The sequence below is a fragment of the Cnephaeus nilssonii genome, assembly GCF_951640355.1.
Source record: "Cnephaeus nilssonii genome assembly, chromosome: 18".
Classification (NCBI taxonomy): domain Eukaryota; kingdom Metazoa; phylum Chordata; class Mammalia; order Chiroptera; family Vespertilionidae; genus Cnephaeus; species Cnephaeus nilssonii.
The window spans coordinates 40,159,575-40,231,663 of NC_137089.1; the positions used below are offsets into that span (position 1 = coordinate 40,159,575).

At 41.1% G+C, this 72,089-nt stretch overlaps 1 protein-coding gene across 1 annotated transcript; it reads right to left on the bottom strand.

Annotated features, from left to right (window-relative positions):
• Nucleotides 1-8,869: 8,869 nt before the first annotated feature.
• On the bottom strand, nucleotides 8,870-55,721 carry TRPA1 (transient receptor potential cation channel subfamily A member 1; the record flags this gene model as incomplete). Its single annotated transcript, XM_079796373.1, has 27 exons — nucleotides 55,596-55,721; nucleotides 50,414-50,573; nucleotides 47,747-47,922; nucleotides 43,148-43,255; nucleotides 40,288-40,396; nucleotides 38,884-39,029; nucleotides 38,289-38,425; nucleotides 35,867-35,915; nucleotides 34,794-34,893; nucleotides 33,861-33,961; nucleotides 32,681-32,850; nucleotides 32,431-32,595; nucleotides 29,455-29,572; nucleotides 28,360-28,526; nucleotides 26,510-26,603; nucleotides 25,215-25,274; nucleotides 24,612-24,704; nucleotides 23,241-23,311; nucleotides 22,544-22,706; nucleotides 21,498-21,587; nucleotides 18,700-18,869; nucleotides 16,142-16,271; nucleotides 15,540-15,722; nucleotides 12,410-12,478; nucleotides 11,874-11,987; nucleotides 9,668-9,765; nucleotides 8,870-9,074 (listed from the first exon to the last, which is right to left on the bottom strand). Exons 1-27 carry the CDS (start codon nucleotides 55,704-55,706, stop codon nucleotides 8,870-8,872), a joined length of 3,357 nt encoding a protein of 1,118 aa, XP_079652499.1. The 5' UTR covers nucleotides 55,707-55,721.
• Between the last annotated feature and the right edge of the window lie 16,368 nt (nucleotides 55,722-72,089).

Below are 72,089 nucleotides of genomic sequence, written 5' to 3' on the forward strand. Positions count from 1 at the left end.
AGAAGTTAACATATTGGATGAAGTTTTAATGTGCTTTGATATGTATATGTAATTTCTAAAGGATATTTTGCTCCCATACAGAGTGGGTTACTCCCACTTTAATGATCATTTATGAATTTCCTAAATTAACCAATACAATTTCTACTCAATACTAAAAGTAATCGCTAACATTCGTTGAGCATTTACTGTGTACCCAGCACTGTTCTAAGCACTTTATAAAAATTAGTTAAGAACATTTTTTTCCGCAACCAAAGAGCCTTAATCTTAGTCCATAGAATTATACATGCTAAATGCAAACCCTTCTTGAATTAAAATAATATTCTCCCAGGTTGACGCTTGGTTTGGGTTAACATCAAATATAAATATCTTTTATTCTCCAGAGATGGTAGCTTTATTTTCTTGGAGTTATGGTAACTAGTGGTTCCTATGTCTCTGAGCATGAAAATCAGGTGAAGAACTTTCCCAAACTGCCTGTTCCTGGGCCAGACCCCCCACTGCTGATTCTCTGAGGGCGGGACTAGGCGTCTGTGTTCTAACAAGGAAGATGCTATTTTTAATCCCTATCTCAGAAGAAGTAACTGAGTCACAGTTAAATAACAGCCTGAAGTTGCACTGGCAGTAAGTGGTATTGCTGAACGCGAACACTGGATGTGTAGGTTTTAAAAAAATTGTTCTTTAGCTGGTCTTCGTGCCATTTGTGCTTCTATGACAAGCAGCATCTTTTCTTTGTACAGGAACTCATACTAAAAGCGAAAGTGTTATGAGGGTGCACGGAAGATACATTGGGGAACGTGGGCCACCTCTCAGGCTTCCAGAGAAATGCGTGCCTCTGGACTGTCCTCCATTCTTTCCTTTAGATCCAATACCCTTAGGCTTGGTTTATTGGAATAACTGAAAGGGCCCCTCAGACTGAGGTGGGTCCATGTGGGTCTATGAACACAGCTGTAGGCTGTAGAGAGGTCTGGGACCAGTCCTGTTAGGGCAGGAAAGACAAGCCGGAACCTAGAATCAGAAGCCCAGGGTGCCAGTCCTGGCCCAGTCACGGGTCCCTTCCTGTCTGCACAGCCGTGAGCAAATCTCAGGGCCTCTCTGAGATCACGTCTAGCTGTGGCCTTGGACATTTCAGGGGCCCCGTGAAGGACAGACAGTACACCGGGCATTGTCTGATGAGGTCCACAGCTTCCCCAAACGAAGGTTCTGAGCAGAGGTTTGGGGCAAGGATTTCATGAGCCCATTTGGGAATAAATGCTAATTTGTCAAGAGGGACAAAAAGTGAGTCTCTGACAAAACCCCGGCATGGGGAGCCTTGGAAAAGGGTCTCACCTTCAGTTCCAATCGGCTTGTTTGACACGACACTGCCGCTCCGAGCCGTGCGTGTTGGGGCAGGACAGGGTGCGCTGCAGAACCAACACTTGGTTCTGCGTGTCATTTTTAAAGTTCCCACAACACAGTTTCCCACATTTTCTCAGAAAAGGAATTTCATGTTATAAACATTATGCTCAAGGCCTTTACTGTAACAGTAAGTCATTTCCTTAATTTTGTCTTAATTCCCAAGTACACAGTGCAGCGATAAACAGGCCTGGCCTTTGACCGTTTGAAGCTCTGGAGTATTTATGTACAGATCCAGGAGCACTGCCGGCGGAGTGCACAGGGCACAGGAGGTCAGGTTCCCGCGTGTTACAGCGCCTCCTGTGGTGGCCGCCTCCTGTTTGTTCAAGGTAAAGAAGGGCCATGCTACCACAGACTGGAATCAGACGTAGCCCCTTGCAGCCACGAGAGCTGACATTAAAGGGCCATCTCTGTTTTTCAAACAAGCTGTGTTTACTCTGGCCTCTCCAGGGGCTAGCCCAGCCCATTTCCTCGTCATGTTTATGCAGCATTGCTCCGTTTACATACTTCTTCCCAAACCCTGATGGCAGCTCCACACATGGTGACTTTTCACCTCCATGAGGTAACACCTTTTCCTTCCATGTCACATCCCACACTGATGGAAGAGCATAGTAATCGCCAAATGCCTTCTCTTCTGCTGCTGTCTGTTGATTACCTGGTAACATCTGAAATAAAAGTGAAGTAGGCGACGGTTTCATGGATAAAGAAATAGGGCAATTTTCTGCATCCCCACCTTTACAACATGCAGTTCATCCCACCCTCCCGGTTAGGGTTAGGCCTCTGCGCCCTACTTCTTACTATGGTGTCTTTCAAAATGCAACTGCAAGTGGTGAGTAAGCCTTTTGCCCTCAAATCAAGTACCTAAGAAATGCTCATTTTTGGTTTCTGACTCATCTTCCTATTTCCAGATGCAGTGCTAGGTGGTCTTACAGAAATGCAAAGTCAGGAGGTGGTTCAAGAATTAGCAGAAGTCCCTTAATGAGAAAATTGGTCTAGCCTTGAGGGACATCCATGGGGGTAGCTAGAACACATTTTGTGAGGGTATCTTATAATTTTGTGACTAGACCTGTGAATGAGCCATGCACAGTAACAGGAGATAAATAGACCAGGTCTTCTGGAAATTCTAGAGAACAGGTAAGCAATGACCCTTTTCAGTCTCTGTTTCTATTGTGATGCAGTTTTAACTCCTGAAACGTCTTTAAGACTTTTACATAGCCCCTATTGCTCCTCTCCTCCAGGCTCATCAACCTTGGGCTATGACATCGGGGGAGCAATTCTTTGTGGTGGGAGCTGTCCTGTACGTTGTAGGATGTTGAGCACTATACTCATCAGATGCAAATAGCATTTCACCACCAAAATGTCCCTGTCCCCCATGCTCTGCCCTCCATTGGGTACCACCACTTTCATCTTACACTTCTCACGTCATGGAGGGCAGAGTAGGGAGCAGGCTGCATCTCACCAAATGGGTAAAGGTAGGTACTTCTTATTGGCCACATGTGGACCTTAGAGAAGGGAGTCAGTCACCACCCATTTTGTATAGGACCCCTTCCTGGAGAATGAGGCACCTCAGCCAAAAATGGCTGGATATAGGACATTGCATATAGAAAGGGAGGGGTGAGAGACAGCAGCCAGCAGGAGCAGAGACATAACCCACACCAGGGAAGTGCAGTGAGAGGTCCCCAGTAGATGTTCAAGAACTCACAGTAGCATCCCATGGAAGAGTCCACTTTGGATGTCTACCATACCCACAGGGTACTGATGTTTGAGCTGCACTAATCAATGAAAACTTTCCCCCTCCCCTCCTTATAGGAGCCAGAGGAGAGGTTGATGATAAAAGAGAGGAGGGGCCGAGGATGACACATCCTCTCCACACTGCAGCCTTCTCGGGCCAGCCGGGGTAGGCCAGGGCAATCAGGTTAAATTAGGTGAGAGCCTTTGGTTTTCAGAGTGAACTTTTTATTACCTAAAAGTGACTGGACAGTTTTCACCAAGGAGGCAAAAGAAATGAGTCCTCAGTGTGCATTTGTAGGGTCAGACTTAGAGTGGATTACCTGCAGTTTGTAATTTGCCCGGTCTTCAACACTATCACAGGCATATTCCCAACTCTGAGATCCTCAAAGTAAGTAGAAACAATGCACATCCTGCATTAAGTTGCCATTATGAGATGGAGCAGACATTCAATAGGAAAATAAAATGCCCTAAAGAAGAAAAATATTGGCTTGTGTTCACAGACGGCCTGAAGGTTGTCCCGGCCCCACCCATTTTGGCTTCCTCTCCTGTAAACCATTGACTTTCCCAGGTATTATGTTCTTGCTTCTTACATTTCCTTTAATGTCTCCTCCCCGTATCTTTTCTTACAAAACCTTTGTGGATATTTGTTCATTTCAGAGACCAGATTGAGCAAAGTTCTCTCTGCCACGTAGCTAGGACTTACCCTCAGTAGTTACAACTGGAGATGAACAAGACATTGAATTTTTTATGAAAACTTGGTTTAGCTACCTTAGGGGTTGGCACCTGACTTAAAGCACCATCAAATCTCACAAGTTTATTTATTACAGGTCTTATCAGAGCCTTTATTAAGCCAGTGTGCATTGTGAACCAGGAGTGGGGGTGTTAGAGTAGGTAGCATTTCCATATTTGACCAGAGGTTTATTATTTTTTTTAAATATATTTTTATTGATTTCAGAGAGGAAAGGAGGAGAGAGAGATAGAAATATCAATGATGAGAGAGAATCATTAATTGGCTGCCTCCTGCACGCCCCACACTAGGGGTCGAGTCTGCAACCTGGGCATGTGCCCTGACCGGTATCAAACTATGACCTTCGGTTCATAGGTATATGCTCAACCACTGAGCCATGCTGGCCAGGCAGACTAGAGGTTTTTAAATTATGTATCCAGTGGTAATAGTGTGAAGTCTTCAGGAGAGCAGTGCTGCTCAGCCTGTGATGTGCATGGAAACCACTGGGGCGCCTGCAGGTTCTGCTTTTCTGAGAGTCTGCATTCCTAACAAGCCCTGGGGATGCTTGTGCTACCGGCCCACTTTGAATAGCGAGGCACTAGGACACACTAGGGTCGAGAAGAAATATTTGCCATCCCAGTAAGAGGGCAAATGACTCCACTGAAGCACATTCTTCTCCCCGTGAGGACCACTGTTTAAACAAGGATGCTGTCCAGAGGGAACAAGATAATGTGGGGCAAACCCACACGAAGAACAAGTTCTGGAGGGAGCAGAGGGCAAGACAAAATGTGAAGGACGAGCGTATGCAGGGCAGGTCTCATTCAGCTGAAGTTCAGGTGGTGAGTTTGTTGGGGAAGGGGCATGGAGTGGTCAAATAGCCCCTCAATTGGCATATGGACTAAGGTAGCTTCATTTTTTTGTCATTTAAAGCTAGGTGAGGGGGAAAGAAAGCCAGACCCAGTATTGGTTCAGATCTAGTTACTATTATCTCTCTTTACCCACAAACTCAAGTTGCATGGGTTATGAATTGTTTTAACTATTTAATTTATTATTCAAAATGGGATATTAATATCAGACATTGGAAGGGGAAAAGTAGGCAGGCATAAAAATAGGTTAAGCGGGGTCAGGTGAGGAAATCACGCTACAAAACAGTCAGAGAGTTAAAGCGTTCATAAACCCTTCTCTCTCCTGCAGACAGAGCCATCTTTCTGACCAGGCCCTGTGCTCGCCTGGGAACCTCGGCTTGGCCCCCGCGTTACTGCAGCGGCTGCTGCTCTCTGCTGGCTGCCTTGCCTAGGAGGCTCTTCTCTCCGGTCCCTTGGCAACTGTGTTTTAATAAACTGTGGGTCACACATTTCATAAATGTAGAGCTAGGATTAGCCTAATGGAGGTGTGTTAAGGTTCTCCCACAGCGTCTACCAACGATTCATTTCTACCAGTTATAGCTTGACATATTTTGATAACTTATTTGAAACAAAAACTTTAGTAACTCACAACTTCCTAATAGATCAAAACCTAAATCAGGGGTAAAGCACTATTTTTGCCTAGGTTTCATTTCCCTTAAGTTGTTTGTGTTAAGTTCGTTTTGTCACTCCTGTTGTTTACATTTTAGATTTTTCTTTGCTCATCTTTCTATAATGCTAGTTTAGATTATTCTCTAGGAATTAAAATTTTAAACCCAAATGGAGAGTATTTTGCCTTCAGTGATTTTTAAGTTTGTGGTCAGGATTTATAGGTTTTATTTGTAGTCTTGTTTATGCTTTTGGATTTTTGTGGGTCTTGATTCTTTTCCTTTTTTAAAGCTTATTTTTATATTGCTTGTTTATTTCTTTTTTTAGTGTACTGATATATATTTATTCTATTTAAATTGTGTTTATGGTTACAATTTTTAAAAGGAATTATCTAACCTATGCTTCAAATGTCAGGTATGAAACAGTGTCTTTAACTTTGATTTGAATTGACTCCTTGCTGAGAAGAATGGGTGATTTAGAATATTTACCATCCCCTGCTCAGCGCCCACACCCCTGCTCCACCCCCCGAGGGGCTGTGAAATGCAAACACTTGGTTTTTGTAGTTTAAGAGCCTTTGTTGCTCAATGCTGAAGGCATACTCTGCAGTTACACAGCGCTTGGTCTTTGAAATGTATGCGTTAGTCATCGCCCCATAAACGTGTGTGCTGTGTCACGCATATCACGCTAGTGTTCCATCTCTGGGAACTTTTGTTAATTAGTGATAATTCGTAGGGGTCTCTTCTTCCAAAGGTTAGGCTCAGGCATGATCAATTAAAAATAAGTTTTAAAATCTCACAAAACAACCATCCAATGCCCAGCCTTGGATGGAAACACTCTTTCACGTTTCTTCCCTGCGTTTTATTGCTCTTGTCTTATCTGGTGGAACTGTCACATGTCAAATGGTGCTCCTCATTATGGTGAAAAATGAAATAAAAGGTGCCTCCCCCCCATTACCTTCTGTCCTGAAACAGCCAAAAAATGCACACAGGGCAGCAGAAGGACAGTTTGCCTTTTTCTAACTTGTTTGAAAAGCACAGTGCAGGCAGGCTGAGTCCAGCTGGGAATTCCCTGGGTCCCCGGTGTCATTAGCAGTGCAGGGCCGAGGCCACCCCGAGCTGACTTTTTGGAATATTTACATGGTAAGGTTAAGTTGGAGGTGTATTTTTGTTTGTGTTGCCTTAAGTTTTCTCCTTTTAAGGTTATGATAGCTGCTTAGAGACTAGGTGGTTGTTTTTTCTTTATCAGTGATGCATTTTGTCTTTCATTCGAAAGCGTCTGATACTTCTTGCCTTAATCAAAAATTGTAATTACACATAGAAAACTATGTATGCTAACATAACTGTTATTGGAGAATTGTGTTGATTTCCCTTCTCGTTTGCTAGTGGGAGTGGGGTTTTGGGATGCCGCTAGAATAAGAATTTCCAGAGGCCCCCAAGGGAGGATGCGATGTAGTAGAAAGCTTTATTTACATGGAATTACATCCCTGGGTTTCAAAAGCCCCATTTCCCTTAAACCAGTCCTGGAAAATGTACAGCTGGGGATCCAGCAGAGCTTAAAAGCAAAGCCAGTGTCCAGAGTGTCCGTTCCATGGGGGAGCTGAGTCTGGCACAGCATCAGGCTAGTAGTCCATCAGTCCAGTGTGTGGGGGTCCACATGACTGTGGGCCATGTGGGCAAGTGTGAGCACTACACAAGCCAAGAGTCAGGCAAAAGCAGCAAGAGAGCAAGAGAGAGAGACAGGGAGAGCGCCAAGAGAAGGGGAGGAACTCCTTTGTTCAGGAGCTTGTGCGGGGTGCACACAATGATAGTGGGCAGTTGTTGGAAACCCTGTACTAGATGGACAGAAAGTGACATGGTCATAGCTTGTAGACATAATGTCCATTGTAAAGAGGTAAGATAGAGAACAAGAACCATAGCATGGCAGCACCTCTATAAATAAAAACACACCCCAAACAACACTGTTCAACATAACACAAGGATACATACATGGCCAAAGTGATTCACGAAAGTGGGTGTCTCCTGGCGAATAAACATGAGAATTGATGCAAAGAGGAAAATAAATTAGGAGCAGCATCTTGAGTGGGATGAATGTAGGATACACCACTTCCCCATTCCCTTATTCATGGATCAGTGCTCTATCTGCCTTTTGTCTAAAGTCAGTTTCATACATTTTGTCCAGTAGTTGTATGATGGGGAGGTAAATTAGTCCAAAGTCCATTATTTATCATAGCGAGAGAAAGAAATGCCTTTTACCCTTTTAAAATTACTTTAATAAGTTTGCATTTTTATTTTCTTCTTCTATTTCTATTGCAGTGTTTTAGTTTTATCATTTTTACACATGGCTTATAAATGGCAGACAAGGGTCATGATCACAGAGAATGGTAAATACCTTTTTCAAATAACTTATATCTTATTTGTCATTTACTACAGCCCGGATGTTTGTGTTCCCCCAAAATTCATATGTTAAAATCCTAACCCCCGAAGGTGATTGTATTAAGAGGTGGGGTGTTTGGGAAGTACTTAGGTCAGGAAGGCAGAGCCCTCCTGTGTGAGATTAATGCTCTTATCCAAGAGGTTCCAGAAAGATCCTTCCTTCTTTTCACCATTTGAGAATAAAGCAAGTCTGTGACCCTGATGAGGGCCCTCACCCAACTATGCTGACACCCTCATCCAGGACTCCTAGCCTCCAGAACTGTTGTTTATTTTTTTAAAAAGAGAGAAGCACCTTGAAAAGATGAATGAAGAAGCATGTGACTGACACTGGACATCAAAAGAGAAAAGGGCGTATGTGATGGAGGCATTTTTACAAATCTCAAAAAAACTAAATGCAATGAACATCTCACAATAATTACTGAGGTGACTATATAGGTTTTACATTTATTATGAGCAATAAGAAACAAAAAATACAGAAATAACTCATGCTATCTGTAGTAAAAGTCATGCATATCACAAGGCCTGTGGATTTGAGCCTCAACTCAGAGTGGCATCAGGTGTGCTGGGCGCTGAAGGGTGGGGCCATTTATTACGATCAGAACAGAGCACATGGGGTTCCACCCACAGGATCTTCCAACACAAAAGAGTATGCCAAATGGAAGCAGCCAAGGCGACTCTTCACTGTCTAATGCATTACATATTATATAATTATCATAATTATCGAGCAAGACTCTAGTATTGACATTTGCATTCTAGCTCAACAGTTACATTTATTACTCCTTATCATCAAAAATGCATGTTCTAGCAAATCACTTTCTACCCATTCAAATAGTGAGAGGTAAAGTCCAACTTGAACATATCAGCAAGGATATTCCCAATGCAGAGGGACTGGCAGGAAATGTGATTAGAAATAGATAGTTTACTTCTACACAGGATGCGGTTTCAGAGGGAGAAAAACAGAATCAGCTTTCTGCTTTATCCTCTCTCTCCACACTGGAGATCAGTGTGTGTATCTGTGCATGTGTGTTAACATGCAGGCGATGCACACGCAGGAAGCCCACTGCTAAGGGTGACTCCTGCTAAGGGTTCTGCGTGCGGGCCCTCACTGCTTTCAGCACAGAATTCCACTTGCTATTCCTTTGCTCCAGCTGCTCTCTCTTATACCGGTCTTGGAAAGAACTATGGTTATCTTCATCCTCTGTCTCCGAGATGATTTCCATCTTCTGAATGATGAGTTTAATAAGCTCGTGCTGTTTTTCCAGAAGAGAAGTCACGTCCTTCAGCCTAAAGGGACACACAGGTTTCATGAGTTTATTTCAGCCCTCCACGTGCACAAGGCCTGGGGACCAGAAGTGCTAACAGGTATCGGGTTACCTGTGCTCAGGTTACAGCCTCTTGGACGGTCAGAATCCTGGTCAGGAACACATATTTTCAAAGTATAAGAGATTTTACTACGGTTATACTCTTGGTTCACGGCTGGTTTATTTCGGTTTCCATTTTAAAGATTAAAATACTGTTGCACAGAAAGGTTAAGTGCCTTGAACTTGGGTAAATGAACCCTAAAGTCCTCCCATTTAAGCACTGTACACTATGCATCTGCTCCTGGGAGCCTCACAGTCTTTCAGAGCTTTGATGTGTGACTGGAGATGCTCAGGAGGGATGCATGCAGCTCAGGATACTGTTGAGTGAGTAGCAGCAAATAAGTAGTTGGGGGTTTAGAAACTCTCTCATGATTCCCAATCCCCTGGCAGCATCAGTGAGTTAAAGCATGCCTTAATACAGAACATAAACACAGATATACAGTGTAACCCTTTACCATGCATCATTATTTAAGACTTTTGAGTTTCTCAAATACAGATAAAAGAAGAAATATGTACCGGTATTTCTGCTTCAATATTTCTACTTCTAAAGCTGTATCCGCATTTGGTATTTCTTGTCTGTCTTCTTGGGTGCCAAAAATTTGATGAAATATGCACTGTGGGATAAAAGATGAATAGTTACTCACATTAAACTCAATTCAGGAACTATTTCTTGAACATGTGCCATAATTCAGCTTCTGAACCAGGGCACGCTAGCACGGATATCTAACGAGAGCCATGCCCTCAAGGAGCTCACAGTCTGTTGAGAGAAAGAGACATGCAAAGAGCTGTATAACAAAATTATACACATCACAGAGCAAAGTACATGACATATAAATAATCCAAAAGGAGGGGTAAACTGGAGTGGAGGATTGTTTAGGAAAAGGTTTAAGTGAATCATTTTCATGAGGAAATTCTCATGAAAAATGTCCATCATAAGTGGCGGTATTTCATCCTGGCCTGTGTTGCTCAGTGATTGGAACGGTGTGTGCACTGAAGGGTCTTGGGTTCAATTCCAGGTCGAGGGCACAGCCTGGGTTGCAGGTTACATCAGAGCTACCAGGGCATGTGCAAGAGGCTACGGGGCTATGTGTCTCTCTCAAATTGGTGTTTCTCTCTCTCTCTTTCTCTCCCCCTCTCTCTCTGCCTCCCACTCCCTCTGAAAAGCAATAGAGAAAATATCCTCAGGTGAGGATTAACAACAACAACAAAATAAGTGGTGTTATTTCACACAATATAAGCTATTTCTCTCAAACTGCTCAGCATCGTATGTGACACAACTGAATTTCACATGGGGACATTTCTGAAATGCTATTTTAATATTTTTAAAATTTAGGATCTTTAAATGATTGGTGAACTAGAGAGGATCGAGGGCAGATGTGAAATGACCAGGAGTGAGGTAATTCTAGGAGTCCAGGCAAGAGGAGACCACCCAGGAAGTCTGATGGCCTAAACCTGTGATTGACTGACGTGAGGGGATAGGAAGAGGGAGGGGCAATGTCAAGGTTGCCATCTGCACAGGCAAATGGTGTGGATGTCAATTGACAAAAGGAACTTTGGAGAAGGATGGGCTTTTCCACCCTTTCCGTGTAGGGGATGTTGAGAGGGAGTGATTCGTGGGAAGAGTGAAACGCATGAGCTTGTTTTGCAAGAGTTTGTTTTGAACATGCTGAATTTCAGGGACCTCAGACACACCAGGGAAAATGTCAAGTCAACAGCTGGATACAGGGGCCCAGAATGCACAGAAGAGCTGTAGGCTAGAGAAATCAATCACTGAGCGCCTGTGTTAGGTGGTAATTGCAACCATAGATGTGAGTGAAATCAGATAGGACAATAGTGTAGAGTCAGAATAAAGCACAGGCTGACACACTTAGGTTCCCTTTATCATGTTATGACTACACAATGGACACTTAACCTACAAAGAACTCAGAAAGAATATTCATAGAGAGGGAGCCCAGGGATGGTTAAGATTAGCATCCAGTACTTCTGACTCTTAGTATAGTCCCTTTCCCATTATAATACAAGGGCCTGGCTTAATCTCTGTGTATTTTCTATGTGTATACTCCATGGGTGTGTATCTGTGAATATGTACACATGTGTTCTATATAGGGCACACAGATACACACATACATACATACATCTGCACATATATGTAAGTGATAAGTGATTAGGAAAAACAGCACACCTGCAATGTAAAAAGGATACTTAAACAGAACACCCACCAAGTGTTCTCATAGGGACGTGGCCCATGTTTAACACTGAAGCTGTAGCTGAGCCACCTGGAGAGAGGCCACTGCACTGCCCATCACTTTCTCATCCTGGCTTCATCCTGCACTGTTTTTTTTGTTTTTTTTAAAACAAGCTTATTTGTCTCCCACAGGCAGAGTGACTCAAGGTGTGTAAAAAGACACCCTTTGGGCCTGGCTGATGTGGTTCAGTGGTTGAGCATAGACCTATGAACCAGGAGGTCATGGTTTGATTCCCAGCCAGGGCACATGCCCAGGTAGTGGGCTCGATCTCCAGTAGGGAGTGTGCAGGAGGCAGCTGATGGATGATTCTCTCTGATCATTGACATTTCTCTCTCTCTCTCTCCTTCTTCTTTCCTCTCTGAAATACATAAACATATATTAAAATAAGTAAATAAATAAAAATGAAAAGGCACCCTTTGGGATACACAACAAAGCAGTGTCGCACTGTCTATGCCATGTTTGTTCCATGTACTTACTAGTAACCCTCGGCTGTATCTGGCTCTGTTGGGATAGACGACGATGGATTTCTGATCCACTTTGCGTAAGAACCAGAGAGGCAGCTTCTTCTCTAAGTTGGTATGGAGTTCCACCTAAAGCACATATTGGATTTATCGATAGGGATCATTCATTAGTAGCTGGAATTCTCACACTGCACAGACGAAAGCGTTAGCATATCAACTGAACACTGACTGCTGTGTCACTGACTGCTGGGCGGGTCTGTTTCCTTGGCCCCTGGCAGCCGATCACCTGCCCCTGCCTTTCACCACATCCACCAGCGCGACAGCGGCTAGCTGCCTGGTTGGCCCCATGTTGACCTCGAGAGAGGCTTAGGCAATTTCTCAATTCCTCTGCCAAGATTGTTGTAGATTTTTTTTTTTTTCATTTTTATTCTCTGACGACCACAGGTGCACCAGAGAACATGCACAGCAGGCACGGTACTCAGAAAATGCTTGTTCTCAGGACTCAGCTATGCCTGCACGTGAACGGTTCGCGTGGTGCTGATGACACTCACCTGCATGGCAATCCTCTTCAGCAGGGCGTGCTTCTGGACCTCGGCAATGTCCCCGACTGCCAAACCAATCTGAAGCACAACACGGCATTGAATCACGACCAGCGTAACGGCTCACGTCAAAATGCACTTACGATCTCCCTGGATGCTGTCAGAGTGGCATGGAATTCACCAGCAGGGCCCTTGAACACTTTGCTCCCACACCCCACGGAGAGCTGCGAAGCCTGTATAAGTATTAACAGCGATGGCCACGGTGGTGGGTCCAGTATTGCAAGTGTTATCGTGAAAAGTTAAGACATAAAAATTAATCTGAAATTCATTTTAATTTCAAGCAAAAATATGTTCTTTTGGGGGAGGACGGGAGTGATGTGATATCAAATGCCGTTGGCAATAGCCATGCACCATGCCTGGAAACTACAGGAGTTTAGCATCTAAAATGAACAACATAGAAAAGTTAAAACATCAAAATGAGGGAATGAAGAGATTTATATATTATATATGTTTGGCAGGAAAAGGGACACTTTAGGGGTGGGTGAGGCCCTGGTAAAAACAAATCCTCCTAGAAATCCATGGCTGGGTAGAATTAGGTGAGGGGAAGTTATCAGCTCAGTTCTACTGAGTCCAAATTAACTCACTCTTCCACTGTGAGACACTCAGGACCTGTCTCTGCTGACCCCGCCCCCTGCTTGCTGAGGCCCGAGAGGCTCACAGTCAAGTAAACTCCAGCAGAGAAGGGCTCTGTCTGTCCGTCCAGGTTACCACTATATGCCCATTGCTTAGAATGGTGCAGGACACATAGTAGGCACACAAAAAAAGCTGCTGAATGAATTAGCAGTGAAAGCATATTCCAGGATGTACAAATACAGTCAGCAAATAGCTTTTATCTGGCAGGATAATGTTTTCTGTTTTTAATTTGCAAGTCCCGTGATGGGCAGTCTCTCTGGCTTAGATCCTACATCAGAGGTGCTTGCCTGGCTCTGAAGACATCTGAGCCTGAGTCTGCTGAGCTGTGCATCCCATAATTTATTAATACAAGTTATAAGCTTGTAAGCCTCATAATTTACTAATTAAAATAAGCAATACATTAATATTAAATGTTAATCAAATACTATTAATATTTAATAGTAGCTAACATTTATTGAATGCATATATGTTTTCAATTCTTCATATTAGCTCATTTCAGTCTCACAATAACTTAGGAAGTAGGTTTTATTATTATCTTCCTCCGATTTGTGTCCTCAAAACTATGGTAACAGACTCCGGTGATCGGGTGGGGTAGCTGGCTAAGAAAGTCTGCCCAGCAGAGATGATGCTTGGCCTGAACACTGAAAGCTTAGAAAGAGTTAACCAAGGTGGGGGCTTTTCCAGGAAACGGAGGAGCAGAGCCCAGGAGGCAGGAGGAAAGCCTGGCACACCCAGTGACCGTGCGTGCTGCGTGTCTGGGTAACACCTGCGGACAGTGGGGAGTTGGGTGAAATCCGGGTTGGATCCGGATCATGAGGACGCTGTGTGCTGTGCTCATGGACTGAAGCTTTAGAAGAGTCATAGAAATACACTTGAAAGAGACACTGACGGGCCCAGTGTTTCATGGTCAGGGCCTCACTGTGGTGATCATTTGCAGGAAGGATTAGACACAGAAATGAGATGAGATAGAGGAACTCTTCAGTCTTCTGCAGCAGTGGGGATGAGGCACCATGAGGGCGCGAGCTAAGAGGAAGTAGGTGGGAGAGGCAAAGGTTTATTTTATCGGCAGAAGTGAGGAAAAGGGGGCTGGGTGGGTGGAGAATATCGGAGTCAGCCTGAGGAAGGAGAACAGTGTCAGTCTTGGCCCTGTTGGGTCTGATTTTGCTCCGGGACAAGCAGGTAGTGAAGCTCACTGGGTGCTGTCCGAGCAGATCTGAGGGTGGCACCGGCCTGTACTACTGCTAACCCAAGTTCTCCTCTGGAGAATGGTCTTCCAAACGGAAGTGAGTCCGAGAGACGAATGTGGGCTGCTTTATTATTCTTAGTTGCCATCTTTTATTTTTCTGTGTCACCAAAATAAAACTGGAGTTGTACCAAGTAAGTGAATCAAAACATTAAGTAGTCTGTATTATTATTTTTTCTTTCTGGAAATACTGCCCAGCACGGTTCCTGGTGCATAGTCAGGCTCCAAAAACGTGTGTGGACTATGTGCACATTTGAGTAAACGATAAGGAAAAAATGTGCCCTGTAATGCCGGCTCGAACTCTCCATGGACCTGGGATGCATTCCTGCCTGCATCAGCCAGGATGCTCAGGGCTGGACAGGTTCTCTGTGGAAGGGCAAGGACATGTCCATATCTGCTGGGGTAGCCAGCCTCTGACTTTTTAGAGGGAGCACCTGAATGTCGCAAATACCTCTCACCCTCCCCCGCCTTAAATCTCTGGTCCATGAGAGATTCAAGAGATGAGTTCTTCCTCCTTCACTCCATGAAGGTCTCTGCCTAACCTTTGCCTTATCCTGCTCCCGGCAACCCCAAAGCAGCACCCACCATTCATCTTTATATCCTTATTCTGCCTTGTGGTTCTTCATAGCATTTATCACCCCCAAGACATCATGCTGCATACTTATCTGTTTACTGCTTAACTTCATGACTAGTTTGTAATCATGTAGGGGCTGGGTATTCATCTGTCTTGTTACCACTGTGTCCCAGCACCTGGGTGAGTGTCTGAGTCACTTAGGATAGTGGTCGGCAAATTCATTAGTCAACAGAGCCAAATATCAACAGTACAACGATTGAAATTTCTTTTGAGAGCCAAATTTTTTAAACTTAAACTTCTTCTAACGCCACTTCTTCAAAATAGACTCACCCAGGCCGTGGTATTTTGTGGAAGAGCCACATTCAAGGGGCCAAAGAGCTGCATGTGGCCCGCGAGCCGCAGTTTGCCGACCAAGGACTTAGGAGATCCTTGATAAGCATTTGCTAAGTGAATGCATCTTTGCATCCCTTGGGCCCCACGTTGTGCCTGGCACACACAGGCCTAAGTGAAAGGATGGATTTCACAGGTGTCCCTTTTTCCCTTCTTGGAGGGAGATGGAGGAGGCTCCGAACAATTATTGTGAAATGCCTCAAATGATCAGCAAACAGGAAATACAGGGATACATTACTTACAAGTAAATTCATGAGGACGATTGGGACAAACATTGTGAAGGTAATGAGCTGTATAAAGGACAGAAGTGGATATGCCAGTTCATTTCTCAGAAACGGCTCTAGGAAGGCATCGCGATAATTAATGTCTCCTAGCATCATGCTGAAGGTCTGGATTATGGAAAGCAATGGAGTGCTGAAAGCATCCTGAGGAGAGATGGGAAGGGAACCATGAAATGCAAAATGCATATAATGAAAAACGGTTCCTGGAGAGTAAAATGATAAAAATCGTATTTAAAATATTTTTAAAGTCATAGGACTGCAGCTACTAAGATACAGGGATAAAAACTACCAATAAACTGGTGGCAAAGTCATCAAAATGATCTTTTCTGCACACAAATCATTGTGCATTACACATAAATGTTTTGACAGTGGAAAAAAAGTCATGTAATAAAGCTATATTTCTCCTTCAGTGAAAATCATTTGAATGCCAATATATCAGATAAAATGAAAGTACCCAAATATTGTTGTGTTATTATTGATTTTATACACCATTGAGACTTCAGTATAAATATATATTCCCAATATTTACAGCAACGAAATGAACCACAGGCACAGCTCCTTACCTGTATATTCAAGAGGACGTAAAAGCTGAGTCCAAAGGCCAAAAGGAGGAAGATAAACACGACTGTGGATCTTAACAAAGTCTTCATAATTACCTCCAACATAACGATGAAAATCCCACAGTTCTCAAATCTAGGAAGATTTGAAAAAATAAAATATTTATTCACTTTTTGTTTCAAATGGAATTCCCATTTGACCCAATAATCCCACTTCTAGGAATATATCCCAAGAAATCAGAAACACCAATCAGAAAGAATATATGCACCCCTATGTTCATAGCAGCACAATTTACCATAGCTAAGATTTGGAAACAGCCTAAGTGCCCATCAGCAGATGAGTAGATTAAAAAACTGTGGTACAGCTACACAATGGAATACTAAGCTGCTGTAAAAAGGAAGGAACTACTACTATTTGCAATAGCATGGATGGCTTAGAGAGCATTATGCTAAGTGAAATAAACCAGTTGGAGAAAGATAAATATCACATGATCTCATTCATTTGTGGAATATAATGAACAACATAAACTGATGAACAAAAACAGATCCAGAGACAGTGAAGCATCGAACAGACCGTCAAACCTCAGAGGGAAGGCAGGGGAGAATTGGGGGAGGGGTAGGGATCAACCAAAGGACTTGCATGCATGCATATAAGCATAACCAATGGACACAGACAGTAGGGGGGTGAGGGTATGTGCTGGGGGGAGGGGCAAATGGGGTATTACACAGACATATGTAATACCTTAATCAATAAAGAAAAAAATAAAAATAAAAATAAACCTTGCAGGAAAAAAATACATTTACCACTTTTCTGGCCCAGTGTATTTCATTCGGGGTCAATATTTATCATGCATTAGGCACTAGTTTCCACAGATGAGATAACTGAGGCCAGTTACTTTCCAAAATGAGACATGAGAATTCATGAAGAGTCAAGTCTTATTTTCAATCCGCTCACACTATCTGCCTTTTTTCTTTTCCCTTCTTGTTAATGTTTATCTTTCGTTGTTTTACCACTTGACCAAATTAGGAGAGAGAAATCATAGCTTCCCAGTATCCAAGATGCTGCTACCAGTTGATGAGGGGATGAGAGAGACAAGTTGTGTGGTGCCTTGGTGGGGGGTGATGAAATGAGCTCATGCTCCTGGAGGCACCATTGCAGGCACATACCCATGCTTCACTCTCCCATCCTTGCAGCTCCCTACACTTTCCTGGGTCTCCCCAGCAACCTACATTGTGAAATGTCTGGGTAGATAATGGGTGTCTTCTGACCACTAACTTGTACTTTCCCTTTGACAAGACACCCTGTTAAAAGGGGAGTCACAAGATTTTAAAGCTGAAAGGGACATCAGAGGACGTAGAAGCTCAGTTCCCAGAGACATCCAGGACCTTGCTCAGGTCACTAATAGTGACAAAGCCAAAAGAGTGGCACTGCCTGGACCTGTCTTGATGCCTCTTGCCTTCCAGGTCAGCGCTCTTCCCACCAGAGCCTGTCCTTCTGGGGGGCGGGGCTCAGCCCCACTGCACTGTGCTCAGGACAGCAATGCAGACCTATGCATTGGACCGACTTTGGTAAAATGCCAACATCTGACTTACCAGCTGAGATCTTGGGCAAGTTACTAACTCAGTGCCTCAGCTGCTTCTTTTATAGACTGTGAGCAATAATATTTACCTCTTGTTATTGTAAAGATTGTGTGAAATAACATTTTTAAAAATCCTCACCTGAGGACATGTTTAGAGAGAGACAGAGAGAAAGAGAGAGATAAACATTGATGTGAGAAGAAACATATGTGGGATCAAACCAGAAACCTAGGCATGTGCCCAGAAACCTAGGCATGTGCCCTGAATCAAACCAGCAACCTTTTGGTGTACAGGACGATGCTGCAAAGAACTGAGCCACCTGGCCAGGGCTTAAATTATACATTTAACTCAACATTAGCAAGTGTGGGAGGTGGGGGGGCCTGCTCATTCTTTCCCCTCTAGAATTAAGAGTTTTGGGGTTGACATTTTTCCCTCCTATCACTATTACTCCCCATACCCAACACTTCCTTTTAATTGTTTTAATCTAAAGTAAGTAATTATCAAATAATACCAGGCAAAACAAGAATAGCCAATACTTTTATACCCATTTACTCCCACATTTAATCTAGATTTGACTAGACTGGTGGTTCTGGATTCAAGGTGATTTTTCTACCCAGAGAATAACTGGCAATTATCTAGAGAAATTTTTTATTGTCACACAGGTGGGGGAAGGTTACTACTGGTATCTAGGGGAGAGAGGCCAGGGATGTTACTAAACATCCTACAGTGTACAGGACAGAGCTCCACAACAAAAATTATCTGGTCCCAAATTCCAGTAGTGCCAAGGTTGAGAGAAACCTGGTCTGCACTCTAAGCTTCAAACCTCCCTCCCCTTTTCCTTAATATAAAAGATATCTTCACAGTTTACAACATTGGAAAAGGAATAAGCCAGTTATATATTTATGGGACTTATAATAGCTCTTTTTTATATTAAACATGCCTAAAGGATGTTTAAAGGATATAGAAATCATTGAAGCCAGTTTTACCTCTGAAGATACATTAAGAAGTTCATCCAATAGCAGTAAATGGCAATTGCTCCACATTGCCACTGCACATGAGCTGGTATTCCAATGAACAAGGGTGACACGAAAATGATGCTCGTTGTGTAGATAACCCATTCAGTTCCATTGCTCTGATCCAATAAGTAATTCCTTTTCTGGGGTTGAAAAGAATGAAGAATTACCCCATGTAGAGATCAAGACCTGAGATCTTAGGGATGGATATATATTTGTAATGATTACAAGAGTTTTTTGTTGTTGCAGCTGGGAATTAGGACCAAGGAGCCAGCGCCTGCCATCCTGGACTGAACTGCGCTCCGGGTTCGTATCATTGTTGGAGGTGGCCCAGCCTCTTCTAGTGACCTGGCACCTAGGCAGCCTGATGCCTCTACAAGTTTCTGGGCTTTCCCCATAGAGTCCACTCCATCTTAAGGAAAACTCTGGGGGTGGAGGGACTGCAGGTTGGCTTCGTAATTCCTTTCTGCCTGTATATAGACACGCATGTGGAATTCCCAGGATACACAGCAACTAATTCTGCTTCTAAGGAGGTTTGAGACCTGTGCTAAGACTAAATTACCATGCTGATTTGGTGTATTTTCTATTCTTAAAGGTGTCATGTAGAATAGGCCATTATCAATAAGAAAATGTGGAGACCAAATCTGTAGTTCTCATGTTTGAAAATGACAAGAGATATTACATAATATGCCCTAAATAATTTAGCATACAATAGAACAATACAGTCTAACTCTCAGAATTGTGACTATTTACTGAAACTATATACATACTAGAAGCCCGGTGCATGAAATTCATGCACGGCGGGGGGTTGTCCCTCAGCCCAGCCTGTACCCTCTCCAATCTGGGACTCCTGGAGGGATGTCCGACTGCCCGTTTAGGCCCGATCCAGGATAGGGCCTAAACGGGCAGTCGGACATCCCTCCTGGATCGGGCCTAAACGGGCAGTCGGACATCCCTCTCACAATCCAGGACTGCTGGCTCCCAACTGCTTGCCTGCCTGCCTTCCTGATTGCCCCTAACCGCTTCTGCCTGCCAGCCTGATCACCGGCTAACCACTCTGCTGCCAGCCTGTTTGCCCCCAACTTCCCTCCTCTGCTGGCCTGGTCACCCCTAACTGCCCTCTCCTGCAGGGTTGATCACCTCCAACTGCCCTCCCTTGCAGGCTTGGTCCCTCTCAACTGCCCTCCCTTGCAGGCCGGGTGCCTCCCAACTGCCCTCCCCTGCTGGCCATCTTGTAGTGGCCATCTTGTGTCCACATGGGGGCAGGATCTTTGACCACATGGGGGCAGCTATATTGTGTGTTGCAGTGATGATCAATCTGTATATTATTCTTTTATTAGATAGGATAGAGGCCTGGTGCACGGGTGGGGGCCAGCTGGTTTGCCCTGAAGGGTGTCACAGATAAGGGTGGGGGTTCCCTTGGGGTGTGGGGCGGCCTGAGAGAGGGGCCTGTGGTGGTTTGCAGGCCGGCCACGCCCCCTGGCAACCCAAGGGGAGGCCCTGGTATCTGGAATTTATTTTCCTTCTACAATTGAAACTTTGTAGCCTGGAGCAGAGCCAAGCCTGGAGCTCCGGCAGCCATCTCCGTGGCAGTTAATTCACCTTCTACAATTGAAACTTTGTAGCCTTAAGCGGGTGAGCCCGGCCAGGGTGTGTGGAAAGCTTTGCTTCCCCTGTTGCCGCCGACAACCCTGGCCTGCTCTCTCAAGCTCCATTCTGCCGCCATTTGTTTGAATTTGTTTACCTTCTATAATTGAAACTTTGTAGCTTGAGTGGAGGCTTAGGCCTGCAACGGCTATGGAAAGCTTGGCTTACTCTGTTACCTGGGAAACCTTGCTCTCTGTGGCTGTAGCCATCTTGGATTGGAGTTAATTTGCATACTCGCCCTGATTGGCTGGTGGGTGTGGCTTGGCTGGTGGGCGTGGCTTATGTAGCGGAGTGATGGTTAATTTGCATATTACCATTTTATTAGAGAGGATAAAAGTACTCGGCAATATATATATATAAAACAAATGCAAAGCACTTTTATCATCATGCAAATACCCATGTGCTCATATTATGTAGTGAGGTACATTTCCATAGAAAATGAGGTATTGTGTAAAAGATATAAAACATAGAAAGTAACATGCCCAAAAAGTATACCCCAAAAATGAATAGAAGACTGATGCCATTTATCAACCCAAGCAAGGACCTACAGGTAGTTTACATAATCCTTGTGTCTGATCTGAACTTGGTTCATCCATTTTAAAAAGTAGAGTAGAAAGTAAAAAGTATCTTAAAAAGTTCCCAATTTTACTATAACTTAAAATTTTATGCAATAAATAAAGTATTCTTTTTAGAAGAGGAATAAAAAAACAAAACACATTTGCAATGGAGTCTAGGCCCAAGTAAGTTCTTTATAAACAATTACATTCAAAATTATAAAATTCAAAATCTAACTTTTATGTCAGCAAAATATTAAGTCGCTATCAGAGAAAACACAGAAAAGTCATGTAGCCAGACAGACCCACATGGACTTGTCAGTCTGGACCAATTCGGCTTCGGGTGTGTCAACAGACACCATGCAGGGCAGGGCGTGTATCTAACACCCCGCAATTTCTACATCTGGAGAAGTTTATGCTTGGTATTACCAATCTATACATTTGTCCAGGTATGTGATTTTATTCTGACATTAAAATATTTATTCTGCATATTAAAATATTTACTAAATTAATTTGCATTCTGCATATTAAAATATTTCCAATTTTAGAGATACAAAATGTATTGTTTACCTGTTGGAAAATTTGGACCAGTTCTTTGCAATATCCAAATAAGCTTGATAAAAAAACTAAAATCATACAAACTTTTATAGAATATGAATCCTGAAATAAAAAATAATAATATAAGCACTTACAAGGGTATACATTAAAACAACACAAATTTCTTAATAATTTCCACTATTACATACTTATTTTGTTATCCTTTTGCTTCATTTCTATGTACTGTCCATATTTGCTTTAAACTGAAAATTACTGTGGTGCCAATATAAAGAAGACACATACTCATTTTATAATGTCCTAAGACAGGTTCAGAAATTGCCAATGAAATTCCAAAGGAATATGAATCTATGCAAAAAAAATATTTTACTCTGGTAAAATGTACATAATATAAAATTTATCATTTCAAAAGTTTTACATTTCATCTGTACATTTACATTTTAAAATGTACACTTCTGTGGTATTAAGTACATTCAGTGTTACACACCATCATCACCATCTAGTTCCATAACTTTTTCATCACCCCAAATGGAAACCCTGTACCCACTAAGCATCACTCCCCTCTTCCCACAATCCCTGGCAGCCACAAATCTGCTTTCTTGGACACCAATTTTAAAGTTTTCTATTTCAGCATTGAAGCTAGCATCTCATACATGTCAATTCCTTTAAATTAATTTACAAACTCATTTACTGACCCACTTATTTATATTCCTTCTCACTTCACAAAGGACTTTAGGAGAAACTGTTAGCATATATGAATCCTATAGGCTATCTATAATAATAAAAGCGTAATATGCTAATTAGACCGGACAACCTTCCAGATGAAGCCGGGGCTGCGAGGGAAGCCCAGGTCCCAAGTGCCAGAGAGAAGCCAGTGCCGGCAGCCGGGGGAAGGAAGTCCTACTCTTGCACGAATTTCATGCATCAGGCCCCTAGTTTATAATAATAAAAGTCCTGGTATTTCAAACTTCTAATGGGACTAATATTCTTAAGGAAAAAACACACTTTTTAATAATCTTTTCTTTTAAAAGGTTGGAATATAAACATAAATGGAAAAATACCTTGGTGTCTAATATTTCTAAACGATCACTAGTTTCATTGATGATTCCAGTTGAGTTGAAAGCCATACCTGGCTTTATATTGACAACAAGAAAGGTCATAGGCAGGAGACCAAGGCAATAAGATCCTAGGTTCATAATATGGGCTCTAAACCCATAAGCCAACCTACCAAAAAAAAAAAAATGTAAACCATAATTGAGGAATTGCAACAAAAATATTTCCTTAAGATACTGTGGAAAAAGTAGTTATGATCTCTCTCAGAAATGTATTTGGTAAATTCACTGAACTTTAGAACCAAGAAGACCTTCAAATTCATTTTTTAATTTTCAAAAAAGGAATCACAACTTCCCAGTAAGCCATGAGTTACTTAAAAATCTCTCACCAAGTAATGGAAGAGCAGCGACATTATCCCATATCTACTGATTCCACGTTGGCTCAGGAACACACCTCTCACTTCATTCATGTCCACTAAACTGCAGGGCCCAGGAATGCCTCTCATTGTCTTATATAGTGACTTCCCCCTACCCCAAAATATGTCATTTAATGTAAAAAATAAACATCATCATCATTTTAATACCAAAATACGCCTTCAACACATTTTTTTCAAACATGAAAATACCATTTAAACATAATTATTTAAAAGACTTTTAATAAAATTAATGGAGATAATATTAAAAAGAAATACTACCTAATACCCACCATTTCATAAGTAAATATTCTTTGCACACAGGATGGTTGAGAAGCTCTATGCGGTTATGGTGTACCATTGTCTGATAAATAAGAAAAGAACCATAAAAATACAACCATATGAAGCAATCAAGAATAAACTAAGCTTCTTGTTTGCTGATTTTATAAATTTATCTGATATTACAAAAGTAACAACTATTTGTTTTAGAAAATTTCAGACACCAAAGTTCTATCAAGAATATATTTAAAACACACACACACACACACACACACACACACACACACAAGCTAGAAAGAACCATTTTATACAGGTGCAAGTATTTGATTCAGTTTGTCTATTTCAGTTTCTCACTAGTTGAAGAAATCAGCTTTTCAATCTTATACAAGTTACAACTGGAAAGGACATTTAAGATAAATAAGCAAAAGCTATACCCTTGGTCTTTCCTTGAAGAAACCCAGGCTTATCTTTCTGGAAGCATTTTAAATAGTAAAGTACACATAGCAGTGGTTAAATCAGCCTGTATTTTATAAGTTTTCATGAGTTATTGGAACTACTAATATCTATCTCAAAATTAATTTTTAATTGTTCAGTGAATTCATAGAGGAAGTGATGTTAGCAAGATGATGGAGGAGGAAGCCCCAGAGCCTCCTTCACCCGCTGAGACAGGAGCCAGCAATTTAAACAACACACGGACCAACAGTGAGTAGCCATGTCCTTTCACACCAGGATCTCATCACGTATCTGTCACCTGCTTCCTGTGCAGTTACCTGAGTCTGAGACCCTGGTTTAGACTGAAGTAGATCAGCCTCATGGCTTTTATTACCTCATCTGCTAGAAATGTGCAAGAACTCTTTGGACTAAGAACTGGTTTAGAACAAGTCTCTCGGGAAATTTGGGTCCACACTGAGCATTTAGGGCTTGCTCTCTGATTGCATTTACTCTTCCAGAAGGATCTAAGAGCTTCTGAAAGTCGGAATTTACCATGGGGCCAGTGGTCAGCTGAACTTGGAAGCTATGACTGTTAAATGTCAAGCCCCACATTTTCCTCTGATTTACACTGGAGCAAACTCATAAATATGTGTGTCTGTATGTAGGTGGACAGCCCGTGTTGTCCCTGGTGTATTGGATTCTGGGTTGGGACAGGTTTAACATGACCATGAGGATGAAAGTGATCAAGAGTGTGGAACTTTAAGGAGACCAAATTATAGCAATTGTGAAAAGTTACTGCTTTTTTGTTGTTGTTGTTGTTAACTAAAAATAAAGGTTGGCCCCACATGACAGACATACATAAAACTATAATTCTGGAATTCTCTCCAGGTCCCTTCCTGAACATTGCAGAGCCCATGTAGAAATTACCTGGATAATGAAAACACTGGACTTACATTGATGGTTGTGAGAGGCTCATATGTAACATCCTGTGCATTTTTCTTCGTGAATTCTAATGGACATTGAAGATATTTGAAATTATACTCGATCTGTAGGAGATATAATTTTTAAATTATATAGACCCACAACTGTTCTTGACAAATCACAAGCCTACAATTCTGCTGAAAATTAAGTGATTCAAATAAAACTTGAGTTACTTCATCTGGACGAAAGTAAATTAATTTACTGCATATTACTTTCAAAAAATACATATCCTAGGAAGCTGTTATTTGATTGATTTTTAACACATAGTCATTGATTTTTAACTCATAGTCATAGTCACTTACATCCTTTAGAATTGAATTCTTCAGGCAATACTATACAAGAAAATAGAAGACTAGAAGTAACTCTAAATAATGCTATTAAAAACAATTAAAATATTAGGGGGAAACTGAGGGCCTAAGAGGTAAATTATCTCATAAGTAGGTAATAGAGTAACCTGACAAATGAAGATAATAATTACCACCTTTTGAAATTGGGGAACTCTACTAATACTTTTAATATTCTTTAAAGAATTATAATAAAATAAACTTCAAATTGTAACGGTAAAATAAGCTTACATGGTAGTCTCTGCAGGACTTGTCTTCTGTGGAGGGCATCATGCAGCAATCTAAAAGCACCTTTGGGAGGAAAAGTGGCTAAGATATTGGATAGGAGAGTAGACAGGAGACAGGATTTGATCCCATTTCTAAAACAATACCTGAGACATCCCTTCCCTTCTTTTGCTTCTTGCACCTTCAAGATAAACTATAACCCATGTCATTCAGGAACAAAGTTTAAAAAATAAAATATTATATTAACCACTGCACAACTCAGAAATAAAAGTGATTCAGTAAAATACCATCCACTTTGAGAAGCAAAGTACATTTACTAAAATGAAAGAAATCCTCCACTGGTTTTGCCTAAGATTTGGCATCTTTCTGAGCTTCTAGAGAATATGTGATACTTAAGGATTCCTTTGCCCAGTGCCTTGTAGAGATCATTTCTTGTCCCTCATCAGCTTCCAGCGGAGCCCTGGGGTCTTTCTTTGGCCGAGGTCCCATCTGCATTGCTGGAGCCTGATACTGTGTTTGCTTCTGTACCTCCCTTGCTAAGCACTGGACTGACACGGTCTTCTAGAGCAGCATGGCCAGGGCAGGGGCAATAAAGTTACAAGGAGAAATACTGCAGGCCCTCCAGATGCTTCTTTTTTACTCTTCACAGTTTGGATAGAAGTATATACTAGTATAGAGAAATATAACTCTACTACCAGGGAAGCAATTGCACAAGGACAATACAGGGCAACTAACACTGGGCATTAGAACTGAATATACAAAAGGAGGAGGTGGGAGTGAGAGGCAGGAGGGTGCTTGCCCCACCCAAAGGAGCAGCTGCTACACTGGCCCAGCAATTCCTGCCTTGTGTGCAGGGCAGACCAGTCACCAGATCTTCTGATTTTTACAGGAAGCCAGATATCTAGATCTTTAAGGGGCGGGGGGGGGGGGGGGGCTCCTAGTTTTAAATGTTAGCCACTAATGCAAATTTGAAACAGTAGCATGCATTCCATTAAAAACATCTAGAGGATTTGTTCAGCCAGCAATCGCCATTAGTAATCTCTGCTCTAGACTTGGATTATTTGAATAAAAAAATCTATTGCCCATATATTCTGTATTCCACATAACAACTAATAGGATTCTTTAATTCAAATAGGTCCTTCCTAAATATTTGTTGGCTAACTTCCCTTATGCACTATGGGAAACTAGAAACTTTTTTAAAGATGGAAATTGCTACTATTTAGGTTGTGATTACAACAGTAAATCCTCACATTATATTATATGCCAAGCATATACCCAGGAGTTTAGTTTGGAGAGCTTACTTTCATGCATTCGGGGAGGTATTCTACCATTTCCATGACTGGACATTTGTTGCTTGGAGAATTATGACTAAAAACCCTAAGACATTCTTCCCATCTGTAAAACAAAATAAAAAACACGTCTTAATTCTTTTGTTCAGCACAACCACAAAGCTACCAATTGATACTCAAGCCTGTATCTTTATGAGAAACCTGAATTGATTCCAATGGAACCAATATTTGAACCAAGATGAATCCATGAATAGGGTCCTTGTCCATGAATGGGAATTGGAAATGTGGGCAAATTCCAGGATGGTTGTTATCATCGTTTTTCTCTTTCTCTAAATGCCTTCTAGAGAAGGTAGGCTTTTGCCTTCTTTCCCTCCTGAGATCATAAGCTGGTCATGTTGGGTAGAGACATTCACACTTTCACATACATGGGATAGCAACAAGAGTACTGGGCACAGGATATTTAGCATCTAATCCATTTATTCATCATGTATTGAATTAAACTACAAAGTAACATGGGCCAAGGATATTAACAAGCACAGGTCCTGCCAGAACACTGCAGAGTCTGTCCCTTTCTTCATTTCCATCCAGTTAGACGGGATAAGATATTTACGATACCAAAAAGGAAATAGATCTACAACAGGAAGTAAAGAAGAGCCCATAAGTTACCTCCCAGAGCCAATCTATGTCATAGGAGACTAGTTCTAAAAACTACTCAGACAGATTTTCTGTTAACCCTATCAGCAACTCCATCTAGACTCTAGATTCTAGAGTATCTGCACCATCAGTAGAAAACTTCAAGTTGCACACTTGCGTTGATGGGTGCTTCAGAAGAATGATCAGCCAGGGATCTTGAGGATGTCCCATGCTCACGAACACAGGCCTTATCTGCCTGGAACATGAGATGATTCACCTCTGTGTCCACTACTGGGTGACACTGGCCCTTGTGATTATATAGAAAAACTTTGGCACCAGAAGTGGGACAACCACTCTCCAACTTCATCATAAAAACTCCTGGGAATCTGGTTCAAAAACCCGCCGCCACAACAGACCATGAGTTAAGGGAGATTCATTTGATGGCACTAGTCACAACAACTTGGAGAATATTTTCACCAACATCCAGTTTTTGGGGGTTCTGTTGGCAGGAGAGTGTCGGGGAAGTTCAGATAGGGCAGGGCAGAGTCTACTTGACAGTGACCATGGTGCCAGACACTATAATGCCTGAACCCCCAAGTCTCCCAACACAGCCACGAAGGCAGTCCAAGCTCCAGAGAGGTCAAACAAAATGTCTGCTGTCACCCAAAGAGTTCATTAAACGTTTTCTGCAAATGGCCGATGTTCTCAGTGGTTAAAGCAGAGGGTCTGCAGGGTATATAAGGCCCACAAAATCCTTTGGTGTGGCCCTGTCAAGATGTTAGCAGCAAGTTAATTAAATGATGGATAATTTTGTATGGCCTGAGAATGATATTATAAACATCTAAATGACCATTAGCAGAAAAAAGGTTCCCCACCCCTGGGTTAGAGCGTTAGCCTGAGCACCAAAGAGTCATGGGTTTGATTTCTGATCAAGGGCACGTACCCGGATTGCAGGTTTGATACCCGGCCGGGTCAGGGCTGTCATGCGGGAGGCAACCAATCAATGAATCTCTCTCACATCTATGTTTCTTTCTCTCTTCTCCCCCTCCCTCCCTCCCTTCCACTCTCTCTAAAAATCAATGGAAAAATATCCTCAGGTAAGGATTAACAACAATAACAAAAAAATTTTGATTAACAGCTGAAACTTATTCTCTTTCTGTTTCCTCTCAGGCTGTGAACTATCCCTCATGCCGGAGACACTCAAGGCCATGGACAGGAAGACAGCACACCTTCTGTTCCTGATGGTCATAAGAACCACCTCCTTCCTCTTGTTGTGAATGGCCAGGTGCAGAAAGGAGGCCTGCTGCCGGTTCAGGAGGATGTCCGCGTCGTAGCTCAGGAGGAGGGCGGCAGCCTTGGCGTGGCCTTCCCTTGCAGCCAAGTGCAGCGCTGTGTTCTTTTAGAGGAAATAGAACGGAAATGCAGTGACAATGGCTCACCGTCCCTTGGCTATTTTACTGCCATGTTTCATTGTTGAGCTGCTTAAAAGAAATTAGTAACAAAACTAACCATTCAATACCAAAAAATACATACAATTTAAAACTGGTGTTCAGAATCAAGCCTCAAGATAACGAGTTTATAGTTCAAGCATGGCGCGTGTGTGGGGAGAAGGGGGTGTGTGTGTACGTGAATTCCAAGTGGTTGTTTTGCCTTGTTTTGTTTTTTTGCAGTGGAATAACTCCAGGAGGATCGAGGACAAGCTATTGGGGTAAGGATGCTGCAATGAACACAGAAGAAAATACTTCTGAGAGATTTATCATTTCGTAGAGCAGCGGTTCCCAGATTTTGGGCTTTCACAGGCTTGTACATTTTTTTTTAAGTCAGAGCTTCTATAAGAGTACCAATATTTTGTTTTGCCACATAAAGACATTTTTAGAAAGCAATGACAATTTTCTATCATTTCATGAAAGAATTTAGATCCAATACTTGCCCCCACAAAAAGGAGGAAGAACATCATAGTAGAATAAAGTATAGTCCTTCAAATCAAATACACTTAGTTTTATGAAGACTTACCCCTCTCCTCGCCTCTTCATTTTTCTCAGTTCATCAGAGTGGTGGAAATTTTATCATCAGTCCACACAAACCCTCGAGCCAGTTTCTGCGAGACTGAAGAGGTGTCCTCCACACGCACCCACCCCTTAGCATTCTCCATATTCTGTTCCCCTTTCACACGTTCCTCTCTAAGGGTCAGCATAGTAAGAGCCCAATAAAAGGCTATGAACAGGGCAAGAAAAGGAAGAGGGTGGCTAAGAAGACTTCCTTACCATTTTTGAAGTTTCTTATATGCCAAGATTTTGGGTAGGTATGAAGAACACAGTACGTACCCCATCTTCATCCACCTGATCGGTTGTGCACCTCAAATTAGTGTCAAGAATGACCTTCATGGTCTGAGTGTACCCGCCCAAGGAAGCGTGATGCAAAGCAGTCCAGCCACTGTAGTCACTGTTTGAAGAGATAAGAAAAGACGTGGGCCTTCCCCTGACAGCTGAAATGTGGGACGGCATGCCACCCATTTGAAAGGTAGGTCTTATCACAAAAAAAGCAATCTAAGTTCTAGAAACTAAGTATGACATATTTATAACAAATGAGCTCATTTCAAGCCTAATGAATGGTATTAAATGATCTACCTGTAATGTGATTCACACATGTTTTTTAATTTAGCAGATTAAAGTATATAAACAGCCCTAACCGGTTGGGCTCAGTGGATAGAGCATCAGCCTGTGGACTCAAGGGTCCCAGGTTCGATTCCGGTCAAGGGCATGTACCTTGGTTGCGGGCACATCCCCAGTAGGGGGTGCGCAGGAGGCAGCTGATTGATGTTTCTCTCTCATTGATGTTTCTAACTCTCTCTTCCTCTCCCTTCCTCTCTGTAAAAAATCAATAAAATATATATTTTTTAAAAGTATATAAACATAATATCAGAAACTTTGGGCGGGTGAAACTAGAGTTAGTATGTCTGTATCATACATAGTTATCCCAAGGCTGTAATGTACTTATACACATGATTTTAAATCTTGTTTCTTATTTCATTGAGCATTATATAAAAAATCTCCATGATGGTGGTATGAGTCTTCATGACCACTACTTATTACTACTACTAACAATAATAATAACATCATCTTATAATACATGACTATAAGATACTTAACTTAGTGCCACTTAGTTTACTAAGCGTTCTGGTTCAAAGGGATCTTTCCTCTGTGCTCTTAAAGATGCTTACTTAATCCCTTTGTTGTTTTTTATGTGTGTGTGTGTTTAAATTTATTTTTATTGATTACAGAGAGAGGAATTGAGAGGGAGAGAGAGATAGAAACATCAATGATGAGAGAAAATCATGGATTGGCTGCCTCCTGCACGTGCCCTCCCCCCCCCCCCCCCCAACTGGGGATCGAGCCTACAACCCAGGCATGTGCCCTGACCAGGAATTGCACCGTGACCTCCTGGTTCATAGGTCGACGCTCAACCACTGAGACACGCTGGCTGGGCCTTACATAATCTCTTTGGAAAATGTTTGTCTTTTCTCAGAAATTTAGTATTAAGTATAATTAAGGCTTGACATTTTTCCAAATTATATATAGAAAAAAAAGTGAGATCCTGATATAATTTAATTTCAATTCCAGTGAGCAACTGTGTGAGGGTGCAAGAGCCACTTCGCTATTTCAGTGATGATGTAATTAAGTAACCAGTCTCTGGCCAGGCCCACTGGGGTCCCCTCTGCAGGTTGCTGCCTGGTGTTCCCATGGAAGCAGAAAGGAACTGAGCAGAGCATGCAGTTCCCAGCTGCATCATGACGTTGCTGGGATTGAGAGTCTGATAAAGAAATCGAGTTTTGAACATTAGCTTAATGAGCTCTTTGCTCATTCACCTGGGTGACATTAGCAGCTAGCTCATCATAAGTCTATAAAACTTTTCTGGGTTTTTTTTTCCTTTTACAAAGATGTCATTTAATTATGCTACTCTTTATGATGCGTAATTATTTTAATTTGGTTTTGCTCCTTGTGTGAGAGTTAAGTATAATGAAATTCAGGGGTATTTTATATCTCACTAGAGGCCAGGTGCACAAAATTCGTGCACGGGGGTGTGTGTCCCTCAGCCCAGCCTGCACCCTCTCCAATCTGGGACTCCTCGAGGGATGTCTGACTGCCCGTTTAGTCGGACATTCCCCTCACAATCCAGGACTGCTGGCTCCCAACTGCTCGCCTGCCTGCCTTCCTGATTGCCACTAACCACTTCTGCCTGCCAGCCTGATCACCCCCTAACCACTCCCCTGCCAGCATGATTGCCCCTAACTGCCCTCCCCTGCAGGCCTGGTCACCCCAAACTGCCCTCCCCTGCAGGCCTGGTCACCCCAAACTGCCCTCCTCTGCAGGCCTGGTCACCCCTAACTGCCCTCTCCTGCAGGCCTGGGTCTCCCCCAACTGCTCTTCCCTGCAGGCCCAGTCGCCCCCAACTTCCCTCCTCTGCCAGCCTGGTCACCCCTAACTGCCCTCCCCTGCAGGCCTGGTCACCCCAAACTGCCCTCCCCTGCAGGCCTGGTCACCCCAAACTGCCCTCCCCTGCAGGCCTGGTCACCCCTAACTGCCCTCCCCTGCAGGCCTGGGTCTCCCCCAACTGCTCTTCCCTGCAGGCCCAGTCGCCCCCAACTTCCCTCCTCTGCCAGCCTGGTCACCCCTAACTGCCCTCCCCTGAAGGCCTGATAGCCCCCAACTGCCCTTCCTTGCAGGCCTGGTCCCTTCCAACTGCCCTCCCCTGCTGACCATCTTGTGGCGGCCATATTGTGTCCACATGAGGACAGCCATCTTTGACCACATGGGGGCAGCCATCTTGTGTTGGAGTGATGGTCAATTTGCATATTACTCTTTTATTAGATAGGATGTTGTGGTTTAAAGGGCACTTTTTATGCATACCATTCATCAGATGGAATGAAAAGTATGGGGTATGCGTACATGTACACACACAGTTTTGTACCTGCATTAAAAGATGGTAGTGTGATAATGAAGTAAAATATGAGGAACTGTATTAAAAAGCTCCTGGGAGCTACTCTGCACAAAGCCATTTATTCTGTGACCCTGAACTTCAACTCTGTAAATCTCAGTATCTTGATTCAACAGTTGGCAATGCCATTGACTTCTCTTTCAATATTTCAGAGGTTGCATAGTTTCAAGGAGTAAATTAGATAAAAGTTCATAGGGAGATAGAAAGTTAGGTACCATAATTAAAAATAAAACAGAAAAACAGCCTGGAAATGGCTAACTAGTTTAAAAGAATACTATGTAAATATTCTAATCATATATCCTCACCTGAGAAATAAGGCACCTTTTTTCAGAAGAAGTTGGACAACTTTATCATGCCCATTTTTTGCAGCCAGGTGGAGAGGAGTCATTCCATGAAGGTCACCTTCATTCAGAAGCCTTGTATCGCTCATGTCTCGCAGGAGCCTCTGACAGGTATTGATACGCCCATAACTTGAAAAAATTAGGTTTCATATGTTCAAAGTAAATATCACACAGAAAGATGACAGGCTCATATGTCACATCAACTGACCCTTACCTGGCTGCAAAATGTAGGGGTGATTGTTTATCTTTGCTTTTGGAATTAATGGACACATTAAAGCCAAGTAGGTTATTTACAGAGACAGGGACCCCCTGTCTACATGCATAATGTAGAGGAGTACACCCATCGTTGTCTTCATCCATTACCAGCTCTTTAATGTGTTGCATCTATGGGAAAAAATTAATATTCTAAACATAACTCTGCTATCATGCTAATTATAGTGTTTTTCAAACTATACTATAGCATAGTATTTTCCAACAAGGGTCAATATGTATCCCTTGAGGACAAAAAATATTAATAACCTGAAGGGTGATAGAGTAAGATAAATGTGGATGACGGTGCATGCTGTCTCCCTACAGTGCACATTACTGTGATGTACAAAGGCCCTGGAAATCCTGAGAGTGAGAAATGTACTTAACATCTTTAACCTAACATTTTCCAAACATATAAGACCACGGACCATCCTCTACACCCTCTCTTCCCTCTCCCTCCCCCGCAAATAACAATTTAAGAACTTAATATTAAAGTGCTCTTTTAGGAGAAAGGGATGAAATATTAAAATAAGGTTTACTTTATCTTTTGTTATGGATGTTAAATTTAAAATGGATGCCCAATGAGCAGCTTAAACCAATCAATAACAAACATTTTTATTTAGAATATTCAAATACGTACATTTTTATTCTTCATTAAAGATATTGGCAATGCTGAAAAATATAATGTACTTCAGATACACCTAATAGTCACTCAGCAAATATTAGTCAGTGAATATAAATGTGGAGATAATGTTTTCAACATGTCAACAAGTCAAGTATGATGAGCAATTTTTCTTAATTGATGATAGCATACTGCTAACCCACACACGAACTTGGCCTTTTTATGATACCCAATTCATAATGGTCAAAGAGTGAAGAAAAGCTTACTCAATATAGATAGATGGGGATATACAGGAACCCTCTGTAACTTAGAAAATTCAGTCCCAGTGTAATTTATTATCATCATCATAATCATCACCACTATGTTGTAAATAAATATTTAAATACAGAATTTTTATTTTAAAGTAATTTTTAAATTCCAGAATCAGCCTTCATAATAATAAAAATCATAATAAGCAAAATCACTTTACTCTCTGCTGAACCCAACTCAATTTCTGGGAATCCATACATAAAAGATATATTACCTGCATAAACTCAGGTTGCAAATTTCTTAACCCATAAGGTTGCTGTACAGTCAAATGCAAGAAATTACGTCCAAGATTATCTTTTATGTCTACTTGGGCACCTGAAAAAGTACAATATAAATATTACTTATGTTCATTTATTTAAATCATGGCCTATGGTGGAGTTTTAATTTAAGAAAAGAAAAAAAAATTTATTTAAATCTCTTCCAACCTTGAACTTAAACTAAATATAGTTAAAAATGGGTTTACCTGACTGTGTGTACTGTGTGTAAAGGGGGAGAGAATATATGATTTATTACATTAATTAATATATGAGGTCTTACCTTTGAAAGCATAAACTATAAAGATGAAGAGATTAGAGATCAAGAAAGGTCAGGGGAAGATACCTCTGTTCTTTGTTATCATCACATCAGGTTAGTAACTAAAATGGGAACAGTTGCCGAAACCGGTTTGGCTCAGTGGATAGAGCGTCGGCCTGCAGACTAAAGGGTCCCAGGTTCAATTCCGGTCAAGGGCATGTACCTTGGTTGCGGGCACATCCCCAGTAGGGGGTGTGCAGGAGGCAGCTGACTCTCTATACCTCTCCCTTCCTCTCTGTAAAAAATCAATGAAATATATTTAATAAATAAATAAATAATAAAATGGGAACAGTTACAGTACTTCTACTGCATAAAATTTAACCATTGAGAGAATATAGATAAAATGTTCAGCAAAATGCCTGGGACATGATAATTGCTGTATAACTATTATCTATGAGTGTTCTGAAATTATCTTTTTAAGTATTGATCCCTGACTGCACTGAATATTATTCTAGACATGGGAAATATTCTATTTATCTTGTATTCAAGCATCTGGCCCAATGCCTAGCCCACACTAAACATTTAACCCAAATGAGTGGCAGTTCTAAAGGTTTGGCCTGGTCCCTTGTGGTACCTTTAGAGAGGAGCAGATTTACAATATTCCAAGATGCCGAAGCCGTTGCTAGTAACAGGGGAGAGCGTCCTTCAGAATCAGTGCTATTAACATCTGCTCCCTAAAATAAGTCATTCAACAAAAAGCTTATGCACAGATAAGTCAGCTTACATTACAACCTGTAAGTAATATTCATTCATCAGTTAGAGTCCCCACAATATGGCCAGCACCCAAGCATATACCTGACTACAAAACTGTTTGAAAATTTTCTATAATTCATATGTTGTAACATCAGAAATCAAAGAATTTTTTTTATCATTTCAGCAACAAAAATTACCCTCACATGTTAATCTATTAACTGATATCTGTGTTAGATCTATGTTAATACCTACACCGCAAAAATAAAATCCTTTTACCTTTAGCAATAGTGGAGTTCTCACTTTAAGATTTTTAAATGTCCGTAACAAAAACAATCTTCCACATTTATTGCATACATGATTTAAAAACAGAAAGTGTTCACTTTTTAAAAAGTCTCCTTCATCTGAAATAGATGTAACTATCACCATATCTAGAGTTGCTATTGACAACAAATACATGTTAAATACTACAAAGGAAACTATATTCGTTGCTGATATGGTAGGACTTAAATAAATACATCATATATTCATCTGTTAAAATTTAACCCACAGTTAATTCCCCAGTTTTTCATTACCCGAAAGGCCGCCCTGAGGCAGCTGGGGTGGAAGCTTACAGCGAGTGGTGAAGTGGCCAGGGCTGCCACCCCGCCCCTCCGAAGACTCCCAACCTGAAGAAGGGTCAGCAGAGTGGCCCTGTAGCCACCCACTCCCCACACTAAACACACTGACACTGGCATCAGAATACCCTCGGGTTCTTCTAACTTCATGGTAGTGACATTTGACTGTTATGTATTCATGCGTAATACACTCTGTCTGCACATGTGTCAATCATCTTTTTGTAAACTTCTTTGCTGATAGGCAAGAAATTAAAATTTGGTTTATTTTTTTAAATTCATACTATGTAATTCTATGATTTTCAACTGTAAATAGTAATACAAGTGTCAACTAAGTACTTACCACTGAAATTAAGTACTCTGCTAGTTCATGGTGATCAAATAATGAGGCCCTGCAAAAGGAGAATTATAAGCATACCCCACTACTATCGACACAAAATAAAGCTACTATATTCAGAAAGTCATTGTAAATGATCATTTTATAACATGATAAAATGCTAGAAAATTTAAGAAACTTCCAAAATCTATAATTGGTTCTGATTAGGATACTATTTTCAATGTAATAGTAATAGAGCAACATCAAATACATCACAAGATTTTCTTCCTCATCTTTTCATAAACCTATGTTCTCCATGTAAAATCATCATGAAGGTGTTCTGAAGTGAGTGGTGACATCTGTCCTAAGAGCTTAAAGCAGGCATCCTCAAACTACGGCCTGCGGGCCACATGCGGGTGTTTTTGCCGTTTTGTTTTTTTACTTCAAAATAAAATATGTGCAGTGTGCATAGGAATTGGTTCATAGTTTTTTTTTTAAACTATAGTCCGGCCCTCCAACGGTCTGAGGGACAGTGACCTGGCCGCCTGTTTAAAAAGTTTGAGGACCCCTGGCTTAAAGTAAAAGAACTGGTTGTTACCACTGTTGACCCTGGAGAATAACAAGAGTTCATGCACCTAAAATTCATCTGCAGGATTCAAAATGCCCCCTCTTCGGCAAAAGTTAACAAGGCAGGGTTAGCTATCCTGAGGTTTTATGAAGCCAAAATAATTACGGCAAGACTTGAAATCATTTTGGTATTGTAAGGATAATATTAATAAAGCAAATACAAGTTTTCACTCTATATCAAAGCACCATAACAAATGTTAATGACTTAAAACTTTGTTTCCTATGGCAAAGCTTATTTCCTTGTTCCTGTTCAAGATTACCTTAGCAATACTTAGTCTGTTGTATATAAGTCTCAGAATCCGTTTGCTAATTTTAACCCAAAATTTACAAGAGGTTGTATTATATCTTAATTATATTAAATGCATTTAGTAATTTTAATAAATAATTAACAACATCAAGGCCCTATTTTGTTTGTTCTTCTGTCTCCCCAGTCCACAGCATTGCTATTCCAAGTGTGGGCTGCAGACCAGCAATATTGGGTGCACCCGAGAGTCCATTAGAAACGAAAATTCCCACTAGATCTGGATACTGAGGCTTCGAGAGGTCAAATGACTTGCCAAAGGTTACATAGCCAGGTGGGCTGGAACCCCATTCCCCTGACTCCAAAGCTCACTGTTTCGGCCAGAACAAGGCACTGCCTTTGCACCATAGAAGTAATAAAATGCTAAAAAATTTTAAGAGCCTTTCAAAATCTATAATTGATTCTGATTAGGGCATTTTCTGTTATTTTAACCTATTTATTTTGACATAACTGATTATTCCTTTAAATTTCTGAAAATCTTAAGTAACATTATTTTCAGATTACCATATAATTTCTATTTCCTTGGAAGTAGTCTTTTGTTGTATTTTATAAGTTTTATTTTATGCTGGGGAATTTTAGTTAACAAACTCTTCCTAAGTGAGAGTTCCTTTCTATCCAGACCGACCCCACTGTGCCTGGTGGTTTTGCTAATGTACATTCATCCCCCTGCCCAGTTTAGAAACAAATCTTATTTTGGTAGGTAAAGTTTCTATTTCCCTGAGATGTACTGTAGATTTACAATATGTATATCTCAGCTCTCTTCTGCCATTCCAGGCTTCCAGCATGCTCACACTTGTGTGTGTGTGTGTGTGTGTGTGTGTGTGTGTGTGTGTGTATGAGAGAGAGAGAGAGAGAGAGAGAGAGGGGCAGAGACACAGAGACAGATAAGGCTCATCTCAACCACCTCTTGCACTTACTAGGAAGCATGAAGTCCTTGTCTTCCTGAAGGAATTGAACTCAGCCTACATGCCTGTTCCCTGTCCTAGCATCTAGTACTCCTATAGCTTTAGATGCGTTTCTCTGATGTGTATTTCTGTTAAACTCTACAGAAATATTTATCTTGTTTGGAGCTTGGCTATCATTTCCTAAAATGATGTTTTGAAAACTTTATCATTTTGGGGGTGGGAGGAAAGGGGAACAGGGAGGAAAAATGGAACACCTATATGTATCTGCTCCATTATTTTCACTAAAAATGAGGATAAGACATTGGTGGAACCAGAACAGATGATAAAGCCTGTGGAAAGCCACATATGTTGACCTTCTGAGCATATAGAAAATTAGTCTTGAATCTATATTTACTAAATTAAGAATTGATACAGGCTATGCCACTGGTGATTTTTATTCTTCCAAAATCTATTTAAAGTTCTACTTTGATTCCAGAGGAGCATGCAGTTTCCATTGAGGCCCAGGATTTTTGAACCATGGACCCTCTGATGTGGGAGTGCTTACTTCTCCCTGCAGGGTGTAACTTCGCACCTGAAGACTGAGAGCCTGTACACAGAATGTGAGTAGGAAACTTGCCTGTGCAGCGGCGTCTCCTGGTTTCCGTCCACTGCGTTGACAATATCGCTGCTACCAGAGTAGGAGTTTATCATCAGTTTTACAATCTCAGTGGCCCCCTGGGTGGCAGCAAAATGAAGGGCTGTGCACTTCCCGTTCTGTAAGTTGTGACACCAGAATCAATGTCTAAGTCCCAGTTGAAGGATATACCCTAAATTCAGCCGGGAGATTGTTTACTTTTTCTTCCCAGGTCAACAAAATCATGGAAATGGAATTTAAGAGGATGAGTAATAATCAGTTTCATCTATTGAAAAGCATAGTATAAAAATCATAGCTGGCAATTTTGCTTCCTTGCAACCTGACAGCTCGGACAATATTTCCATCAACAGTATCGTTGTCATTACTGGATCTATAATTGTGTTTGCAGTTGTTTTGGGTAGCTCTCAAAATTCATTACATAGATTGAAATTTGGGAGGTTCTCTTGTGCTGCTTCTACACAAACAGCAGGAAATACCTGTATCAATCTAGTCAACTGTCAAAGAGCTAGGAAGCATTTTGGAAAATAATGTATGACAGTTCTAAAAGAAGAGTCTCGTGTAGAATATGAACAGTTACCTCCATCAGCTCTACCTGGGCACCGTTGTCTAGGCACATTTTAATCATGCCCAAGTCACCACTCTGAACGGCCATGTGGAGAGGGCTGGCTTTCCCATTATTCACAAAGTTAATATGTGACTGTCTGTTATATCCATTTTCTTCGCCTTTAGAAGAAAATAAAATTCAAGATAACAAATCCTATATAATAAAAGGGTAATATGCAAATCGACCGAATGGCTGAATGACTGGTTGCTATGATGTGCACTGACCACCAGGGGGCAGACGCTCAATGCAGTAGAAGGAGCAGAGGGAGCGCTGCTCAGTCAGAAGCCCAGAAGCCCAGAAGCAGTGGCGGGAGCCTCTCCCGCCTCCACAGCAGTGCTAAGGATGTCCGACCCTGAGGGCTCCTGGACTGCGAGAGGGCAGGGGCCAGGCTGAGGGCCCCGCCCCCAAGTGCACAAATCTCATGCACTGGACCTCTAGTATTATAAATAAACTAGTGGCCTGGTGCATGGATTCATACACATTGAAAGGAAATTAATTAGAATAAATATTTTAATATTGCTATTCGCCCTTTCTCTATAATAGAAGTGTCAACCAAATTCACGACTGACAATGACAGATCAAAACACACACGTGTGATTGGCACCAGTGAGAGCTTTATCTGTATTGCGCATGCGTGAGTCCATGTTTATTTTTAAATTGCCAGTGCATGTCATATGTACTGGCCAGTTGGCCGGTCAGCCAGTCGGCCGGACAAATGGTCAGTCACTTAGCCTTTTATATATATAGACTAGAGGCCCAGTGCACAAGATTCATGCACTCGGGGGGTCCCTCAGCCTGGCCTGCGCCCTCGCACAGTCTGGGACCTCTTGGGGGGATGTCGGCCTGCCAGCTTAGGCCCAATCCCCCTGCTAAGCCAGCAGTCAGACATCCCTCTCGCAGTCTGGGACCCCTCACTCCTTACTGCCCACCTGCAGAGGAAGCGAGAGAGGCTCCCGCCACCGCCACTGCACTCGCCAGCTGTGAACCCGGCTTCTGACTGAGCAGCGATCCCCCTGTGGGAGCGCACTGACCACCAGGGGGCAGCTCTTGAGTTGAGCATCTGCCCCCTGGTGGTCAGTGCGTGCCATAGCGACCGGTCATTCTGCCATTCAGTCGATTTGCATATTAGGCTTTTATTATATAGGATAAAGGCAATTTTTAAAAAGAAAAGACATTAAGTACTTAAAAGCCCATGTGTAGATTCTATTAACCCTTTGCACTCACTTGCTTTTTTCTCGATTCCTTTATTCTAATGCTAACCGTGTCGAGTCACACTCGACATCCGAGTGCAAAAGGTTAAATATTTTTCAAATTATTAGCATCCACCAATATAGGCTTCTTTGTAATAGTATATAATGTAGAAAAGCTTCTACTCACCAAACTTTAATATTATTTCCATGCATTTTTTGGCTCCTGAAAAGGCAGCCTGGTGAATAGGAAAACATCCCCATTTATTTGATTTACATGGTTTAGCTCCATTTCTTAACTGGAGGAAAAGAAAGAACAACAGCAAAAAGTCAAATGTCACAACTTAGACCCCACGTGGCAAGGATGAACAAGGAGTTACATCACTTTCCAAAACTATTTCATTATTCTGTAACTATGTAAAACTATACAGAAGAGCTTCAAATGATATGAAATCTAGATAAGAAGGTAACTTTGGAACTAGGCTAAGATTCTGAAATAGAGACACTATATTTTCCAAAGATAAGGTGATAATGTAGACACAAACCATCAATCTCGATAGCCCAGAAAACTAAAGTGAACACATTTTTCAATGGGATTAATGAGATATTTTTAAACATTAACATGACTCTTCCTACACCCATTCTCAATTCCTTGTACAAATAGGGTGATATATTTTCCAGATTCTTCCCCTTTGTTATGTATGTAAAATTAAATAATTAGACCAGCATTCTTGTTCACTATAAAAATCAGGTATTTTCACTAATGGAAATTCTCCACCAAAAAATATATTAGAAGTACTGAATCATATATTACCTTGACATCAGAGTCAATAATTTTCAGTGGTCATTTTCTATAGATCATTGGATTTTGGTTGCATTGTAAGTACCTTTTATTTTCATAAAAGAAAATATTTTGAAAAAGCAGTAAAGTGTGACGAAGCAAATATTTATCTGTAATCTCATCTTCTAGGGGTTACATTTTAGAGACAATATATTTTTTGTCTTATTTGCAAAGGTAATTTTTATGTATATACTTGGTAGTCATACTGTTCAGAAAAGTATTTGCTTACTAGTATTCACACCCACAGTGAATGAAATTCTCCAACTCATGAAAATTTCTCTAGCACTGTATATCAACAAAGTTTTTTTCATCTTTGATTATTAGAGAAATTAATTAAACTTGATGTGACCCCTTGTCAGTTTCCCATGGAGTGTTGTTGTTGTTTTTTTAATTGATTTGTAAGAATACTTTATAGGTTAAGGTATGTCCATTTAAAATTAAACATATAATCATATGCTTTGTCTGCTCAGGCCAATTGATGTGTTATAATCCAGCACTGAACTATCCGTACATGCTCTGCATAAGGCCAACATGTATTTCCTGTTACTCTTAAATATTTTGATGAATTAATTGCTAGTACTTTAAAGATTTTACATCTACATTTACTTTTATGGTGCAATTCATAAAAGCCTTATCTGGCATTGGCCTACTAGAGGACTTTTCTCTTGCAGCGAGACTATGTGATAAAACTAGAATGTACTTCAAATTAAATTGTTTAAAAAGAATTTATTAAAACAAGCTGTTTCCTAAATACCTTGACTCTTTTTAAAAAGCACACAACCTCCTACCAGAGTCTCCTGTTAATAGAATGTGTGCTGACGTGTCAGCAAATGAATTAAGCTTACTAAATTGTTCCCCAAAGCAAATGGAACAGATTTTAGTTCCTAACAACATATAGAGACATTACTGATGGATGAAGAGAACACAAGCTTCACTCGATGGACTTAGGCACTTTCCTAGCAAATGGTAGAGCAAAAGGTAATATTAGCTCGCTCCAGAGCTTTGTAATGCACGTTTTAAAAATGGTTTATGGTTCCCTACAGGTCTTTACCTTTTTAGTTAATTTTGAAAAATTAATTATTTTCACTATTAATCCATTAAAAGGGGATTTATAATTTTTTTAGAATTATGCATATTGATCTTTTGTCATTTAAAAATTACCATCAGATCCAGGTAAAACCCTTTCTTATTTCTAATTTTATTTACTCATCTGTGCTTTATCTTCTCCTGTTTAAGTTAGACTTGCCAATCTTTCTCTATTTGATTATCTTTTTCAAAGAAATGACTCTTGATTTATCAAATAATTTCAAAATCATTATTATTTTTTGTTCAAATTTACTATTTAGTCCAATTTTCTTTTGGTTTATTTGAGGCTCTTTTCTAAAGTCTTGGTTTGAGTGTTATGTAATTTATTTTTATTCTTTTTGGTCTAATCATGATAGCTTAAAAGAATATGAATTTTTCTCCATGACATACAGTAAATATGTTACAACATATTTGTGGAATTAAATACTAGGAAGATATTTTTAAATTATTTTTTTAATAATGATTAAGGAATCTTGGGAAGAAAGCTCTTTACTGGAATTCTAGTGCCACACTGGAAGGGGCACTGAGGGAAGCAGGAGTCCGTCAGATGGCGTGCCCAGTTTCCATGGACCCCAGAGAGAAGGCGGCTCCCTTCAGGGCTGCGGCCGAGGGTTAGCCATTCCTGTCACACAGGGCTCCCTTTGTGAGAACACATGGCAGCAATTTTTCTCGTCTTGGTAACATGAAGGGCTGTGTCTCTCTTGGCTTTTATTTCATGGGCCCAACAATAAGTCTGCAATGACTATATTTACCTTTCCTTTGACTATTCAGAAGTTCAGAATCAACAGTATGAGCCACTGTAATTAACACACAGGCTATTATACTTTGTGTTTCATATTCTAGCCTGACCACCAGCTTCATCTTAATTTTCCCTGTCTATACTTTCCTTCACTTTGATCTTCTCACAATTTCTTTAATGCCTTCCTGTTAGTCTTCGGAATCCATTTAAGATTCAAGGTGGGAGTTCATAGATAAAAACCCACAGAACTATTTTTATGACATATTTTCCGTACTCCATATTTTGCCTAAAAAGAGAAACTGGGAGCTGTTGTGAGTAACAATAATTCATATTGTACTAATGAAAAGGGAAAGAAAACAGAAAAAATAAGGTTAAAATACAAACCAACATCTGCAGAGCCTCACTGTTATCTCTGGAGCACGCGATTATCACAGCTGTGTTTCCATTTTCTCCTTCCAAATTAATATTCGTACCACTGTGCTCAATCAAGACCTGTGTGAGAGAGGGAACAACTGTCAAGATTTAAGCTGCAGGTTTCCAAACAGGGTATTTATAATAATAAAAGGATAATATGCTAATTAGACCAGACGTCTTCCGGATGTCGTTCCGGACATCCTTCCTGATGAAGCTGGGGCCGGTGGGAAGCCAGCCTGAGTCCCTGGTGCCTGCCTGCAGCTGGGGGAAGGAAGGCCTACTCTTGCATGAATTTTCGTGCATCGGGCATCTGGTTAGAGTATAAACTCTCTGATGCCTGGGACCATGTCCTTATTCACTGCTTTTCATCCCTCTCCCACACAATCTGGTATAAAACCTTGCACATAGTGGGTGCTACATAGATTGCTTTTTAAAATTTTTTTTAAATGTTTTTGTTGATTTCAGAGAGGAAGGGAGAGAGATAGAAACATCAATGACAAGAGACAATCATTGATTGGCTGTCTCCTGCACGCCCTCTACTTGGGATCAAACCCGAAACCCAGGCATGGGCCCTTGACTGGAATTGAACCCGGGACCCTTCAGTCTGCAGGTCGTCGCTCTATCCACTGAGCCAAACCAGCTAGGGCTTACATTTAATTCTTCCATCACCATTTATCCCCTCTATGCTCTCTTCCACCTGCACCCATCCCTATGCAATAACCATACCGTTGTCCATGTCTATGAGTTCTCTCTTTTTTTTCTTTTTTGCTCAATTCCTTCAAGCTCCCAAACCCACCCCCACCCAGAACTGTCTGCCTATTCTCTATCTATGAGTCTGTCTCATTTTGCTTCATAGTTCAGTTTGTTCATTAGCTACATAGATTTCTCAATCAGATGACTGGTGGCAATCTCTACATCATATCCACTGAAGCAATTGTGGAACTGGACATATAGTAAGAACTGTAGTTATTAGTTAACACAGTTCACTTCATATTTCTCACTTGTATTAAGTGAACTATGTTAACTAAAGTCTTCAAGAAAGTAAATCTGTTGAAATGTATGGATTGGGGAGGAGGAAAAGAAAGATGCAGAAAGGGATGGCAGGAGAGGGAAGGAGAGAGGGAAGGAGAAGAAATGTGTGTTTTTTCCCTCTAGTCATATTTCTTTTACAGAGATTGCAAGTATTTTGGGAAATGTCAATTAAAACTCCATTGTCTTCAATAGAGAAAAGAAAGTTTCATGTAACACTCGTATAGCTTAACTCAATTAATTCAGAGTTAGCCTGGAATAGAAACTTTCTCTATGATGTAAGAAATTAGCATTCTTGACAAAATGGTTAAGCAATTTTTCTAATGGAATTTGTCTGAAGACCTGTTACCCCCTCACCTGGTTGGCTTCCAGCTGATCACTGGCCAAGCATCTACAGATATTTAACCAGTCTTTATATTACATTAAACCTAACAATACTTATCTCACATAAGTGATTCTCCCAAGAGAGAAGTCTGGGATTGGCCTACTAGAGGACGTTTCTCTTGTGGCGAGACTATAAAACTATTATGTACTTCAAATTAAATTGTTTAAAAAGAATTTATTAAAACAAGCTGTTTCCTAAATACCTCGACTCTTTTTAAAAAGCACACAATCTCCTACCAGAGCCCCCTATTAATAGAATGTGTGCTGACATGTCAGCAAATGAATTAAGCTTACTAAATTGTTCCCCAAAGCAAATGGAACAGATTTTAGTTCCTAACAACTAAATATAGAGAAATTACTGATGGATGAAGGAAAATGAGAACACAAGCTGGACTTAGGCACTTTCCTAGTAAATGGTAAAGTCACATGCAAACCTACCCACGTCTGTAAGAGGAGATTTCCCCCTCTTTATTGTCTTAGACCCATTGGCCATAGACCTGCGGCATGTAGGGTGTTCTTGTATTGCCATAAGCACAATCTTTCATAAAGCTGTGTCTAATTATAGGTTCAGGGGCCCAGGGAGAGCAACTAAACTGTGCACCCACTTGAGATTCACTCATGTCCAGGTACGTCTGGAGGTTCTCAGGTGAGGCCTCCAGGTGTCCCTTCGATGAGAAAACAAGAAGCCTCCTGGGAGGGTCAAGCCACTGGATACTTTGAAGTTAAGCCCCAAGGACTAAGGCCAGCAAGCAACTGAGAAACAAGACCCCCAGGCACACTATGCACTGGGCCAGTGTGCCCCGGGAAACACTATGCATGCCAACAGAGTCTGCAAGAACTAGAGGTGACCGTGGGTAACAATTTTTCAGTTTACAACCATATGGACCATGGTGGCAGGTTTGGGGAAAGGCGGGCAGACCAGACAATGGAAGAGCATTCTAAACTGGCCAGAACCAGTGGGGTCCAGGCCTGTCCCGGGGAGAAGAAGGTGGGAGACCATTTGCCAGCACATGAGACACTTTAAAATTCCTCCTCCTTCTTTTATTCTCTTCATCTTGGGTGAAACACAGGGGTTTGAAGATAGTATTTAGAGGAAGTTATGGCTGGTAAGGGCAAGTAAAGGAGAGTTGATGTCTTTCTCTTACAATCCCACTTCTCTTCTCGTCCTGGTGTATCCCAGGAAAATTTGTTATAGCCGCCATTCTAATTTATAAATCACTTATGGGCTTATTTATAAACTTTCTTTTCCATTTCTGAGTGGTACCCACCTTTCTGTATTTGTTGGCCAGAAGAGTTCTCATTTCTATTTATCAGCCTTTCAACTGTTACTGCCTTTGAATTCCCAACTCACACTTTCAGAGCCCAGACTAATTAAGTCAATGGGCATTTGTTTCTGACAAGAGCCTTCAGAGGAAGCCCAGGAGTTCCTTGGGGAAACACGATGAGACATCTCTGGGGGTGGCAGGTGGGGTCCCTGCAGTCACTAGCAGCCCAATTCAGATGGTTCGTGAATGATGCAGACATTTAAAGAACAAACAGGCCACTGGCAGAGGCCTTCCCAATAACTTCCTCAAGGGGCTGCCCTGCCTCCTCTTCTTAGGGGCTGATACCTAAACTCTCCCTTTTTTGCTTCAGCCAGAACCCCAATTTACGCATTCATCCATCCATGCATTCATTTAAGAGTCATCCTTATCAGCAGTGCCAGTGCCCAGGACTATTAAGATGAGTCACACACAGCCCCTCCTTCAAGAATAACCAGCCAGAGGGGGAGAGAAAGCCACAAACCTGTGATTACAATACCCTGCGCCAAGAATCAGGACAGACAATGGGAAAGTGGAAAGGGGGCTCCCCTCACGCCCTCTCTGCCTGGAGCACAGGGATCCGGGACTCAGGGGGCTGAGAGGACAGTGTTTGGGCTAAAGGGAGCATAGAGCTCATAGACACCCATGTTTTCTGTCTTCACTGTGTTGTCTTTGGTGATTTATAGACAAAGTAAGTTGTGGTGCGGTGTGAGGGAACAAATGTTTTTGTCCCTCAAAATTGAAATCCTATTTCCCAACGTGATGGTCTTAGGAGGTGGGGCCTTTGGTAGCTGGTTAAGTCCTGGGAGCAGAGCTCTCTTGAAGGGGATTCGTGTCCCTGTAAAGAGACCCAGAGAGCTCCCTTGCCTCCTCCTACATGTGAGGACACAGCAAGACAACAGCCATCTATGAACCAGGACGCGGGTCCTCACCAGACATAGCATCAGCCTGCCCCTGGCTCTTGGGACTTGCAGCCTCAGGAACTGTGAGAGATAGCTGTTCGCTGTGTAAGCCACCCAGCCCATGGTACTGTGTCACAGCAGCTCAGCACTGACCAAGCTGGCTTAGCGCAATAGCCACGTCACTTGAAATATTGCTTCTACAGGGAAATTTATTGTCAGTTCCAAATTGCCTACCTTAGAAACAAATTTCTGGAATACGATCCACTTGTAAACTGCATTCCTCTTTAAGTAAGCATGTGAGTTTCCCAGCATATCTGTGAGACTCAGATGTGTTTGAAAGCCAGGCCTAAACCTTTCCTTTAGGCACTTACCAGGGTTTCCTCTGTTTGACCTAACTTACTCTCAAAAAAGAAAGAAAGCCTTGAAAAATATTAATTTCCCTATAGTATCGAGTGTCTTCTGCTAAGATGATCACATGCTGTCCACTTGAACCAAAATAGTAAATTATCATTATGTTTTCTGTCTTCACTGAGGCACGTGTCACCTTCCGCCTTTGAATCATTAAATCAGTCAGGAAAAAGCGGTAAAGAATCAACTTGCCAACATCAAGATCAGAACAGAATTCCTAATTCTTGCTTTCACCAGTTATCTGACATTAGGCAAGTGATTTAATTCTCCTTGCCTCAGTCTCCTCAGCTATGAAATGGGAATAATAACAGTCTTCATAGTTTGTTAAAATGCGGATTTAAAGAACTAAAACATATAAAGTCCTTAGAAAAATGCTTGGTAAATGCTTTATTTGATAAAGACCATATCATCATCACCACTAGCAAGGTCATTAGTTGGTCAGAAGTAAAGCCAACCTTATAATAGGTACATTTGCCCTGGCAGCTGAGGTTGGCCATTCTGGCCCAGGCAGAGACACCTGGCCAAGGGTCCCAGCCCAGGCTTACCTGCACCACCTCGTTGTGCATGCCCTGCACAGCCAGGTGGAGTGGTGCCATCATGCTGTTGTTCTGGAGGTTTGGATTGGCTCCTTTGCTGAGAAGAAATCTAACACTTTCAACCTGGTTTTTTTCTGCAGCCCGGTGCAGAGGGGTGTTTCCATCATCGTCCATCACATTGAGCACTAGGAAAAGAAAGCAATATGTGGGTTAGGCTTTGCTTGGACAGGACTGAATGCCTGTTGCATCCCTATTCACTTCAAAGCTCAGTGCCAGGTGCTACTGTGACAGGCTTCACCTTCGTTACACAAATAAAAATACAGCTTCTGGTCTCAAGAAACAGCTGATGGACACCTGGAGGGGAGGCATAGAATGAGGACACTGACTTTGTCAAATGAGTGAGGCGTCCGTCTATGACATCGGTAAGAAGACAGATCTTCCGATTGCTACATGCGTTTATCTGTGGTATGAATTTGGGGACTGTTACTAGTATAACATATTGTGCTCAATAAAAGCAATAATTACCATATATGCCAGGCACTCTACTAGGTTCCATATAACCATTATTTCATTGAACCCTCCAACAGCCCGCAAGGAACCATGGCCTTTTTTCATAAAGATGAAGATGCTGAGGCCCCGAGTGGCTCAATATCTTGGCAACATTACACCGCTAGTAAAAAGAGTTTGGGAAGTTGCCTTACTTCCTTTAACCTGTTTTCTCATATTCAAATTTGATTACAAAAAAGAAATATATATATGATGTCTTCATGCACAGTGTTTGGCCCATAGCAATGCTGAGAGACCACAGGGCTGGAATTAGAGCTTGAGCCTCCAGTGACACACATGGCTACAATATGACATACCACGCTGTTTATTCTGTGAGCTCAGCACAGCAATGGGCAGCATCTTATATCTGTTCTAAGACAGACATGACTGTCTGCTTTATCAACTATTTTAATTAGTGGCAGTATGTCTGTATGTCTGAGGAGGGAAAAATACTCACTTTTGAAAATGATTTGGGGACCATCTACAATGCCTAGACCCATGTTGTAGCCATGTCTGTTTTGTTTTGTTTTTAAATTATCTCTGTACTATTTCCTTTCACTCATCCAAAAGCCTCATTCTTTTTTTTTAAATATATTTTATTGATTTTTTTAGAGAGAGGAAGAGAGAGGGACAGAGAGTCAGACACATCAATGAGAGAGAAACATAGATCAGCCGCCTCCTGCACACCTCCCACCAGGGAGGTGCCCGCAATCAAGGTACATGCCCCTGACTGGAATTGAACCTGGGACCCTTCAGTCCACAGGCCGATGCTCTATCCACTGAGCCAAACGAGTTAGGGCCAAAAGCCTCATTCTGAAATATATACACATATACACACATGCACTCACAGACACACACACACACACACACACACACACACACACACACACACATCTCTTAACCATTCTGTATGATCAAGACTGAGCACTTTATTGAGCACTTCAATCAGCACCAAACTTGGTTAAACCAGGGCCTAAACTTACATACTTCCAATCACTAATTAAATAACTTGAATATGGCTTTTGTCTCCGCCACTTTTCAGAAATCATTTCTACAGAGGTCCCGAGTCTTTCTAATGTGAGGGTGTGCTGTGAGCTTCCTCCCTTGTTGGGTGTATCTTCACTCCCTTTCCCATCACTCTCTTCACCACCCTGCTCCTGGCTTTTCTTCTGACCCTTAATGTCGGTGCTCTCCTCTTCGCTGCATTTATGGGCAATTCTCTGGTCTCCTAAAGGTTCTCCAGGCATCCCCACCATCCCAGCTACTTCCTTTACAACAGTGGCTTTGTAGGGCTGGTGCCTTTCCTTCTATATTTCTAGTTGTCTACTGGGGATTTCCCAGTGCATATCCCCGGGCCTTTTAAACTCAGTAGGACCAAACCAAAGTCATTACCCCATCACATGTCAGACACACTTTTCTTGTATTTTCTTCTATGCCTCCTTTTCTTTGCGGTTATACTATCAGCCTCATCTCTTTTCAGAGTCACTTCTTGCCACTTCCTCCTTACATCCAATCTTTTATCACACACTGTTGACTCCATGTGCAAAATAGCTCTCGAATCTCTTCCTTTCTCCTATTCCAACTTCAAAACCCTGGTTGACTCTTTACACTAAAATAGCTTTCTAATTGGGATTCCACTTCCAATGCCTCTTCCACAACATTGACAGAATTATCTCAACTTATAAAAGCCTTATCCTTCCACCTCACTGCTGAGGTCTCTGTGGCATCCACCTTCCCTGACTACAGTTGAGTTTCTAAAATGAGGCTGGTGTACATGGGAGAGTATGTTACATCTTCTTAGAGTGTCCGTTTTATTCACTGATGAGCAACTTAAGTGTAGAATAACCTCAACAGAAATAGTATAGAAGGATACATACAATGTATATGAATTTTATGACCGATCAGAAAGATTTGAAGTGCTTGCCACGCAGTGTCCCAGGTCTCTGCACTGTCCTTGGCAGTGTTTCAGTGGGGAACATTGAGGACCACTGGCTTATAGGGAAATTCACACTCTGAGTGAGCTTGTCAGGCTCTTTAAACCAATCTACCTTCAGAGTAACTTCTCAGCACGTTTTTCAATGAACCTAATGGGATAATGGATAGGGAGCAATCACTGTAACATTTTGTTACCTTCACTAGAGGAGTCATTGATGATCATCTCCATCAGCCCAATGTCACCTTCTTCTGCGGCATAATGCAAAGGGGAGGCGTTCACATCATCATATTTGGGTAGTTTCTTTGGTTTCTTCAGACAGCTTTGTAATTCATTTGCATTTCCTTCAAAAACCACCTAGAAGTATATTAAAAATTTTCACTTCAAACAAGCATAGGTAAAATTTATTCATATAAGTTCATCGTTAAAAGTTATTGTCATCCAAAACTATTTATCATGCTTATAATACAAAATGTTCACAGACATAAAGAAAGTGCAAGCAAATGCCTAAACATTGATAAGTACCTTAAGAAACTGATTTCATTTTCAGATTATAAATGTGTATATACTATAGAAATAAAGATCTCGAGAAAAGTTTTAAAGGGCATGTACCTTGGTTGCGGGCACATCCCCAGTAGGGGGTGTGCAGGAGGCAGCTGATCAATGTTTCTCTCTCATCGATGTTTCTAACTCTCTATCCCTCTCCCTTCCCCTCTGTAAAAAAATCAATAAAATATATTTTTTAAAAAAGTAAATAAATTCTTAAAAATCATTGTATTCAGCCCTAACCAGTTTGGCTCAGTGGATAGAGCGTCGGTCTGTGGACTGAATGGTCCCAGGTTGGATTCCGGTCAAGGGCATGTACTTTGGTTGCGGGCACATCCCCAGTAGGGGCTGTGCAGGAGGCAGCTGATCGATGTTTCTCTCTCATCGATGTTTCTAACTCTCTATCCCTCTCCCTTCCCCTCTGTAAAAAAATCAATAAAATATATATTTTTAAAAATCATTGTATTCAATGTTAGTAATGTTACTATAGCAATTACAATTTTAAAACAGCTTTCATATCATAAACTTGCATCTATGAGGCTGCCTTGCATTATAATTTAAATTTATATATATGAGCAAAGAGTATATTATGTTCTTCCTGAAATTAATGCATCCTTTATTAATATCTACATTAACTGACAATCTATTTCTCTATTTAACTCTCTGAAAATTCTTAATATCTGTTGACGCCAAAAAAAAATTTTGTCGCGGAGGTATGGTTAATTTGCATACTACTCTGTTATTAGATAGGATGTAAATAATTTTTCTAGAAAAAGGGAGGAAGAAGGAAAACACATCAGGTGAGGCCATGTGGACTGTTAGAGACACACTGGGCTACTTGGTGAATTTCAATTCCCTAGAGACTTAAAAAACCAATGGGAAAATTAATCGAACCTCCTTCCTGTCCTGTGACAATATAGAGACTAAGATTTTTTCTCAGTGTTCCTTCAAGCTTTGGAAATATGTGCCCAAGCAATACATTTGTCTGAATTTTTTCCAAAGCAATTTCTTAGCAAATATTTCATCACATGGACCAAAAGCAAAATGTTCTACAAGACAGTAGCTTTTCATGGAACCCACTATAAAATGACTATTTTCTAAAAATGCAGAAACCTCCCAAACAAATGATCCAGGCAGGCACTTGCTTTAATTCTACTTTTGATTGTTACAGGTCACATTTGACACATGGCGATATATGTGTCAAAACCCATGATTCGTTATCTTACAGATAACCAGAACATTTCCCACTATTCAAATTAAAAACTATCATGAACTAAAATAAAGTCTTAATGTGCTTAATGTATTTTTTAATACAGTTAACAAAGAATTGAGCACTTAGAATTCATATAATAAATATCAGGTTGAAATATATAAAATGAAATCTCACCTGGCCGGTGTGGCTCAGTGGTTGAGTGTTGACCTCTGAACTAGGAGATTAGGGTTCGATTCCCAGTCAGGGCACATGCCCAGGTTGCGGGCTTGATCCCCAGTGTGAGGTGTGTAGGAGGCAGCCAATCAATGATTATCTCTTATCATTGATTTCTATCTCTCCCTCCCTCTCCCTTCCTCTCTGAAATCAATCTATATATATAAAAGTCTAAGCAACCGTCCAACCAGCCAGTAGCTATGACACGCACTGACCACTAGGGGGCAGATACTCAACGCAGGAGCTGCTGAGCTGCAGTCACTTGGCAGCAGTGGTTCTCGGGTGATGCACCCCAGAACCAGAGAGGAGGGAGCCCAATTCTGGGGTGCATCACCGAAGAACCACCCTCTTGCAATCCGGGACCCCTTGGGGGATGTTGGAGAGCCAGTTTCGGCAGGCCAGGGGACCCCACTTGCCAGAGGACCTCAGGGGACCCCAGGCCAGGGGACCCCACTCACTCTGCAGATGCCCTTTGAGCTGCGCACCACCCCAGGTGCAGCTGGCTGGGGAGGGACCACAGGAGGTTGGCTTAGGGTGTGTCTGGCCCACCTCACCCAGTCCTGCCCCACCAGCCACCTTCTAATTAATTTCCTTTCAATGTGCATGAATCCGTGCACCAGGGCACTAGTAAAAATATATGAAAAAAATAAAAATAAAAATCTCGACCTTTGATTTTTGCTCCGTTAACACAGAATAGTACCTAAGGAGTCACTCTTCCATGGTAGGCCCTTAAATGGAGATGTGTCACTGAATTTTCAATTACACATTTCTACATAAGCTTCATATACCTTTAGTGGATGCATATGACAAGGGGTATCCAACCGTGTCCAAGTTTACACATATTCAGAACTAAGTTTAAAAATGGATTTCTCACAGAAATAAGTATTCTCAAGGTCTTACCCTATCAAGCAAGTGTTTGCCTAAGTCCATCTGGAAGTATTTTAGCACCTGAGTTTGATATGTCCTTTCACTGATAATAAAGGGATCATATTGCTCACCCCACAGAGCCAGAAAGAGCCATTTATAGGTCTGTTCAGCGATCAATCCAGTTAAACACTCTTGGGAACAAGTATGTGGTTCAGATGCTCCCAAGGAACAGCTGAGTTCACAATGGCACAAGCACATCAAAATACTTTATACATGCTCATCAGAGGCACTGAATAGTCAGTCTGAACACAGTACATGATAAGTCAGCCTTGGAAGGATTTCTTAAAGCAAGTTCTAGAATAAGCCAAAATTGTGATTTAGACCAATTATTATATAACCATTCAGTGTAGGTTTGCATGTCACATTATATAACTACACACAGAACATTAACAGACTAAATCACCTTTAAAGCAGTGAGTTCTTTAAAACAGAGAGATCAAAGACATCTGTTTCAGGTCACTTTAATGGAATGCATATAAGTGGGACAAAAATAGGGAAGCTAAGGTGAGAGATTATAACAAATGGATGGTCAAATGCTAAAATATTAACTCTTTTTAAAAATATACATTTTATTGGTTTCAGAGAGGAAAGGAGAGGGAGAGAGAGATAGAAATAGCAATGATGAGAGGGAATCATTGATTGGCTGCCTACTACATGCCCCCTACCGGGGATCATGTGCTCTTGACCGGAACCAAACCCCAGACTCTGAAGCTAGGGCTTTATCCATTGAGCCAAAGCAGCTAGGGCAAATATTAATTCTTGAAGAAAAGTCATCGGGAAAGGAAAAGGGTATAAATCAGATGGTTTTATCCACATTCCTCAGCTTCTGAGGTTTCTGCCATCCTTCAGTTTTGTTAGTATTCCTGAGACAGTGTGTGTGCTGGAGAAAATATTGTACACAGTATCTTTTTAATCAGGAAATCCTTAGAGTTCAGAACTATGAGGAGTGTTATATGTATTGGTCTTTAATTCTTCTCACCATTGAGATTTCTACGGAATGATCTGGAATTGCTGCAGGCCATAAAATAAAATATATTAAGCCCTCCCTCCCTCTGTAAGCTTTAATGTGGCTTCTAAAACCACACAAATGGCTCTACTGCACTTAGGTAGGCAAAGGAAGTATTTCTGGTGTGATTTTACAAATTTTTATAATTTTTTCCTGTCCCGTAAAATTAATTCCAGAGACACTATTCTAATGCTGGAAATTCGTTCATGATTTCAGTAGTAGGGATGAAGCCAAAAGGCCATGAAGCAAAAATCAAAGATCAAAATTTTAAGAGATTTTGTTTTATTTCAACCTAACGTTTATTATATGAATCCTAAATGCTCAATTCTTCATTAACTATATTAAACACATTAAGACCTGTTAACATTGAGGAGGAAAATAGTATTCCGTGCAGATGTGCCAACAGACTCACTCAGCTTGGGAGGCCTGGTTTGTGGGGTTATGTGATTTACTCCACGTGTCTGGCTCACACACATGAGTATCAATTGGTAAGTATCAATTCCTGCCTCCTGTTTAGAGGGCTTTTTGCCAATTTAATTTATAGCAAAATGAAAGTTATACATACCTCTTGATCCTGCTAGGACTTTAACATACAAACATGCCCACTAAGGTACCAGTGGACAGACAGACAAAGCCACATCTCCCTTCGCAGATACATTCAATCATATGAAATAACAAAACAAAACAAACCAGACACAGCCCAAGTGTCTATGGGTGCAGAACTGGCTAAATACATCATGACGCACTCAGAGAAGGGAATACTATAAAGCTGCTAAAAATCGTGAGGCACCTCTCCAGGTGCTGATTTGAAAAGCATTCTGAAATACATTTTGTGAGGAAATAGAAGTGCAAACCTCTGTGACATCCCACTTTTGTAACATGTGTATCTGAATAAGCACCCCCCCACCCCCCCAATGCATAGGAACTGTTAATTCCATTGTGGAAAGGGATTTGTGGTGAGGGTTTGAGAGGCATTTGTAAAGATATATTGACGTCTGAAAAGAGACCCTTCCCCCTGCTGACAACCTGAGGAAACCCGGGGGTGGGTTTCTGAGCGCTTAGAGCCTGAGCCCTCAGACCGCGCCATCAGGGGGTGGCAGTAGCTCATGCTGCCTTCAGAGCAGAAGCCACGAACAGCTTAAGAAACAGAAGCCCCACCTAGTCCTTGGGACCCCACGGACCACCTCCCCATCTTCAAAGGGCCTTCCTCTCCGCGGAGCCTGTCCCGACAACCCCCTACCCCCCATCCCCACCCCCCGCCCCAGGATTCTCTACTCTAAGATTCCTGTAAAGCTTCCCTCAGGTGCTGGTTTCCGTTGTTTCACTCCACGGGACAAGAATGCTTCCCACCGCCAAGGCACTTCTGGAAACCCGGCTGCCAGGTATCGCCATTTAGCTCTTCAGTCTGAAATAAACCTACAACAAAGGGCTAGCGACAGGGCACACGCTCCCGCCCGCCGATCGCCCAGGGTACCTTAAAGGAGTCCTTGGAGTCGCCCATGTCGTCCTCCACGCCCTGGTAGACCACGCCCTGGGGCTCCTTCTTCCCCGCAGTGCGCAGCATCCTCTTCAGGCTGCACCTCATGGTCCCCACCCCGGACGCCACCTGCGGCAGCTCCTGCGCGCGGGCACCTGGGGCGACAGAGCGCGGCGGGTCGCGGGGAGGCGGGTCCGCCCCGGCAGTCCCCGGACCGTGGAAAACTTGCTCTGCGCGAGCCCGGGAACTTCTGCGAGGAGCTCTCGGGCCTCAGCTACTTGTAGCGCAGGAAGGAGAAGGGGTGCGGGGTGGTGGCAGGACGCAGACCTCGTGGCCCCGCGCGCAGAGTCGGGAGGGGGGGGCGCAACGAATGTCCCAAGGGCTCACTCACCACTTTAGGCGGAAAGCGCCTATTTCCTGTCCCTCCCCTCCCCACCTCCACCCCCACCCTAGTCTAGGTGTCAGGTCTGGGTGGATCTAGCTAATAACAACACTAAGCCCCCCCCCCCCCCCCACACACACACACACACACGCCCTACCCAACAACCTTGGGGGTGGGGGCGGGCGGAGAATGAGATAATAACTGGGTACATTGGGAAGATTTCTATTTTTTAGAATGCATTGTTTCTAAAAGCCACTGGGCCTGTTTTTCCCTTGTCCATTTCAATTTAAAAGCCTCTTTGGAGATAGAGATTTTAGAAAAACTCCTATTTTCTAATAGAAGGCCCCACTTCCTCTGGGTACATTTCCTGTGGATAACAATACTAAGCCACTTAAGGTCTGGTTTTTCGGAATGGCTAATAAAATGACTGTATTTGTCAAGTTGACTGCTGTTTACCATCGGCGCTGTTTGAAAGGCCTAGCTCGGTGGGCCTGCACTGCCTGTATAATCACCCGCGTAGGTGCCGGTTGCAGAGTGGAAGGCGTGTCCTCTCCGTTGGAGAGGTTAGTTCTGCATTTAGGTGCGGACAGTGGGACCTCTGAAACTGTTGGCCACTGTGTTTAGGTCACGAGGTTAGGAAGCAACAGACTTCCAAAGCTTGTTGCACTTCGCACAGAAGAAAACTTGGCCAGTCTTTTATTTGGACACACTGCACCCCTTTGAGACCCCGGGTTGTCATATCCAGGTGGTGCTCTCCAGCACCTGACACAAGTCTGCATGGATGCAGGCTCTGGCATAGAGCCAGCACTAAATACAAGTATGTAGACTGCCAGACTTAGGGGCTACCCGGAGCTGAACTCGAGGTTAGTAGCGTGGTCATGATGCTATTGAGGCACTATGGGAAGGTTCCCGCAATTCTTCCAATTAGATATGACAGGTTGCCATCAATTCCACCCCCTGGTCTGGAATTCCTTAGAAGGTGAATACTGAGGTTATCTCCAGTCATCAACCCACGTGGCCTGCTGGAAGATTGGTGGAGGATACCGCATTCAGCTTTGCCACCTGCAGTTTTCCATCAGCATCTGTACTCAGGGAGTACAGTACCAGGCATCAGCTGCATCCCTGGCTGTTATCAGGTTGGAGTGGGTAATGTATTTAGAAAAAAAAAAATCTAAAAAAAAAGATTCAGAGGGATGGGGAAAGAATAACTTGGGGTCACTGTTATCTGCTGGCATTTTACATCTATTAGTTCCTCATTTTAAAAAGGAAATGCCTCAGAGGAATATTAAGGTTTTCTATTTGTTATCGTCAATTTACTTTGATCAATCGCTTTTCTCCTAACACTTAGCTGAAAAGGGTCACCAGGGCAAAAAGAGAATAAAGAGGGTTCTGAAAGGGGTCCTTCTGGAAGCCTGGCAGAGGGTGTGTCCTAGTGGCAAGCATCATTTGGCTTGGAGAGAGGACCTTGGGGGGCAGGGAACTTCAGTCTTAGAGGGGTGCAGGCAGGAGGGTCCCCGGACGCCTACTCCCTCCTTCCTCCTAGCCTGTCTGTGGCTGCTCCTCAGTTAACACTTGCAGACCATCTCTGTATCCTGTGGTCACTGGTTCCCCCATCATTCTTCCCATCTCAGTATTGCTTTGCCTATATTTAACTGGAGTTTTCCTTTATTTTTATATATCTCTGTAAATCTGGTCCTGTCTGCCTTCCATTTTTCCAGAAATCTTTAACATTTCTAGACTGCTGGTGCATTATTATGTTTATCCTCCTTAGTTTGACTTTATTCTTTACTACAAAAACTTATATATATTTTTTGCCATTTCACAGGATTGCAGATGGGAAGGAAAATAGGTGTGTGTACTCAGACAATGATCTTAATCAGATCGCTTTATTTCCTAGGTGATTTTTAAAAATTCTACCCTGTTTATGCCAAATTGCATGGAAAGGGAAATTTTTTTTATACAGCACATCTTAACATATTTAAGTTACATTACAAAAGGATTGAGTCAGGAGGAAGGGAGGAAACTGATGTTCATGAAGCTCTATTGCTCACCAGGCCACGTTGCCAGTTTGGTGACACGTAGTCCCAGATGGAACATTCTGGTTAATATGGACAAATTGTGAGATGATTACACACACACACATTTTACTGTGAAATGCTTTTTTCTACCAGGGGACCAGAGAAACTCAGTGTACTTTGTTACAGAGAAACCTGAAGCAGGTTCTGTCCTGTCTGCCTCCCACAAGACCAGCGGATACACAGCACCATTCCCAGGGCCCTTGGCAACCATGGTCTAGAGAGATTATCAGAGTCATTAATAAAATGCAAATCTGATAAGATTATTTAAAATGTCAGATATTTAAAAAGCTAATTAAGTTGGCCTCCTAGGTAAGGAAAACCTGCTAAATGTTCATTGTGTCATGGCGAATAGAATTCCAAATTTTAGGATAAAGTAAGGTATATATATATATATACATATATATATATATATATATATATATATATATATACTTACTTTATTTGTATTATGTGCTTATAAACCAGTACATATTTTATGCCTTAACTGAATCAGATGATGGAATTAACCTTTATGTTGTAAATTTCTATTTCTAACTATTTTACCTGAAGCAACAGCCAAAATTTTATGATAGAATTAATCTTTACATTGTGAATTTTTTATTTCTAATTATTTAACTAGAAGCAATGGTCAAAATTTTAAATTTGTTTCTATGCTATCTGCCAAGCCTCTCAGTGAACTCTGAATAACCATAGCTCAAACAGTTCAAACAGAATTAGATGTAAAATGAAGTTTTGTTTCATCCAATTCATGATGAGATCCAAGTTACACTAAAACTCAATCACATCAAATATAAAATGACAATCTACATTCCTTACAGTGGTAACCCAAACTGGCATTTCAGATATATAATTTTTATTATAATTAAACTAATTCCTAATGTCAGAAACCTTGACTCATCTAACATCTGAAATACATGTATTATTCTTTAAAATGTGAAAGTTATAGGATATTGAATAAAAATTATGCTTACCTTCGCTCGTGAAATTTGACATCTTGTTTCAGAAGTTACACAGGCAAAAATACCCAAGCAGAGAACTGTTCCTTTTCTCACAGTCAGTAGGTGGCACCCACTTTTATAGTCCCATATAATTATATAAGGGGTGGGTCATTCTAAGAGTCAATATTATGCCTTTTTATTAGATTACCTAATATAAATGATGGATGAGCATTAAGTTTTCATAACTCGAGCTTTAGAATTTGATTATTGGTTACTGAAAAGGAATCACCTAATTTAATTATTGCTTATAAGTTTATCTCAGCTGTATGGCCTCTTGATAATCCAGTGCCACAAATCAAAATAGTTAATAGGTAACCTTCAGAGAATTACCTAGCTTTTGCAGAAAACTAAGTACTGTACCATCCTTGTACTGAATAAAAGGCAGAATACCAAGAAAAGTAAATGAAGGATTGAAACATTGTCATTTACTTGTTTAAATCTGTTATATACCAGTAAATTGGAGACAAAATTGAGTTACCCAATAGAAAATTATCATGACAAATGCCTCATACCATAAGCATGTATCTGTGTCTACCACAGCTAAGATGGAAGAGGAAAAAGCCCGGAGCAGCTGGAGGGGTATTGTTTGGGGCCAGCAAGGGGGGCCGGGAAATGTAGTGCTTGGGAGGAAGAGGAGGCGTGTTTATTGATAGTCCCTTCTGCAGCTGCTGTGGGACCACAACTATGGGTCCGGGGAGGCTCCCTGAAGGGAGCAAAGCTCATCTAATCTGATGAGTAGTAGCTAACCGGGAGCAAATTGGGGTGGTGAAGGAAGATGAATGCGAACAAATCATCACAGACAGAAGAAAGAGCATGGGCAAATCATGGAAGTGAGAGAGGATGGTGACGTTAAGGAATTGCAACAACATGGGTTCTCCTGAGGGAGCAGAAGGAAAGAACTGTGGATGCTTTTATAATTGGGTAGTCCGTATTATAGGGTTTAAAACTCCTCTTTTTTTTTTTTTTTAAGCTCTCTCCAACAGCATTGTAGGGGATGAACCAAGTAGGCCAAGAGTGGAGTCAATAAAATCAATAAAGATGGCATAATGATCATGAAGTCAGAAAGGATAAAGTCCTGAACCATGGCAGTGGAAATCAAGAGGGAGGGAGGATTTAGTGGACCTCCAACACATAGGCACCACAGAAGTTGGAGGACAATTGGAGGGCGAGATGAGTAAAAGTAGTCTAGAATGACTTCCAGGCTTCTGATTTCCTGGGGAGGAGAGAAGAGGATGATAAAGGTGGGGTGTGCACAGATAGGAAGGAAGAAGAAAAGATTCCATCACCCAGAAAGCCATGAAATGAGAGTTTCAAAATGGTAAAAATTTGAACTTTTCTGCAAAATCTGCAAAAATGATAAAGAAAATGGGGACCAAAAATATCCTTTCAATATGGAAACTAGAATCTCACTAGTGACCTTGCTAAGAGCAGTGTGAGAATTTAAATCTATAATAATAAGCATTTCAATATAAATAGTATGTTTATTATGATACATAATAGTACAGTTTAGTGTTTAAGTGATTTAATTATAGATAGAAGGGACTTTGATGGTTGTCATAATTATATTGGGCAAAGTTTAAAATCTGACTACATTCCGAATACAAAAAAAAGATCTCTAGTTCATAACTACTGAAGCTCCAACCCTGATATTTCTCCATGTGAGGACTTTCATCTCTGCCTAAATTTGTTCAGAAATTTGTTGATGATAATGCACATGATTAGTATTTGTTGCAGTTTGCCATGTTTTCAATAATTCAATATTAAAATGATAGAAAATAATGCTATAAGTGAGAGTGATGACGTGGAGTTTATAACAACAAAGTTTTAAGGTCTGCTGAATATGAAAGTATTTTTCAAACCCTCATCCTGAGTAATAACATGCTTAAGTTATTATTTGGTTGTCAAAAATGAACATTTTAATGACATTTCATGTGCAGAACAATATCCCTGAAGGAAAAGGAACAGCTTATAGAAAATTAGCAAAACTGGAATTGGTAGAATAGAAAATTGTGGTTTTACTAAGAAAACAAACTCTCAAAAATTAAAGTGTAATACTATATTATCTGCAATAAAAAAATTCCCAAAAAATAAAAGTGATTCAGAAACTCAACTAAGAAAGATATTTGGTTATAGAATCATTTATATACTTAAAAACTGAAAGGTTGTTCTGTTTTTCACGAAACATCCTATGAGAAGCTCAAAAGCTTAAGTGGAGAATGACCTGCATTTATTTTAAATGTATACTATGGTGGGTTATTACAAAGAAAAAGAAAAGAAGTAACCTGTCTTTTTAACCTTCGTTTGCTTTGTTTGTTTTTTGTGTGTGTTTTTTGGGTTCGCCAGGGTTGAAGTAAATACAATAGTCCCCTATTACAAAACAAATATAGACCAATATAGAGAACACTCCAAAAACTGGTCTACTCCCCCAGTAAGAAATCTGCAAAACCACTTCCAAATTACCATCTAGCCACAGAAGATTTCACAGATGCTCAGCTGAACCAGATTTTTCCAAACTAAGAGAACAAAAAGTCAGGCAGTGACATGGAACTTGAAATAAGAGGACCAACGTTTGAGTCCCTACCTGCCACCTGGCAATTTTGTAACCTTAGGCTGGTCATTTAATTACTCCAACTTTCTGATCTCTTGGACACTAATTAGAAATAATAAACCAGCCTCATTAGGGTGATACTAGGAGCAAATTAGACAATGTAAGAAAAAAATGCTATTGAACCGTAAAGCGTAATCATCTGGGTTTTACCAGCAGCCTTACCAAATGCTTCTTTATTATGCGGATGACCATTTCAGTAACAGGAGAAAGCATTAGGAGCGCAGAACAAAACAGAACGCTCAGGGACCTTTCAGGTGGCGGAACATTGAAGCTTGGGCTTTTCTAAAGTCAAAGGTGCTTCATTGTGGTTCTCGGGAGTAAGATAAGCCTTTGGGGAAAGAACTATGGAGTAATTTTTTAATTGAGTCACTGTAATAAAAGGCAAATAATGCTTCCTCTTCATTCCAGAGTCACGATGCTTCCAGTAATTACTGGACATTGTTTATTATATTGATGGCTAACACTTACTAATAATCACAAGGGCCAGATTTCGTACTTATTATCTCATTTAAGTGCTTTGCATTTATTATCTCATTGAATTTACATGGCAACTTAGGACGTAGGCCCTTCATTTCCCTCATTTGTAAAATGAGGACATTCAGGCTACCTTGGTAGAGAAACGTTCCCAGTCAGTATAGCGGCTTTGCTTTCTGTGGTTTCAGTTGCTCGCAGTCAACTGCAGTCTGAAAACACAAGATGGAAAATTCCAGAAATAAACAATGATAAGTTTTCATCTGCAGGACCTTCTGCGTAGCAGGCGTCCTCAAACTACGGCCCGCGGGCCACATGCGGGTGTTTTTGCCGTTTTGTTTTTTTACTTCAAAATAAGATATGTGCAGTGTGCATAGGAATTTGTTCATAGTTGTTTTTTTTTAACTATAGTCCGGCCCTCCAATGGTCTGGGGGACAGTGAACTGGCCCCCTGTTTAAAAAGTTTGAGGACCCCTGGTAGGGTGATAAAGTCTCGCGTTATCTTGCTTCCCCGCCCCCCCGCCACGTGACACATCCCTTTAGCCGGCGTCGCCTCGCTGCAGACGCTCCGCCGTCTTGGTTACCGAAAGGCCTGTCGGGATCGGGATCCAAGTGCTCGTGTTGGAGTCACCCCCACAGGACCCGAAGGCTCTGTCGCCATGCCTACGTCACCCACCTTACTTCATCTCATCACGCCGGCATTTTACCATCTAGCGTCGTCACAAAAAGGGTGAGTACAGCATAATGAGATACTTTCGAGGGAGAGATGACATGCTCACAACTTTCCTTACAGTATACTGCTGTATTGTTTTATTAGCTATCATTCTTAATATCTTATTGTGCCTAATTTAGCAATTACACCTTATCATAGGTGGGTAGGTGTAGAAGAGAGCATGGTGTATGTGGGGTTCGGTACTATCTGTGGTTTCAGGCATCCAGGGGGTATCCCGGAGGATAAGGGGTGATGACTGTGTGTGGCTTTCAAGGACTGTTAAGAGATTCCGTAGCATCTTGGTTGTCAATTCTAACGTTTCCTCATCTCCGTGCATCAGCAAGTTGCTCACCTACTCCTGTCATTGCTCTACCCATGTAAACATTCTCTTCTCCTGTAAACACTGAGTCTTCATAGTCTGATTCATTCTGACTGTGCTCAACAGACACTTCCAGACAGATTGCCTGCCCGAGAGGAATCCTTCAGATATAAATTTCCTGTGTTGTAGTTAAAGAAAACAAAAACAAATTATAATTGCTTGATTGCTCAGTAAGGTACTAAATTAATGCAAATTAAGGTTAATATTGGACAGATCGGTTATCATCCCCATTGGGAGGTAATCCAAACAAAGGGAGACAACCAGTTAATCTTTAATCAAGGCCAAATTGAGAGCCAGCGTGAACATAATCATCCTTTTTTTTGCCGGGGGGGGGGGGGGTTATAGTAAAAGGTGGCAATTTATTGAGAAACTAGTACAGACTCCCACGTGGTGAGGGGGAAAGAGTCCCCATAATCACCCTTTCTTTAAAATTTGTTTCACTACTACTGAAAATATCAAGGGAAATATCAGATGTTGTGTGTGTATGTGTTTTATATTTAACAACATTTAAAATAAATCTTAATGTACATATTGAGATAAAATTAAATACTTGACCAAGTATATCAGGCTAATTTTTCAGTTGATAATTTTGTGTGGTCTGCGAACGATGTTATGAATATCCAAATGGCCTTTGGCAGGAAAAAGGTTCCTTACCCCTGTTTTACAGGGAAAAGCCCTTAAGTGTAATTTCAGGAGTTGAGGGATGTGGAGCAGGCATTTGAGGCAGTAAAAAAAGCAGAAAAGGCTTAAGGGCCTGAAAATCTGATGGAACTTTTTGATGCCCTTGTGGGGCATCAAACTGATTAGGTGAGTGGCTGCATAGTAGGGCAGTGAGATTGTCAAAGGCTTTATCTCTCATTTTGTAGGTTTTGTGAGAAACCAAAAAGGTGGAGCAATATTCAGTTTGCTGCTTAGAAAAATTAGTCTGGTGCCGGTGTGAGGAATGGGTTGAAGGCACAAAACCTAAAAACAAGGAGACGATTAGGCAGGTGATGATGATAAGGGTCTGAGTGGGGGTGGCCCCTTAAGCAGAAAAAGGCCTGGTGAAAGGAGTCAGAAACAGCAGGAATTGGGAGGGATTCATGTGGGTACATGAATGGGGAATTCTGTCTGAGATTATTATTTCTGGGTGGTGGGTAGTTCAAGAGAGAGGTCTGAACTTTAAGTCCTGTTGAGACCACTGGAGTAAATGAAATAAACCAAAATGAATAAGCAGGGCAAAGATTGCAAGGCAGACTACAGTCATAAAGGACTAGGGCTGGTGGAGAAAGAAAAAATACTGTGCACGTAACACAATGAGTGGCCCACCTGGGAGCCTATGTCCTGCCCAAAGCTTACTCAAAGTGTGTCCATGGACTGTCAACATTGACATTCCCTGGAAGCTTGTTAGAAATGCAGAATTTCAGGCCCAGCTGCTGTAGCCAAGTAGTTATTTTAACACTAACGTTTGTGAAGCACTGGTCTAAAAGATGTAATTGATTTTCGGCTCTAGGTAATTGTTTTGATGTGGGAATATGGGCCTGGTATTGTCAAGTCTTCTGATTTTTCAAGAGGCAATTTCCCAATTTTAGGAATCTTCCACTACGATCAACATACTAGTATTAGGTGTTTATATTGCCAAATGTCTGATTTTTCTATCAAGTTGCCTCATCACTATTTGAGTGTTGTTTCCTAGTCACAAGGGTGGGTAGCTGTATGAAAAATTTAAAGCATCGGGAAAACTGTCTTAGCAAATGCAATAAATATTTGGGGAGAAGATAAACTCAGATGTGTTTGTTTCGGAATAGTAATCACCATGTAATCTACATCTTCATCTGTTGATTTTATGTTCTTTTGGTGGACTTTCGTGCTATATTTTGGGATGCTTTGATACATTTTCCAGTGTTATTTGGTTTGAGGAAGATCACTTGGTGATCTGGTATATAAAGATGAAATAGCATCGGAAGTGCATATGCTTTTAATGATTTTTGTGTCGTGGCGATGAACTTGCATTCAATTATTCACAGTCCTTTCTACTGATTCCTTATGGAGTTATTGTAGGATTGAAAATATCTGCTCAGCCGAAACCGGTTTGGCTCAGTGGATAGAGCGTCGGCCTGCGGACTCAAGGGTCCCGGGTTCGATTCCGGTCAAGGGCATGTGCCTTGGTTGCGGGCGCATCCCCAGTGGGGGGTGTGCAGGAGGCGGCTGATCGATGTTTCTCTCTCATTGATGTTTCTAGCTCTCTGTCCCTCTCTCTTCCTCTCTGTAAAAAATCAATAAAATATATTTAAAAAAAGAAAAGAAAATATCTGCTCAAATATTATCCTCATTTCAATTTATTAATTTAGCTAGAGCAAGTTTAGTATAGTGACCTGACTTATGAGCCTTCTGTTAAAAATAGATATTTAACATATATATGTATATATGTATATAGGACATGTCTATGCCCCAGAAGTATTAAGAAATAAATTATTTTTCTTGCTTTTCATGTTGATATCTGTTAACCTATATCTGGCCAGCTTCCATATAACACATTAGAGAATGCAGTGTTGGAAAACTCATGTGAGAACTTTTGTTGAAAATGGTGGGTAGCAGACAACCACTGTGAAAACCAGGACAGATGTTGTTCCTTACCTACCTGACACCTGTTCCATTGTTTTCTTGGATAACAACTCGGTTTTGCCTGATAAGCCCCAGGAACTAAGCCATAGTAGGTAAACTAGTCATGGTTATCCTATTCCACTTTGCCAGGGATTGGTTTGCATATGAACACCTAGAATTTGAGACATTGGGGACTTTGGCTGGGGAGCCGTGGGCTTCTGAGAATAATTTTTCTCCTTGATTAAAGGAAAAAAACCATCTGATGAAAGGCCCTTTTCTACCTGTATACCTACTTTATATTTTTATTTTTTTAACTTAAATCTCTATTGTTGAAAGTATTACATATGTCCCCTTTTCCCGCCCATTGATCCCTTCTAACCTGCCCCCACTGCTTGCCTCAGGCCTCCCCCACTCTATTGTCAATGCCCATGGGTTATGTATATATGTATACAAGTTCTTTGATCTCTTCCCACGAATCTACCCTCCCCTACCTTCCCTCTGAGATTTGGGAGTCTGTTCTCTGCTTCTGTCTCTGGATCTATTTTGATCATCAGTTTATTTTGTTCATTAGATTCCACATATGAGTGAGATCATGTGATACTTATCTTTCTCTGACTGTTTTATTTCGCGTAGCATAATACTCAACTAAATTTTTCAACTTATTAATTCAAGAGAGTAGAGAGAGAAATTGATTTGTTCTACCTTTTCATTTATTTGGTTGCTTCTTGTATGTGCTGACTGCAAATGGGACCTGCAACCTTGGTGTATTGGGATGACGCTCTAACCAACTCAGCTACCCAGCCAGGGCTCTGCATACTTCTTTTTTTCATTTTTGGACATTGTCGAGTGAAGACTTAATGCCTGGATCTGCAGCAACTATTTTGTGACAAGAGGCAAGCAGCATGAGAATGGGAGCTGGTATGCTAAGGGTGGCACAGAAAGAGGAGCAGAACCTGTCTGTGACACTGCTGTTGAGCTTTTGAACCAGCTCTGGAACTACTTTACTCTGTACTTTTTGTTAATAAAATAATTAAGGCTTTTGTTTCCTTTGCAGTTAAAAGCATTCCTTCTCTTTAGGGGCTGGGACCCCATAGTAATGTGTGTATTGAAAGAGGTTTCCCACTTCCAACAAACAAGTCTTCTCATTTCTGACTGAGAGATAGCATCAGATTCCACCAATTAAGGGCTTAATCCCACAAGACTGCCCCCTCCCTCTTCAGACATCAGTAGAAAGTCCAAGCTGTTACCCATACTTCAGACCAATTGGCTATAAATCAGAGGTGTCTACCACCTCCTCCTTGGGTTTAATTAATTTGCTAGAGTGGCTCAGATCTCAGGGAAACATTTTCCTTACTAGATTACCAGTTCATTATAAAAGGATAGAACTGAGGAACATAGGGCAAGGTATGGGGGAAGGGCACGGAGCTTCCATGCACAGGCTCATCAATCGCCTCTAAATTTCCATGTGTTCACCAGCCTAGAAGCTCTCTAAACCCAGTCCTTTTTTTTTTTTTAATGGAGGCTTTATTACAGAGGCATGACTGATCAAATCATTGACCATTGGGAATTGAACTCAATCACTGAGCCTTCAGCCCCTCTGCCCTCCCAGGAGGTCAGAGAGTGAGACTGAAAGTTCCAACCCTCTAATCACAAGGTTGGCTCCACCGGCAAAGAGCCTCCATCTTTAGGTGAACACAACATCAACCTGACGTTAACATTTCATTAATATAGCATTATTGTTATGATAACAATATGAACATTATGTTAAATCAATATAAACAAAGATAACTTTAAAGCTCTCTCCACTTAAGAAATTTCAATGGTTTTAGGAGCTCTGTGCCAGAAAGGGGGATGAGGACCATACACATGTTCCTTACTGTAAATCACAACATCACACCTTCTGATACATAGCCTCTCTCAATTTCTCATTGAAATGCCAGTGATGACACAGGGAAAGTACCAGTAACTCATTCTAAAAATGAAACAACTGCAACAAAAAGCCTTTACCTCTACCCTTTTCCTTTATTAAAAATGGCACAAATTTGGAAGATGTCTCTTGGGAGTTGGAAGAAGAGAAAAATCAATCAAAATCAAGCAGAGATGAGCTCTCCCAATTTTGGCTTTATTGGTCACAGTACCATTCATTAACCATATTTTCAAGCCTAAACAATTAGCTGGAGTTTCTTCCATGTCCTGTTTATCTGTTGCTGAGACCACTTAAGGTGCAGGAAGGATCAGTATTGGTAGCTTTGCCATCACCATAAATGTTTATTCATTGAAATTTTTCCAGAAAAACACCATCCTACTGCAAGTGCTTAGGCCAACTTCCTCAGTGATGACTCAAGGCTCCTAACATCAACACAAGTTGAGTAAATATAGGTCAGGGTGATGTAAATTCCTTTATCCATCATAAAAGAGCGTATCCTGGGTTTAAACATCCTGTGCTCAAAAAGCACCGTAATTCCTTCATATAAATATCCAAACCACAATGATAAACATGGCCAGTGTATTATTATATGTCACTGGAATTCACAAAGCTATAATTTATTGCAGAAAGCTAAATTTCCATTTTCTGCCACTTGAATTACGGTGTCTTAAGAGCCTTCTTATAATTGTAAATTAAAATATCAAATTTTAAAAGCAATTTTATCAACTGTCTTTACTCATATGTATCATTCCAAAAATAGAATATTGTAAAAAAATTTTTACAAAACTAGAAAACTTGATCATAGACATTCATAAGAAAGGAGGACATTTTATACATAGATTTAAGAGTGTGACTGTGTGTATGTGTGTGTGTGTGTGTGTAACATTCAGGGAATATTGTCATTCATTAAACAAATCATTAGTAACTAAGTAAACTTGCTTGTAGATGTTTAACAGATGAAAAAATAAGTCAGGAAACAATAAAAACAATACAGGAATTAGATCCCATATTGAATGAACTTATCTTGCATTCAAAAACATTTTTAAAATATAATATTAAGGGATTGTTACCAATTTTTAGGATAATGTTATTATGGCTATGTTCTTAAAAGAGTCTTTATCATTTAGAGATTCTGACTAAAATATTTACACATGAAATGAGTGAGATGATGTCTGGAATTTGCTTCAAAACAATATGGGAAGTGTAGTAATAAATTGATCATTGTAGCTGAGTATTGTTACATGGATACATGGTGGTTCATTTTAGTATTTTGTGTACATTTTAAACAACTTTGTAAGGGAAATCTCAACTACTTTTTACAAATAGAACACACATGTGTAAATGGTACCCAGATGAAAACAAAATATTACTAGAACCTCAGAAGACCCACTTTTGCTTCTTGTCGTAATACCTCTACTTTCCCGAGGATGATCACCATCCTGGCTTCTCACATCAGATCTTTGCCTACTTATGTAATCTATATAAATGTAACACTCCTTTGTAGCTTGGGTTTTTATTCATTATTAGAATGAGATATTTTGGAATTGTTTTATGTAATTGTAAATCATTCATTCTCACTGATGCATATATTCCAATGTGCGAATCTACCACCATTCACCTGTCCGTTCCACTATTGATTGACATTTGGAATTCTCAGGTTTTTTGCTTCACAAACAGTGCCACTGTGAAAATTCTATTTCATGTCCATTGGCAAATGTATGTTTGTGTTTTTTGTTGTTGTTGTTGCTATTGTTGACTATATAACTAGAATTATTGGATCATGGGGTATGTATATGTGCAGTTACAATAGATGCTACTAAACTAATTTCTAAATGGGTTATACCAATTTATATTCACACCTGTATTGTATTAAGTGTTCCAGTTTATCCATATCTTGGCCAACACTTGACATTTCCCATCTTTTTTTATTTATGGCAGGAGTATTGGGGTATCATGTTGTGGTTTAAATGTACAATTCCCTGATAACAATGAACACTTATTACAGATTTACTGACTATTTGAATACCCACTTTGGTGATGTATATGTTAAAATATTTTATCAAAGTATTTCAGATGTTGATGTTTTTCAATGGATTGGTAAAAGTTCTTTCTATCTTCTAGAGAAGAGTCTTTTTTCAGTATATGTAAGAGAATGCCTTTCATCCTGAGTTGTTTTTATTCTCTCTCAGTGGCGTCTTTTTTAAAAATCTTTATTGTTGAAAGTATTACATATGTCCCTTATTTCCCCCATTAACCCCTCCAGCTCACCCCCACCTCCCTCCCCAGGCTTTCACCACAAATTGTCCTTGTCCATGGGTTATGCATACCGTATATAGTGGCATCTTTTGATATACAGATGTTCTTAATTTTAACATACTCTTCTTTGTCAACCACTTTCTTTATTTTCAGTGCAACTGTTGGAGACCGGGTGTAAGCTGACAGAGTCCTTGCACCCAGTCTCCAAATGTATCCTATGTTAAGTATTGTAAACCGTTTCTGCCTATTTCAAGTCACAAAGATGACTTCTTACATTTCTTACTAAAAGCTTTGGTATTTCATCAGTCCCATATAGATAGATCTACAGCCTATATGGAATTGATTTTTATATGTGGTGTGAAGTGGCGAGTCAAAGTACACTTGTCCCTCATATGAACATGTAATTAAAAACCCAGCACCATTATTAAAAAGCTGTTTTCATCTAGTGTACTTTCCAGGTCAGCTTGGTCATAATGCAGGTGTCTAAATATCTGTAGGTTTGTTTCTGGAATATCGATTCAATCCCTATGCTCAGTTTGCTTACTGTTGCACTGGTGAAACAATATCTTATTGCTGTTGATGGATTTTTAATAAACTTGCCTATTAACCACAATACCTAGATCATTCATGAGTCTGTTCTCCGTCTAGAAATTGTTGATTATGTGTGGGACAAAAATGCTGTAAAGAATCATACGGACTCTAATTGAAAGAGCCATAAAGGCTGTAGTTGATGTAATTTCTCACCAGAGGTTTTCATGTTTCCTTTCTTAGGAAGAGAGGGAGAAAAAAGGAACAATTCAGTTCATTATGCTGAGTCAGGGGCTGGGTTGAAGTTTTAATGGGATTTATTCTAGGTCTGATTCAGATGTATTTTAATTGGAACTTTCATTGAGATGTTTTGAGGCTTGCCTGCTTAGTCTTGAAACATTGTAGATTTTTTTTTTTTTTTTTTGCCTTTGGAGGTTCTCAGGTGATCTTTTTAGATCCTTACCCCAGCATATACATAGCTTTACATCCTGGCAAGGATCTTGAGGAATACTGGCTGTGCTTTTAGGCAGTGAAACAGCCCAGGATCCCACTCTGCCCTTTAGAAATGTTTTATATTCTTCCTCAGCTTCCTCTGCAGACCTGGGACTCAGAAAATGGCCCATGGGGAAATTTACCATGCACTGAAACCCCTTAAGTCTCCAATTTATTATTATAGCCCCATATAACCACGAAAAGCTTTGCCTGTCTCTCCTTTCTCATGTAAAATCCCTCTGTGTCTTCTAAAGTCTATCCTCAGCCATGTTCAGAATTTTCAGATACTCCCAGAAGAAAAACATCTGTCATCAGTTTACTTTGGAAGGGTGTCACCTCTCTATAACTTCCTATCCTATTGCCTCCATTATTATACAATTTGAAGAGTTAATGCCCCATGGATTCATGGGACCAAAATAGATGTCAGAGAGTCTGAAAATCAACAAAAATAGTATTGTTTTATTCATGTATATATAATTTTTCCCTTGGGAAATATAGATTTTATCAGGTTCTCAGAGGAGTTCACGACTCAAGTGAAATTCAAAATTACCACTTTAGCCATTGTTCAGTAAATGTCTTTGGTATATATATATATTTTAAATATATTTTATTGTTTTTTTACAGAGAGGAAGAGAGAGGTCTAGAGAGCCAGAAACATCGATGAGAGAGAAACATCGATCAGCTGCCTCCTGCACAACCCCCACCGGGGATGTGCCCGCAACCAAGGCACATGCCCCTGACTGGAATCAAACCTGGGACCTTTGAGTCCGCAGGCCAACGCTCTATCCACTGAGCCAAACCGGTTTCGGCTCTTTGGTATATTTTGAGGTGGACATTTGTGATTATCTTTCTGACCATCCATCCTCCCCCTTTTCAGGAATAGCCACATTTTTTATTTGAGGATCCATTTTCCACTATTCTTCATGCCTGAAACAGTTTCACCTTTGGTGAGAGCCAGTATATTGCCTTTTTGCTTAAGATAATTTAGTTTGTAATTTCTGCAACCTGCAACCAAAACCCTGCAATGCCTAACTCACTTTATCATACATTCTTTATCTTCAATTACTTGACTTTGCT